At 38.6% G+C, this 58,844-nt stretch overlaps 1 pseudogene; it reads right to left on the bottom strand.

The window, feature by feature from the left end:
• Positions 1-6,368: 6,368 nt before the first annotated feature.
• Positions 6,369-28,098, bottom strand: LOC139731017 (uncharacterized; annotated as a pseudogene).
• Positions 28,099-58,844: the final 30,746 nt, after the last annotated feature.

Genomic DNA, 58,844 nt, shown 5'->3' with positions numbered 1-58,844 from the left:
TGGAACTGAATTGTAATTGAGTTGAAGCCTGTTGAAATGACGGGTAACGAACTCGGTGACCCCATGCTGCTGTCGACTCTATGCAGCTGAGATCAACCCATCTAGGGCTTGAGACCAGACAAAGAACTTCTACACAAACTATCACACCCTTTGGTCGGTCGAACTGGGGTCTGTCAAGGGGAGCTGATGTTGAATTCTTCCAACCACTCTACTCCGAGAAACAGGTTTGGCTTCACAGACAAGAACGTGTCTGAGAGGCCTGTGCTATTTAGTTCCCTGTTAATCTTTCTCCTTCTTTGATCCCTAACATGATAATTTTGTGTGGTCCGGGTATACTTTCGGCAGCCGTTTTATTTCTAGCGAAGTTTTTTTTTTTGGTTGTTTTTGTTTATTAGGCTGGATTGGCCAAAAGATAGTTCAGAAGACAGAAAATGGGAGTTCATGAACACAACAAAAGTATGAAAAATACACCAGTGAAAAAACAATCATTTTTGCCAGTTACATTTTCAGTTATTACAATTTTATTACATTATCGACATTATTGTGTTCTTTTTTGTTTCGTAATATGTTGTTATTAATATAATGCACTAAACTCTTAACTCATAGAGAGCCTATAGACATTCTTCAAGCTTCTACTTTTTAGTAGGTTCCTTACATAACACGTTATTCACATTTGCTTTCAACGTCTGTATACTTGTTTATCTCCAATTCAAATTGACTATTTTTATGTGTGTACTTCTCTCTCGAAATTAAATGGAAAGTAAAATTATTGTCTGAAATATGGAATATAAAACAGTGAAAAAGAAATCGTTCCCAATTGTTAAAGGAGTGTCACTGCCCTTCTTGTATTCTGTTCACAAAGGCACGGAGTGCCTGGAATGGATGGAGCTACTATACTGATTGCTTCGTGCTGGTTCTGTGCCATTTTTGTCTTTACATAACTTTAACGTAACAGAAAAGAATACCCTTGTCTTAGTCCATGCCGCTGTAATCAACAGAATCCTACGGAGTATTATTTCTTTTATCTGTCAAGGAAGAGAGTTGGTTCGTAGGATCCTACCAAACTTATGACCTAGTGTCAAAGTGGAATGCATAAATGGTATTTATCGAAGGGGATCAATGCCAAGCTACATCCAGGAAGGAGATGTTGTGAAGGTAAACCTAGTGGATGTTGTCCGTCAACTATATTTGGGGTTGCTTCTCTGTTTGGATGAGACCTTGTGAAAACACTTGACCTGAGGGGTATCCCCTTTCAAACAGGATCTCTTTCTCTTTCTCTTGTTTTTTCCCAATTTCTTCCCTTTTGTTCTTTTTGTTTTGCTTGTTGAGCCAAGTTAACAACGGAAGAGCGCCACAAGTAAGGTTTCCGAAATCATGTGTGAGGTTGGCCAAAATACTCTTGAGTCGGTTTCCTGTTGCCATTTTCACTAATTCATATACCTCCCACACACATTGGGCGATTATGTGAAGAAGATACATACACACATACATACAATTACACAAACATGCACATACACATAATCATAGTCCCCCAGGCACATACATGTATACAATGTATTATAATTATATACAGTGCGTATCAAAAAAAGTAATCCAACTTTAGAGGGCTCCTATTTCATAATGTTCTACTATGGAGACTGCAATGTTGGTAGTGGGAAAGGAGAATTCCTTTTTCCACTGACACAGTGTATTATGTCATGCATGACTGATTACATTAACTTTAAAGACAACAATAGACAAGTTGCACTTTTCCAAGGTTGAGTGTTGAGGAACATTGAATGTCCCACTGAAATAGATGAGATCTATCAATGAAAGTGGTCAAATAAATAGGCCAACCTGCAAGACTGCAGGTTTGTATTGAGGGTTTCCTCGTATGGTCCATAGTCTTCAACATGGCCACCTGCCCTTTCAACACACAGCTCGCAGTGACAGACCATGTCTTGAATGAATCTCACCACTCTATGCGTAAAGCAGCTACTTTGTGATGAATGTGTCCTTGCAGCTCCTTGAGATTACAAGGAGTCACATACATGTTGTTCTTTAAGTAGCCCCATGTAGAGCGAATAATCATAAGGTGTGAGGTCTGGTGATCTCAGTGGCAATTCAGTGTCATGGTTAGAAGGCAACAACTCTTTCTATGGGATACAAAGAATTCTCTTAGATAATATATTGTGGACCACGAAAAGACGATGAGCCGGTGCACCATCCTGAACTCACCAGAGTCTTTTGAATGTTCCATGAGCCTGTCGCTCAAAGTGTTCCTCCAGTTGTGGTATACCACGTCTTCATTGAGCATAAAGGTACTTGTAACCATTCACGTTCCTCTGGAAGAAAAATGTCCGATAACCTGGCCACTCCCACAAAGTCCAATCCACACAGTTCATATTGCTCTGTTCATATTCACGTCAAGGTTAGCGTCTGGGGTGTCCTGCAGGGGCATATTCAATGACATTATTTGAGTTCACCTTGCCATCCATTTCAAAGCCGGTCTCATCACCAATTACAAGGTTCCTCAAGAAACTAGCATCTCCGTTCGTGGGGGGCTATCAACCATCTGGAGAATTCAAACCTTCACGTTCAGTCAGTCAATGTCTGATGTTCACCCTGTAAGGGTGCATAATATATGCGAGTCCAGACTTGTGATATGATTGAAAGTTGCCGAAGGTAATTCCAATCCATTTCTCCTTGAACTTGTTCCCCTTGGATGCTGCTGAAGCTGCTGCTTTACTGCTTCAATGTTCTATTCAGATTTTCCACTGCGCTTTCTCCCACATTTGCCCTTGTTGGGATTCAGACTGGTAGAGTACTCTTCCTTCTTTCTATATATTTTGCGAGAATTGCCCAGACTGTCTTTAAGGATGGTGGTTCTCGATTGGGAAAGCATTCCCTGAAATCCTCCTGAGTCTGTTGCACACCCCTAGTCTCATGAAAATTTGTAACAACAAATACTTTCTGCTCGATTGTAAGCTGAACCATTATGTGATTTTTTGCGTATGCACATGTCCACACACTTTCATACACCCATTCACTACATGACAAAAACTGCATTTCAGAGTGGTCATATGTTCAGTCACTTCAGTCACAGCCAATTTGGTATGTAAGGCATCTAATGAATGGTTTGAAAATACAAATCAAATGAATGATTCAACAGATGCTTCACACATTCTGCACATGCACAAAATTTAGTGAAAGGACTTCCTCTGGTGACAGCATAAACTTCAGTTGAGTGTCTTTGTGCAAGATCTGGAAATTGGAAAAAATGTAGTTTTGCATTGTCTTATTTAAGAACAATTCTTTCATCAATGAGTGTGATCTGACACATGAATTTGTTATCAATAGAAAGAAGAAAAGTTGCATTTTCTTTACATGCTATCTATGATTTTTGAAATTCTGTTTTGTTATCCTTTTTTGAAGAATAATAAGTGATAATAAAAAGTAAATATAAGTAAAGATAAATAATGAAAGTTGGATTACTCTTTTTTGTATACGCACTGAATATATATGTCTGTCTGTTTGTTTATTTTTTAAATAATTATACAGGTTGATAAAGGTTTGATGACCACCTCCCGAAATTTCGTTTTTCAAAGATATGGAAACAGATTAGAAAGATCAGTAACTGATTTGAAAATTTTGAACAGATTATAAAAAAATGGTTACCACTAAATTAGACAATTAATAGTCAGATAAATAGCTAAGTAGACAACCAATAGTGGTCTATAATTTCAACACATTACCGCCTCGGGTGATTAGTAGAATCACGGCTTGCTGTGGTGTCGTACACTCAATAGCCCAGATTTGAATATGAATTATTGCCGATTTCATATTTTCTCCGAAGAAACTTTGCATTCATAACCTACTTCGGATAAATATCTAAAGACATATTTTTTTATACCCTGTAAGACTTTCCCTTTCAGTTCATGAGGTAAATATATTGATTTCTTTACGTAAAAAAATAAAGAGAAATTTGGTGTACAACGAAAATGATAAGACAGCCATAATAATGATAATGACCATGATGACAGAGACCGACAATATGATAAATTATAATTTAGTATTCGAGAATTAGTTGTATTTTGTAATCAGTTATACATTATGTATTGATTTTATTATCCCCATTAAAATTTTTGAACCGTTAGGTAAACTCCCCCAAGAGCTGCACGGCACTTTGCGTCAACAGTATTCTCTTTTTCACAGTCACTGGAGCTAGAGAATTAATTTCACGAAAGACTGCGTATTTCTTAGCACTGAAACAAACACAAGCTAAAATTATCAGATTTTCGTGAATGTTTATTATATTATTGACTATTGTTTGGTAATGCGTGGACAGGTAGATAATGTCTGAAGGAAGGACAGACGTCTGGCCCATTCCCCAAACAAATGCAGACAATGAAGATGACATTTGCAATAGACTAAATTAGACCAAATGTAGCTCAAACTATGAGTTCTTTTGTCAAGGAGAACATTCATTACACTCTGTGTTTTTGTTTTCTTCCTCGCCCTTTCTGGAATCCCCCACTCAACTTGAATAAAGTTGTCTAATTGATCGATTACTAGTACTCGTTTATGTACGATCTTACATTGCAAATCTAAAATCCACGCTGTAATTTACTTGCTTTCAGAATTGTCATTTTAACTTTTCAAGAACTATATATTCCCGAGGGTACCAAACTGAAAAATGGCCGGAAATTAACATTCATATTTAGCATGGTATTGATTTCTGTTATCTGTCCGGAAACATCGATGTAAAATTAATGTCATGTGACCTTATATCAACACATTTAATTTCCTCGCCATTTTTATTGTCTTTTTTACTTGTTGTAAATGAGTGTTGTTTTGTTTTGTTTTGTTTTGTAGTGCGTCATAGTATATTAAAGGACATTTTGTGGAAAATTGTCCCGAATGGATCTGTATAATTGCAATTAGCATGTTTCTATTTCAGACCAGCTATTTGAGTGTAAGAGCAATCACCTTATGTCTTTGTAAGATGTTAAATGATAGTTCTACTGCACATATTGAGTCTCAGGCAAAGCTTTTCTCTCTATTCCCTTGCTTATAATCGCCAGACTAGTTGCACTTGGCAGGCACCGTGAAAGAATGACTTCGTATTTCTTCTTTCACATAAAAAAGCGCAACCTCCGGCTAAATATCAAACTAAATCAAATAGTGCAAGAAGTATGGTCTTTCTAACTAACGTCTAATATGTTAATGTTCCCTAATCTGTACTTGAAAATTTACCCATAATATTGAGAAACCCTGATATTCTATAACCTCAAATGACGTCATAATGGCTCCAAGGATGACGGTGACATAACTCTCATGAGATTCCCAAGAAGATAATGTCGATATAGGGAATTCCCCATGAGACAAAGAATCTTATGGGATGGCGTATTGGGCACCTCTCCCCTCCCCTCTCCCATACCGACTATTCCTTTTTCCCTTACCCACTTCCGTTTCTTTGCAGTATTCACTTCTGCATGAGGCGCGCGTTTGGCTTGCAATTACTGTATGTTGTTCTCTGCGGCATAATAATGTGTATAAAAAGTATGTTGTGTTTGTGTATGAGATTTCATCAATGTAAACTTGTGTATGTTGTAGCTTGTGCACCACGATCCATTGACATGATTGATCTGATACAAGATTTGCCTTCCTTAATGAAGTCTAAGTTTTTTCCCCCATTTCTAACCCTTCCTTCGGCTGTTCATTTCGTTAAAAAATAAGATCCGTTTGTCTATGTTGTTTGTATAATTATGTATTGTGTTTGCATGCTATTTTTTTTGGTTGTAACTTAAAAACTTCATTTCATTTCCAACAAAAATATAACTGCAATAAAACATTTGAATACATTATGAAACAGTGCAATTACTGAAAATATTGTGAATGTGAATTTAATTTCATAACTGAAATACATGTACAATGCTGTAGCAATGATATAATTTAGTTGCGTATTCAAGTAAAAACAAGCAAAAATAATAGTCTACATAAGTGATTAAGGGGATTATTGTCTGAAAAAAAAAATTAAACTAAATTAAGTTTCTGAATGTTTTGTGTATGAACAAATCTGACTACAATTACTCACATAAAAGCGTCAGATCAAGATAAACTGACAAATCAGAAACACCAAAAAAAAAAAAAAAATGCAGCAAAAATAATGAAGATGTGGCTGACCTGACACAAACCAACGCGTTTTTGCTGTTGTTTTCTTTCTCTTGTTGCAGACTGGGCTCTTAAGAAAGGAAGCAAACAGGGATAAGGCCGCCACAAGCAAATACACACACACACACACACACACACACACACATACACACACATACACACACATAACAGCATACAAGGAATAAAGATAGGAAACGGCAAAATAAGATTTCTACTGTTTGAAAGTGATGTTTATTCACAGTACTCTCTATGGACAATGAAACATTTTCTTTGTAGAAAAGCAAACGAAAAATAAAAAATACATAACAGAATGCTGTCAAGTGTTTTACAAGTTATGATACTTCAATTTACATTCAGATAATAGATACATGAACACTATGAGAAGCATTTACAGCATGTGGGTCATAATATTATACAACTCTTTCTGAAATACACTCAGTGTATGATATATCACATTCCCCTGTATAGGTGATAGCATGAACGGTAGATAAAGTGTATTATAGACCGTGGAGATACCTGAAATTATTTTATAACCATATAACATATAAAGGAGCGAATGTGTGAGAGGCAAATGTCAGTGACACTGTATTGTAAGATGTGCTTGTAGGATCCAATCTGATATTGCTTGACAATATACATGTAGAATTAAAATCAATTTACTTATCGTCGGAGGAATATGACAATGTTCTACCAGGAAGATGAGCTCGGCTCCGTGGTTTTACCGCTTTATATACTAGCAATAGCGTGGTATTAAAGCATATAGTATAGGCATTTGCAATAGCCATGATGGTCATAACGCACCTGTTGAGGTAAGCTTGACTACTTCTTTTGACTCTTTGTGTTACAGGGAATCTGCAGTTTTAGATTCTGTCGTGTGTGTGCGTGGGTGGGTGTGTGTAAAAGTGGTATTGATGATATAATTTATCCTTAGTCTTCTTCGAGATTTATCTACACAACGTGAAACAACAAAAATAGAACATGTCACGTCCTCTCATATAAGTAGTTTAGATTTTTTTTTCGGTTTTTTTATCAGGAGAGGAAAAATCCTCTTTTGCCAGTTGCTTTAAAAGAGCTCATTGTATACACACCTGGATGAGAGTACTAATCGTACTATTAGGATTCTGTTCGATTACATGCAATTATGAGCAAACGATATGCAAAAATATATATATATATATATTACGCAAACACAACTGTTACAACATGATCTGATTCAGTCTATGATTCTTGGAAATGATACAAGATGGCTTTTGCAGTTCTTTACTTGAATTATCAAACGATAGTGTTCTTGAATTGTCAAATTTTCTAATAGTGCTTCTGACAATTTTGCATTCCACAATGGAAGGAATTGAAGACGTTCAAAGAGGTTTTTTTATACAGTGAATGCTTGCATTTTACATAGAAAAAAATATTATGCATTTTACATCTTGTATAAAAAAAATTGTTGATTCCGTCATTCATAAAGCCATTCATAAATCAGGATAAAAAGCGGTTAACTCAAAGTATGCGTAATATTGTGCAGGCTAACGTACACCTGCTTTTGTTTGCTAGGACGAACATTTTATTTTTACCCCGTAGGTGTGAATTGTAAGTCAGGCTCTTTTCATCCTAAGACAATCAGCGTGGTCTCCACACATAAACATACGAAACCTCATCATCCTGTATACAGCCACCCGCGATTATACACTCATGGTCATGCATCTTAAGACACAAAACAAAGGCAAAGATCAGGCATAGTGTAAATATAAAAGAGAAAAAAAAAACACAAAACACCTCAAGCAATACATGCAATACTTAGGCTTTCATTTAACACGCATCAAAACAATGTGTCATGTATTGTACATGCTCACTTGATTTGAAATTAGTCAACAAGAAAATATGGAATTATGATAAAGTGGCCTCAGAGTAGTGAATGTACACATTCTTTTGAATATTATGTACAGTTAAACCTGCCTGCAGGTTTAGTGCAAATCGGTGCAAATAACACGCAAAAAGAAATAGAAAACAATATAATACACCTTATGTTATTACGCTCGTCCAATTTAAAATTTTTTAAGGCAAACCTTTTCATATGTGTTGAACATAATTATTTTTTATTGATGTTTGACTGATATTTACAATTTTTGTACCGTGATGAATAGTCTTGATCTGACAACATGCAATCAACATGTTTACTGAAATTAATATAAATCGTCATAAGAGTGCATTCTCGCGTGGAAAGTATATATAGCATCATTCTAAAAACTATATAAAATTCACCGCCAGATTGAAGAAATTGCTCTTTTCACCCTTTTGAAATGTAGACTTGTGTGGTTTGAGTAAGTTTGCTGGAAGACACGAGTAAACATCTAAAGAGGAAAGTTCAAAAATTAATCTCCACACTGTCATACAAAACTTTCCTTTGGTTTCGTTGTAGGCGTTGATTAACAAACTACAGATCACCAACATGGGCTGTAGGGGATGGCAGGTCTATACGTGCGTCGAAGCCCTGTTTTGATAAAAGACATCGTTTTCTCTCCATTAAAATGCTTTCACTTTCAGAATTTGGCTTTTGTATGTTGTGAAGGACTGTAATTCCATACTGTGAAAACACCATTGATTTGATTTGTAAACTTATACCCAATATATGATGTTGTGAGTGCTTCGATAGAGTTGTCCATGGTTTTGCAAAAAAAAAAAAAAAAAGCCAACCTATGGACCTAAGAAGAATACTCGTGTGAAGGAAGCTATAAGTAGTGCTTTTGACACTGAGTTTACGTGGAATTCTTTCCTCTCAACATTCTGTGCGTAACAGTGCATAAAGTTTCCTGTCCCATAGTATGTTACTTGGTGTGACAATCTTACCATACTGAACTGTGGTAGGTATATTTCAGACAACATTCTTTTGTTTCCCTACAGCTCTGACAGTGGTGCTTTTTTTGCAAGAAGAAATATTCAACTACACGGCAATCACTGGCCAAGTGGAATAAACCCACCGCTTCTTCGAGAAGTACCGCTACACAAAAGAAGTGCAAGAAAGATATGGCTTTCTTTAAGAATTATGCTGCCACAAAATTATACTAGGTGCTGTCTCTCAACTTGATTTTCCAGCACAATTTAACTCCCTGTTAAGAGAGGTTTTGCCGAGAATACTGCTGTTTTAAAGGATTAGGCCCTAGGTACAATAAATATGGCTTGTGCTTGCTCAAGTTTTTGTTGAAGTCTATGATCACAGGAACGCACAAATCTATAGTTTCTCCTTTTTACAATCAGTGTTCATGAAAACCAAACGATCGCTTTTCAATATGAACAACTGCTGGAAAATAACTATTATTTTGTACATCTTATCCTAACGAAAACGAACGGATTATAAGTGAAAACCCTTTCTTGTCTAAGATTATCATAGCACTGCTAGTTGCACGTAGACAAATATGTTTTTTTCTTACCTGCCCCTTCCAGCAGGGGAAAACCCACATTGAAAGACACAGTGCTAATAATTCAAAGTTTGATTGTACAGTGGCTTGGAAAAAAGTACACTTGTGATGTCAAAACACAATTAAGGAAGACTGTTACATAATGATCACATAAACAATAATATAAAGTACTGATAAATCAACCAAGGCTCATTTTTTTTTTGTCAATAAAGAAACTGATACTTTCCTCATTACGTCAATGTGAAGAATACTAGACAGCTCTTCTTGACAAACGTTAGATATGAATGTACACAACGTAGAAGTCTGTATAGTGTGAGTAATAATACACAGACTTTCGGGAAACATTCTCATTGACAAGATGAATGAAATCATCGACTGCTTTCGCAGTTTTCAGCAGAACACAAACAATTCACACTGGCGTGGGTTGTGGGAGACGCAAGAGTGAAGATGATCACGTGATGGCTCTTGACATGCACACGTGATAGCATGACTGCCATTGATGTGGGTTGGGGTAAACAACATTTTTATTGTGGAGGCAACAAAGCGAGACACATGCGGTTTGTCTGGGGAGGTAGCATTCTTTGTATCTGGTCGAGTTGTGATGAGAAGCGTAATCTATTATGATAATGCTTCACTGTTAAACAGTGTGTGATTCGAATTCAAGCCATTATTCTCCTTTATTCCTGTATTACTCCTACCAGACGTCATCTTGTCCGTTTGTGCATATCGCAGCAGAGACAAGGGGAAAATTAATGACTGAGCACCAAGACTTGGCTAGCTTAAAATTTAGTCAAAGCCTTGGCGATAAGAGTAAAATAGTATGTGCGCATAAACGTGACTGTTTTGGGTATGACTTTTTCTTTAGACATTAAACAATCCAATGATAGTAAAATCAAGTTGGTGTGCCTTTTTAAACTAGAAGTTGGTTCAACATGGCTGGAAAAGATACTTTAAATGCATCGACTTGGAGGGACAAGGAGAGGGAGAGAGACAAATTGAAATTACTTTCTTTCTAACGCAGGGTATTATTACAGTACCTCACACGGCAAGCCTGGAGAGCAGGCAAAATGTATGAAACTTAATCAGTTGAAGTGATACAGCTAAAGTGATCTAGATACGAGCTACTCAAGTACAAGACCTCTCAAGTTCGAGCGTCGTTTTCCGTACATACAAGAGACTCTTGGAGGCCCAAGAGAGGATTTGTACCAAGCTCCAGAATTCCAATTAAACTTTTGATTTTCAAAACATAACCCTTCATCTTGTGTTCCACTTTCGTGTCGGAGTCTATAGACTTGCAACATGAAACCTCAAACGCAGATCAGACAGATCAATGTGTTATCGAGAAGGTTCGTACAAAATTTCGCACTGATTTCTCCAGATTTCCTAGTGTTAAACTCCTTCCTGGAAAACATATTCCCAGATCTCAGTCAGTCAACGAGATTTTTGAGAAAAGAATGTTTGAGACACTACGTCAATCCTGTTTTCTTGAGTTCGTTTCCTTCTTTTTCACTGTTTTTCTGACAAGAACCTTTCATCCTGAGTGACAAGCAGTTTTTGTGCATTGTTGCCACGCCCATCTCACATCTCTGACACCATATTACAGGCTTTTCATCCAGTAGTAGGCACTAGTTACAGCTTCTTGCAGAACTCCACAGCTCAATCCAATATCAACCTCTTAGAGCATGGGCTTCACTCCATAGTTCATCAAGTTTTCCAAATCTCCAGACAATGGCTAGGCTGATAGGTGCCTTTCTACTGTACGTATTTCATTCACATGTCGAGGGATTCCTTCCAACCTTCAGCCTTTTCGCCAAACTTGTACACAAGTCTCGCCTTGTCCACTCGCTCAAGAATTTGCCTCTTGTAGTAATACCTGCAAAAAAGACAGAAAATGGCCAGAAATATTAATCTTTTCTCTGTAAGAGACGTGCTTATAATCATTCGTAATGTGATCAGAGTTTGCAATTACTTTCTGCTTGTTTTACAGCCTATAAAAGGCTTATGATTGTGAGGGCTGAGAGAACATATTTATCATCATCTGAATGACCAACTCACAATCCACTTTATCATAATCTTTATCATAATCATGTCACGTGGCATATCGCTGTCGATGTCTGTTATGCTTCACTTTCCTTGCACCATTATGATATATCACGAGAGCACAGGAACAAAGTACGTTCGACCAGGAAGACAGTGTGCTACCCCTTTCTAACAATGATAAAAATGAAAATAAGAATAAAAAATCGAGTACGTCCGTAATATCAACGTACGCATTGGTAGCTAGTGTTCAGAGTCTATGATAACACAGCATTTTTTTCAATGCTTGAGCTTTGCAGCATGATGTGTGTATTTCAAAATATCATTCAAAAATATTTGGGCATTCACCAGGGCAAAATCATACTAGTATAGTGGTAATCTAACAAGACTGCGTTTTAAATTCCTGCGTCTAGCAGTAGTGTCAATACCGAGTTTAAATGTGTCATAATATCTTCAGAAAATAACTATTACTAGATATTAGTTCATTTATGTAACGATTTCCAATCCTAGATCTGACGTAAAGCTGGAAATCAGATGTAAAGAACAGTCAAAGTAATTGTCTGCCACTAAACAGATTAAAATCAAACTAGCTCGTTAGTCTATTCTATCGAGACAACTGCAATCCCAACTACTTTGAATCCTTCTCCTAATTCAGATTAATATGACGCAAGTTTCAAATGAATTTTGAAAGGATATCGATGTGCTGTAACTGGCAGTGGCTTTGTTAATTCAATGATCAAATTCAGTAGTCAGATATACAAGACTACTGAAGAAGAAACAACATGTCTTCTAGTGTTTGTAGACTTGATAATGATATTGGATAACCACAGTGTAAAATTTAAGAATAGAAAATGATGAAATGAATAGTTTGTCGATCAGTGAACGAAGGACTTATAGTGTAAATGTATCTAAATATCTCCAAACTGTGATAATTGTGAAAACAGTAGTTTCAAGGAGATCATAGAAACAGGGTTGAATATTCTCGTGAATGAATGCAGCCAACTACTGATTAATGGCGTATTGTGGTTCAACAATTCCTTTCCTCTATCGCCATGAAGGAAGCTTAAAGATATGTTGTTGGTTTTTTTTCGGTTGATTACCGATAAATATTAGACACACTTCTGAGTAAGAAATAGCTTTTTTTTAATAAATCTGAACGTGAAATTTGAATTGTGGTTGAAAGAGATGCCAGTATCATCTTTTCTTAACACTCTAATAAATCTTCTGAATATTTGTGTTGAATTAATTCACTGTTTGATTATGCAAGGTCCACAGTATGTGTGGGCACACTGACTTCTAACCGCAAAGTGTAGCTGGAATGTTATATTACACAATCTAGTATATATGGATGAATTAATGATTAGGCCAATAGATACATAGATAGATAATACATAGGTAGCTAGATAGATACAAAGATAGATACATAGATGGATAGAAAGATAGATAGGTTTAACACAATGAGATAGAGGACTTACCTCATGGCCCTGCTGAGTTTCTCGTACGTCATCCTTGGGTTGTTTTTTGATCTCTCCCCACTTGCTGGCCACCACCTTGGAGTTGACGATGCGGAAGACACCCGTGTCCTTGTCTTCCCATTTGATGTACTGAGGACAGTAAGCATCGGTCTTCAGTAGATCCAGGATGAATTCCCAAAGATGGCTGCCTTTCACTGCAACAGCATTTCGGAAGAGAAGCATTTTCTTTTTAAAGTTATCAACTCCTTTTCTAAAGTAACATTTTCAGTGCATTCCTTTCTTTTAAGTTTTTTTTTCTTTAATGGGAAAGGGGTTCATTCTGGTCATGGTCCTATAAGACCTCAGGCTCTCTCTCTTTCTAACAAACATTAATTTCTATTGAAAATAATTAACTTGTTACTGAGTGTAGAAATGTTAAGACAACTTTAATCATTCATGCTTTCTTAACAAATCAAGTCAAGTTCTCTTTAAATGCTCTCGAAAATCTTGTGAGACATTCACAATGATAGCTTTACATCATTCTACGATGAGAATATGAATTATTGTACAGTTTTAATCAAGAGAAGGCGGCACATGGAACAAATGAATGTTCTCACGCTTTCACTGACATTGCTTGCATTTACACACTTACGTTTGGGGATACTTCATCTGTACAAGAGGGAAAAGATACAATTTCTATATTGGTCTCACCAGCTTTTCTTCCCGTCTTCCTCCGTCCATGTCCATTGACCTTCTCGGACAGCTCGCCGCCAAGCCTCTTGCGTGGTCGCCCCCTCTTCCTTCTCTCCGACGTGGGGGAAGGAAGAGTGCCCGAACCGTCTGGGCCCAACTCGGTCAGACTCTTCATGATGGTGCGTCTCTTGTAGTTGTGCGTCCTCCCTGCAGAACAAATAAAATCATCGTCAAAATCTTTTCATTTCATCTACATCTTGTTTTACCAGAGGAGAGAGTTCAGAATATATATTACCGGCAATGCCATTCATCTTAGCTGCTGTAACTGCAACACAGATTGACATACAGCAAACCCCCCCCCCCCAAAAAAAAACAAAACAAAACAAAACAAAACAAAACAAAATAAAAAAACACAAAGCGAAACAAAAAAGCAACAACAATGGTGCACAAGATATTCAGATATCTGGTCATGAGGTCAGTGGCTTGGTGTTACCTGATTTGGACTTGGTGGACACTGGGTGGGTGAGGAAAGTGGGTCTGTGGTTGGCTGTTGGTGACGGACAGCTACTCGTCTCCCCTCCACTGTCCGATGTGGATAAATCTAAAGAGAGAGATGAGGGAGAGGTTCTCAGATTATAATGCAGGTCACTCACTTACATAATTGAAATAAACACAGATGACACGCTGTTAAGTTCTCAAGCATTTGCTATACTTTCGTAAGGTTACGTTGATTCCATCCATTTCTTTTTGGACAAAGCAAACAGCTGAGCGCCATGAACCAAAACCTGACATTGACCTTTTCGATTTGCCGCTGTTCTGCTCTTTACATGGATTACACTGTTGCCTGGAATACAACAGTCAGTCACTGTGGGATCGTCTTTCTAATGATATTAAGATAGAGAAGTGGACAACAACTAGGACAGTTAACTGTGATACACAGGGTTTAGACTTCATCGCAAACGGTCAATCAGGTCTAGCGACCATCGGTATCATAACACGACCTGTCTTTCTAATGCCGTTACACTGTTCGCCCAAAACCCATTCAAAGCAGTTTCCATGTACCTGAACATCCTCTACAACCACCTGTTCCCTGAAAGACGTTTGTTTTCTATGGATTTCATTCAAATATACAGTATACTGTTCAAATAATCATGGGAAATGGAAATATGGGAGTGTCCACTGGGTTTGGGTAGAGGAGTATACCTTCTGTGCTAAGGGAGTCATGTTTTCTTCTCTCTGTCCTCCCGTGCTCTGGGAACAAAAGAAGGTCCAGCTCTGCCGTGTCATGTAATCGTGGTGCATCAAAAGGAGTTGATGGGGTCGGACTTGGAACGTTGTTTTCTGTTTCAAAGATTGAAGATATGAAATTTAGAACATTAATTATCTAAATATACACAGACATATGCATACACATACATTTGATTGCGATGTGTAAGTAAAGTTAGTATTTCTTTCGAATTAATCAGCAAGATGTCTCGATCACATGCTAACATTGAGAGCATCTGCTGCTTGGTAAAGTTGTGTTCTAATACAAACTTTGTAGAAACGTGCAACATGGTTACATTACCCCTACATTTTACTATTTGGAGGCTTTTACGAAGATAAAGTTATATAATAATGCAGGTATCACTGTTACCATCCACATTTTACACATCAAAGTGAAACATGTCATGAGTTGAAATTTCTGACACAGATCTTAATTCCAATGATTTAAAAGTTTTAATTTTAGTTTTATCAGAATGAGACCAGGAACTGATATCTTTTGTAACGACGTTTTAAGTTGACCTTTTACCTCATTTCTATTTCTCTAAACTTACCGTCCTCGATGTAGATCGCTCCCAAGGCACTTCCTAGCTCTTCATCATCTGCCAAAAGAACAGGAAAAGACACTCAAAGTTATATCTTTTCCGACACCTCTTGTATAGAAAAATGATCTTTAAGCGTGTCTATTTATAACAGAAAATGTCATATAATTCATCATTTCTGTAAGGAAACACCGTTTTAATACAATTTATAAAATCCTCTTGTACCACATATTATTTTCTCCTGTCTATACATGTCCACCGTAGGATGGTTGATAAGTAACTATAAGGTTGAAGTAATCTGTATATGTGCTCTATGGTTAGCATCCGCTGTATCTTTAGCAGAATATCAATGTTTAATCAACCTGACATAAGAATTAAGTAATATTTGACTGATATTTGGATCGTGTTGTCCGGAAAATATTGCATTTATGAAGTTTGCATTATCATTTGGTGTTTTGATAAAGAAATGAAACAGAGTTGAAGTCCTGCGTAAAGTATCTCTCTCGGTTTGCAGTCAAATAAATGGCATATAAGATTTGACAACTTCCAGGTATGTCCATTATTATGGTTAAAATTGTGACGTCAAGCAATGCACCAGCTGATAATGGGAAAAAGAAAAAGGTTATTATCGCTGTATTCTTTGATATATGTACAATCGGTCGTAATGTCTTCTAGGAGTCAGGTTTCTCATTTTGCTCACCATTGATTTCTTGTTTGCTTACACAACTTTCATCTGGAATTACAACTTCCCTGGAAGTTCTTTCACATCAGAATGTCTGGGATCTAAATTATCACAATCTATCATGAAATCTTGGAAGTGAAGTCAGTAAGATATCATCTAATCACCCGACTTTAGAATAAGAATAGAAGGTGAGACTTGAGAACGGCAAAATCATTTGTGAGCCTTACAGTTTTGTTATAATACACGTACGAGCATATCTAGATGGAATGATTAATTACCTGGGGAACTGGAACTTTTATTTTATCGTCGGTTAGTGTAGAAGCATTAATTTAATCATATAGGCCGTGTACATGCAGCTGTGTCCAGTAGATAATGAGTATATATATCTCGTTCGACAGGAGTCTGTTGTGATTGCTTACCTTGGAATTCAGTCATTAGCATGTCTCGGGTTAGCATTGTCTCAAAACTCGGATCGTCCAGCCGTCGATCGAGGGCTTCCAGTAGCTCCACGGAACCTAGAAAGCAATCATAATTTATTTTATCTTTGGGCCCAAATGTCTCTAGAACTAGGTTTTTATACACAGTTCAGCTACAGTTTGAAATCATAAGAACACCTCCACTGTGAAGTCCCCATAACTGGGCAAATGTTTCAGTATATATACATTTGTAAACCTCTGTTAAAGGGACTGTACAGTACTGGTTGAAGTAGGGATTCATGTTTCGAACATTCCTAAGTGAGACAATGAAAAGCCTCTTTATATGCAAGAGCACGTAATTCTAAGAAGGATTCAACGTTTGTTTGATGAAAATTGGTTTTTAAATGGCTGAGATATCCAAAAAAGTGCTAATAATAAAAGGCGACATGCCCCGACTTTATTAGTATCTCTTTGTTTCACTTTGTTTTTGGATATCTCAGCCATTTCAAAACCGATTTTCATCGGATAAACTTTTGATACCCCATAGAACTGCATGCTCTTTGACATCTCATAGAGTGGTTTCTGAATATCTCTCAAAACGTTAAAAGCTAAATCTTCACCTCGACCAGAACTGTACACACCCTTTAATGCTTTCTAGAGGAGCGTTGCTTATGTACCAATTTCTAGTGGATGACTCGCGTTTTGTTGGCTCAACCTACCTGCCTTAACATTGTAAGAGGAGGTATATGGGAACTCGTCATAAAGTAACACTCAAATGAAACAGACATTCAAAGAACAGTTATGCTTGTTAATGACACTTATTTTCAACAGAGCCTACTTCATGTACATCAATTAATAGAACTATCTTGGAAGAGTGGCTTTTAGCATGGCGTGTTTGCATTTGTCTTTGTCCGTTATTTTTTTTTTAATGATCAAACATGTGTGTTATGGAGTACACCGTTTGGAATCTCACTATCGAAATTGCGACTACAGTTCTTTCAAAATGTAACGTTATAGGACAGTTCATTGATGCTGTAATGTGGTTCATTTTCATAGGGTCTTGTTCAGGGCATGCATAAATATTTAATGAAGTTGCTTGGCCTTTCATTAACAATGAATAGACGCGAGAGTACAGACTCCGTGTATTCACAATCCCAATAGGGAACGAACAAACTTGCCACCTCTCAATAGTGCACACAATGACTACGATGTATAGAGAGCGGGTGTGCTGTATCGCCATATTCAATCTTACGCTTACTACAGTACCAAACATTACAGTCTGAATTACAACGACATAAATGGTGGACCCTTTTCATTAGAAGTATTGTAAGATCTTTTGCTGCAGCTGTCTCTGGCAAAACTGAAACTACTTGTGGCCATTTTACACGGCTGCTTTGCTGTATCAATGCAGCTGTCATGCGACACCTCATCTCTCATTATAAAATATCTCCTCGTATCTCACCGCCCGTCTGCCTTCAGTTTCTCTCCGGTATTACATGGCATGGAAACATCTTTGCAACTGATTAGTTTATTAGTCCACATCATTCATTATCCGATCCCTTTAGTTTCATTTCCCCTGCCCTAACATCAACCATTAAAGTGATGTATATAATCATTTTACGCTTCATTCAAATTTTAAGAGACGTTATATATCTTTTTAAAGGAATTATTCGTGTGGTGTTAAGTTAATAAATCTTCAACTGGAATCAAACCATGGATACTCCATGCATTGATGGTAATAGTGTCATATGAAGAACATATTTCTATGTAATAACATTAATATTTGCAAGAATACAATAACACTTCCAGTTCTGTTAAGTCATGTTATGACTTCCGTTGAAGGACTTCAAACCATGATCTGTTGGCTACACTGTTCATACCAATCTCTTAAGTCACGTGATCACAATCCGCCCCCCCCCCTCCGCCATTCTGTTTCCAGACTGCGTCCTTTCATTGAGTGCCTAATTCGATACAACCACGTTTATAAGATGTCGTTTTCTCGACCTTTGTACTGTGCTGAGTTTTGATGTGCTGCAAACCTGAGACGATTTGTTTCAGTTTTGTTCTTGTCAGTCCTTCCAGTGGTAAGCTGTAATTAGTGATACCGATTATTGTATAGAAGATGAGCTTGTCGGTTGTCGGCGCAATAGAATTTTACGATAATACAGCAAACGCTTTTTGCCCATTTATACCCGTGTACATTATTGGCAGCCTTTGCCACGTGAAAACTTTTCAGTTTTGGGGAGTAATTTTCGACCTGGAAGGTTTATTGCACTTTTTTTTTTACCTCACCAACCATGATAACAAAGCTACGATCGTATATATACATCCATATCTGAAAGAATCACAAAATCGATTAGAACATAAGATTATAGCATATATCAAGTGATGAAGTACACCTTCTCAATCCAACACATCAAGTTGAGTATCAAACGAAGTGTGTACGATGATTAACACATGTGTCAATCATTGTACATACTTCGTTTATAATACTCGACTGGATGTATTGGATTGAGAAGGTTTACTTCAAAGAAAAGCCATCAAGGTAATCAGATGAGAGTACGTTCTTCATTCGGCTGTACGCTCATACTTCACCCGTGGCAAACGTCTACAGTTTAATACGTTTGTTTGCATAACGGCTCTATTTTGAACATTCAAAATAATATAAATACTTCTGTGTATGTATTCATCATTTGCTTTCGGACGTACTTGATCGGAAACCTTGAAAGGGCGTTCCAGACACATCCAAGTTGGGCACCAACTGAGAGCTGTCGTGTGACGACATGCGGAGAAGATAAGAAGGTGTGGTCAGCTCGGAGAACACGGGGCTGTCGGGTGGCTTGGGCACTTTGTTGGGCAGTCGCGAGCTGTCGTCGCGGGCATTAACCCCGTTACCATGGTACAGGTCATCCTCGCTGACCAACGATTGGCAAAGAGCGGCCGGGAATATGATGTCCCCGTCTAGGAGATGGTTGATGCTAGGCAACAGCTGAAATGATTCAATTTACATTAAAAAATAGTTTAATTTCGCTTTGAGTGAGTTCACTTCCCATATTTCTTGAGAGGATTGTAAAATAATTAAATAAACGGCATTCTGCTAGAAGAGATGTTGTTTCAAGTGCATGTTATCGTCTATAGTGTATGCAAAAAAAAAAAAAAAAAAAAAAATCGCCAATAGTGAGCAAAAGGGGATCGAAATGATAACGGCCATTTTAATGTTCCTGTATATTACATAGTGTACTATCATAGAATATTTGACTCGTAATGAATTTTCAAAATGTCCATGAATCTACCGTGTTTTTTATTGTCGTTGATGTTGGTGTTGTTTTAGCAGCATTTCCTATTCGCTTTGGACACAAACATAACATAATATATTTTTCTGAAACTTATGTAAATGAAGTCTGCTTCTGTGGAAAAGGTATAAGAATATGACATATCCTATCTAATCTTATATCTGTGGCAACGTTAGAAGTGTCACTAACGATAACTCTTTCATTCTAATTCGGGAAAAGACAAGGCAAATGTTGACGCGTTTAGAAGGAAACTAAGAGTTGATACTAAGAGTTGATACGGTTTAATTCCTAATACAGCTGATTCCTTGTGATTTTTGATTGGAAGAATTTGACCTGCTCATCGATTAAACGCTGTTTATCCCCCGCTGTTGTAATGGATGTAACTTATTTTTATTATATTGTGCAACACGGGCAACCCGTGTTTTGGTCAAGCAATGAAAGCCTGGCCAACCTCCATTGCTAAACTGACCTCTCCAAGACCCAGAGAGCATTGTGGACCTTTGAGGACCGCAAAACCGGAAGTATTATGCATTCCGGACAACCAGTGCGCGGTGATACAGTGTACTACTACCAATAACACTGTCCTGCAATCACTCTATAACACTCAAACCCCGCCGGACTACACTTTCATTCTATAATATGCAAAAACGTAGATGCATAGGACACACACAAATACTGATAGACTCATAAACGACATTAAATGCATCTTAGAGCCAATACCTTTTGAATGTTTAATGCGCTATCACAATCTCATGTTTTATAAAAGAACCTTTAAGATAAATCTATGTGTGCTGTCTTCTTTATTCTTCATTCTTCTGTATTTTATTTTCAGGAACATTAACAACTTATGTCAAACTCTCAGAGTGTTTAAATAGAAGTGGCAACGTATGTCTATACGTAGATATTAGCTTAAAATGATCAAAATTTCTATTGTCGTTCTTTTCGTTTGTTTGTGATGTAACAAAGAGAATCATCCGTGAAAAAAGGCATCATCGTGGACTGGCAACATCCTTCTTATCAAGGGTGTATTTCAGCGAAAGATTTACGTGTATCTAAAGGGGTTGCAGAAGTGGGCGTGGGGAATGCAGCCCACCCATCCCCACACACTAAAAGTCGTTCAATGGTCCCTGTGTATGGGTGTTTATATGTACATGAATGTATGAAGTAAAAAAACGGCGTATTTTTTCTTCTTCAACATTGTTCAAATGGCTTAGAGAATGACTACGTAGAGGAAAGCAAAGTCCACATTCATCGACATTAGAAAACATCGCGAGCTAATACATTTCTGTATGGGATAGGTGGGTAAGTGCATTTGAATGACAAAACAGTGTCATTATTGCTTTTCATCCTCAGGAGACCACGAAAGGGGGGGGGGAGGAAAAAATGTTCATTTTTTTTGTATGTGCTCAACTTTCTTTCAGGACGATTTGTTACCCTGTCTGTGCATTGAGGCGCATCGAGCCATGTCCATTGCGTGATTATGTGCTGTATGTTGCAAGCGAGAATGGAAAAAATGTGAAGGTTTTGCGAAACATTTCGTCAAAATGCACTATTCTCGAAATAAATTACCTGGTATTCACTGAAAAGGTTACCCTGGATAAACATGACTACATCAATATCATTGCTATTGTTATCTTTCGATTTCACTCCATTTATCGAAGCTAATTTGAACCGATGCTGAGGAATATTGCATTGGATCGAGGAGAGGAAACTGTGGGAAGACTTGTATGAGAAAGAATAAAGTGGGAGTGGTTGAGAATAACATGTAAGCGGTTAGTCCTACATTAATCCATATACTGCTTGATCGTTTATTGCTGGAGAGCAAGTTTGGTAAATTGACCTCGTCTCCTACTTTTGATTCGTGCCTTCGATCTTGAGTAGATTGCCAAGACAACACTGTCACTTGACCCTTCGTAAATTCCCTATCACTTCGTTTTCGTTTCAAGTTACGAGGATCAACTCTTTCATTTTTGCGAAGTTTTGATGGATGTAAGCTGGGTACGCGTGCATGTTATACAAATCCCTGCATGCTTGTGTAAGTATACAAGCAAAGTGGTTTCACAAGTAATATGTATAACCATAATCTTGTTTGTATGAAATGTAATGTATCCATTACATCCACGTATTCTGTGGATATAAACACAATTGAGTAACATTCATTAAACAATTACATCGTGAAAAGAAATGAGTGGGGATATTTCTCATAACTATTCATTTGTCAATGGGATATGCGTGATACATCCATTTTCACAGGCTTCATTTTTATTCTTCGTTTATTTTTCTATGTAAAACGTTGATGGCCAATGTAGCGGACTTTCGCTTTCTACCCATAGTGGAAATACCACATAATCATTTTTAAGGGCTCATTGTTGTATTTCTTAGGGAGATATGTTCAAGTTTCGGGTTCGGCTAAATACCAGGCACTTCCTGCGACCACAGTCCTGATGGTGTCGAATGGATCCGCTACTTTTAAAGGAACTTGACACAAATGATTGATCTACCTGTTACGTATCCGCTCGCAAGTTCTGAACTGCAAACCTGATTATGTTGATGGCAATGACTAAAGAAGAGTAGCTGTTTTTGTCAATATAGATGATAAAAATGCCAACGGATTTGTCGGCAATGCACTCCAACCGAAATGGGCCCATCAAAGTTACGTGGCAAAACCTACTACTTCAGTAGCTGTATAAATGTCTTAATTTTCTATATGCACTTATTTTCGCTCTTCCAAACTCATTCAACATATGTTCAAAGACACAAATGTATCGCATGCTTCTTATGAAACAAAATAGACGCGTTATGCATTTTGCATTTGTGTTTTTTAGTTACTAAGAGGAAAACTTGCCCCTAATAATCGGTATGAACGATCATAACAATAAAGATTATAAGAATAGAAACAATAAAAATTGATGATGATAGTGATAGTAATAGTAATAAAATTAATCATTCTTATGAGGATGAAAGAAAAGAAATATACCAACAATGATAATCCTGATAATCGCAATAGTCATCAAAATCCGTCTCTCATCATTATTGTCATCTTCATCACCATCGTCCTCATAATGGTGACACACGATAAATGCTATGGACATGAAGTACAACATCAAAGATCAATCAAAACGACAAGCAATATTAAGAACTGTGTATGCTGTAATATAGATTGCTCACCATCTGGTCCGAACTAAACGAGTTCATGGTCAGGTATTAGAGCACAGTCCTCCGGTGGAAATGAAGTTTGAGCGGGAAACGTGGCAGCTAAACCTCATGTGAGTCTCTGTCAGTGGGTTGAAAGGAAGACACAAAAAGGGAAATGAGACCACGGTTGCTTTCTTCTGATCCAGACCTTAAAAAAGTCTACTGCTATAGACGGCAAGACTTTCTGCTTTATGGTTTCTTTGAGCTAAATACAAACCCCATTCGGCTTCGTGCTTGAAAAAGAGAAGAAGAAAGAATATCACCACTGTCATCTCAACCAGGTTGTAATTCCATAACAATGCCATACATCTCAGGTGATGTTGACTGGTCACTATTTGAAAGGAAGCAAGACTCTAGGACACATGTTTAAGACTTGCGATTCAAAAACATTTACCTATTTTTAGGTCAAAGTTATTGTTCTTTACAAACGACTAATTTTTATGTTGTGCCATGTGCGCACATTATGCGTTCAAATTAGTCTGACATGAGGTGCCTTGATTAAGGAAGGAAGGAAGAACCCTGAATTCCCATACATAATAAACAGAAGATGTGTGAAGTCTCAAGTGGCGCTATATATCATGTATATTTTGACTCTTTATCTCCTTCCATATCTTACATCGTCAAATCTACCCAGGGCAAGAAGATGTGACAGGTTCTTATTCATTCTAGCCACTCGCGTGTTCAAGTGTCTACACATGCTTTCGTTATTTGGGATTCTTGAGTCTATATAAACTTTTTAAGAGCAAGACGTCTTAAAGGAAACCCAAACCCAAAGAGAAATGTGGATTGAGTGAAAGCAGGAACATTAGTAGAACATATCAGTGAAAGTTTGAGGAAAATCGGACAATATAAAGAAAATTCCACAAGTATTAACTTTTCTATTATTATGAAAGAGAACTTGACTAACCGCTTTCAGAAAGCAGGGGGAATGATTACTAATTGCCTTAACACATGTCAGTATTAAGTTGATGGAATGTATAATTTTCAAGAAAAATGAATTTTCGTGGAATTCCCTTTATATTTTCTGTATATATTGTTGTCCACACATACGTCATAACCTCTAGTATAAGTCTCCTCATCCAGGGGTTCCAACACCAAAACTTTAAAAATTCATAACTTTTGCACCGATTGTCCGATTTCCCTCAAACTTTCACTGATATGTTCTACTCAGTAACGTTGCTGCTTTCACTCAATCCACATTTCTCTTTGGGTTTGGGCTTCCTTTAAGACTTGTCGCTCAGGAAGAGCGCGCTCCAGATGAATCAATCTAATGGGACAATGTTCATTTTACGCATATACCATAACACATTTAATGTAAAAAAAAGTCGTATTTTGCAGTGACCTGCGTGTTTATTGGATAGGTTGTAACCACATGATTAGAATGGATAATGAGCTCAATGCATAGGCCGTTGTTGGGAAGTTATAGTTACTTTGCTCTTGTACTTGCCCATTGGTCATCGCATGTTTCACTGTGATATGACGTGATAAGTCTACAGAGCAGCGCCTGTGCTGTAAACCAACTCATCTTATATACGTTACTCATTCATGAATCATTAACGAAGAATTAAACCAGTAAACAGAAGTGGGTTGGAAGGACCAAGCAAACGAAGAAACAAAACATAATGAACGTAGCCCTGAAATGGTAACCCCTATAATAACCCGGCTAAGCATCACAACAAATCGTTTTATTCATGCTAGACCGGGCTTAACATCTCTGTCTTTAGAGTTCAACGTTCAATAAGTGGTCCTAATCTTTCGCTCTGTGCAAAGCCGAAATGAAAAATAGAGGAAAATAACAGAAAAAAAGTTGTGAGTTCAGGAATAATTTACATTGACATACAAACCACCAGGAGATGTGTGCCTGAAACATCATGTAAATGGAATAATTACTGAACAATCATGATGATAGAAAAATCTGATTGTAACCGAAGCGAGGGATAACAATACACCCACGGTCCATGTTTGTGTTCGATGCAGAACTACACGGCATTATTAATTGTGCAAAAATTCAGCTCAGCTCAGATCGATCGACTCTCCGCGCAAAAAGCAGTGAAAATATGATTATGTTCATCACACGATGGTGAAAACGCAGAGTAAATTTGCCATGAGGTATGGTTGAACACCTCTCGAGCACAAAGTTAACCACATCCCTTGATGCCACTGATGATGACAATTATTTTGTGGGCACGTTCTGCTAATCTACGTCCGGGGGAAGGCATCGAAGCACCTAGCTGTTTAGCATAACAGTGGGCGGAACAGGCTGAGTTTGGCATAGGAAGTGATACAGCGTTGGTGGCGATGAAATCAGCAACTTTGTGGTATTATGGTACTTGGCCGGAAGTGCCACCCTGAGCAGTAGGAGTTTTTTTTTTCTTTTTCCTTTTTCAGGAGTGGATCACACCCTCCAACCACCGCTAACCACTGTGACTTACAAACTGAATGTGTGTTAACCTCCTTTTTTGTAAGGGACTTTGGATATCTGTATTCCGCTATGGAGTTTTCTGCGCCAATCAGCACTCAAAAGCACACGAAGGGTTAAGACAGGGTATTTTCGATACAGATATATGCATTCCGGACGTATGGAAGAAAGCGATATGATCAGGCAATATGATAGGGTGTGTAACTGAAAAGTTGAGTAGACCATAATAAGCCTACTTTCCAACTTACGAATTGCGATTCTCTCTGAAAGGATGACGCTCATTGAAATCGTTCCTCTACCACGATGTCGCCATGTCGGCGAATGGCGTGCTATCCAAACAATTAGATCTGAGTACAGAAGATAACCATGCTCTCCTTATACAGGAACACCGGTAAAGATGAAATATAATACAGGAAAGTTGGATAAATTATTTTCCGCTTCAAAATGAAACGAAGTCTAAAGCAATGCTGCAAGTCGAGTGAGAATTGTGGAGCAGCCTCCGTGAGATAGAACAAGCTGCTGCTATAAGACAGACGTGTACGTTGTATGAATATTCTGGAAAAGTACGTTGTCTGTTGTACACTCTGAAAGCTGGCCATAAATTGTTTGCGGGCGAAAGCAGAAGTTGGACTTCGAAAATGAAACCGAGGAGATGCGCCCATTATGTCCGTCTATCAAGTTATCTACACAAAGGCTAACACTGCGGCGTGCAAAATGTCCTATACTTATGGGGAATTATGGCCGCGCCATGGTGAAACTGTAATTATCGTCTTCATAAATGCTATATGGTTTCTTTTTTGCTTCCCCTATTAACAATGGGCTCCCCGTTATTTTCGCAGTTATTTTCGCGCGTTGACAATGACAAGAACCTATAATCTTTTTGGTAGATATTCTCAACTCCTCTCGCCTGCACACGGAGAGATACACACGCACATTCAGACTATACTGCCAGATTCTTTCTCAGCAAAGCACAGATTTTTTTTTTCCCTCACATCTTCTTCACTGTCGTTGATATCTATAGTAATCAAACTTGTCATTGTGTTGGAAATAATATACAGTTGAAAAAGATTTTGTCATGTATTGCTATTAGCCATGTAGGACATCAATACCCCCAAAATACCAAAATCAATACCAAACAGGCTTAAATATTCATCTCCAATCAGCAGTATTGTGAAACATGTTCGAGCCTTTGGTCGGATTATCGATCGATTATCGGCAGATCAAGTAGTCTCACGATTTAGTCTTCAGGGAAGGTAGGTCGTGAGGAGCTGAGCGGCTACTACTGATCCTACCCCAGCCTATAGACCAGTAAACCTCATGCACGCAATGACGAAAATCGACTACATTTTTGTCAATCTAACGTAAAGTCGAGTGCCTTCTATTAACCTCAATCCATACAGCACGCTATTCATGCATGAGTAGGCGTGGGATATCAGACGAAGGGGTTTTACCTTTTTCTGAGCGAGCAATGTGTGGCCTTGTCCTTATGTTCTCCAGCTTTTGTTCGCGCGTCTTTCGCTTTTTCCCTTATCTTTCGCACGCCCATGTCGAATACTAAAGCTGTTGAGACAAGATAGGACAAGATAAAAAGACTGCATACAGCGACAGAAGCAAGTTGGTTTTTTTTTATAGAAATGTTTGCAATAGCATTCCGTCGTGTTCACCGTTCATTCCTGAGTGATGTCCCCCTGCCCAAATTCTTCATGATAGACTTTGAAACCCATCTTGTGCACGTCGTCACGCTGAACTTTTTAACCGCAATTTTATGAACAAACCTTACTCGACTTTACTGATCGATGCAAAATGTCTTTTTAACAATCAAAATGCCCAAGAGACAAGCTATTCATTAAATCCATTTCTTTGAACTCTTTCTTAAAAAGTTCTCGGTGGTATAAAGTAATCGCTTTACGAGTATTAGTCGTCATTGGTCGTCGTTTGGCCAGTAAAGTAGAACTCGGTCAAACCTCACATCACCGTGTAAGAAAACATTAAATCAAAACGTAATAGATAATTAAGATACATTGCACAAGAAACAACAACGAAAATCATTAATAAGGAGGGGAACAGAGAAGATGGAAACAACTCTGTATGATCCAATCGTGACAGGTGTATTGGAAACATTCCGCCCAGCTATGTATAGAGACAAAAACAGTTTCATACAGCTTTCAAAATGACAAGTAAAACCATACCAATATTATTATTTCCCGATATTTTAACCCTGTTTTTTTTTTTACCAAAAAGACTCTCAAAATATAGGGGATGTAGTTAATACATAGTAACAACAAATGTCCTATAACAAATAAGCAGTCTATGTCTACTAGAGATCATTCTAACAGTACCCTCTTGAAGCAAATAAGGTAATGATAAGATTTATCAAACATAGCGTTATGGATTTAAAGGCCTGGGATGACAAGTCACTTTCATATTCCTGTCAAACTCTCGAACACTGCACGTCGTACTCGCTCTCGGTCGTGATATCTAACACTCAACTATCTCCAATAGTGTAATGGAAGACCTTCAAGTATATTCATTATTTTGTAGGTGCCAAGAGTACCATTGTTTTATGATAATTTGGCCGGAGCTCGGGGGTGCGGTTAACACCAGGGTGCGGTTTATGCACAACAAACGCAGTAATTGATGGTGAACACTTTGACATTGACCTATATATTGTATTTTTTTCTTTACTCAAGGCGAGGACTCTACAATCCTGAAGCTTACTTTTACATACTGCTTTTAATAGGTGGACATACAGTGAAAAGCGAGAGACAGAGATAGGGAGAGACACAAAGAGAGATGGGATGGGAGGGGTCGGAAGAAAGAGGCCATGTACACAAGTATAAACTGTTGTTTGATTTATCTCCAACTTAAATAAATATATGTTAATAGTCGCCACCACAATGTACTTTTAAGTTATTATCATATGATAGGATTTGAATATACGGCGTCCCATTTGATGAATCTATCGGTATTATTAGAACTTTTAGTAACGTACTCTTTCTCAATACAGCAAAAACAACAAATTACTTGCTGTAGGTAACAAGTCAGACAAGTTTTTCTATCTATCATAAAAGTCATGGTGTCAGAGTAGAGCAGGTTATTGCATGATCGTATGGTTTGGCGTTCATGCAGATGAAAGAAGAAATTGCCAGTAAATGCAAAATTTGCGAAGAATACATTATAGCAAGGAGGTACTAGTACCTCCTTGAATATAGTAAATATCACCATCATCCTAGAAAGTTTATTTACAGTGGAAACTCTACAGTCAGCGATTCCCTCAGCCGCGATCATTCACAATGTACACTCTAAGATGAAACACGTGGGTTTGTAATGGTCATTGCATGGCATGATCACGACATTACCTCTGAATACCAGTTAAACATTCGCTTCAATCCATGTACACGAGCGCAAAAATGGGGAAAAACCCCATAACGCACAACAATTAAAGACAATTAAATTTTACCGCATACATTATACGAGTTGATCATCAAAATAAGCAAAAATTAATTGCGCCTTACCCACTTAGGTGAATGAAGTTTTTTGGCGAAGAAATCCTTTTCAAGCTTAAAGAAGTGCGGTGCAGAGCCGGTAAATGATACGTTCCTGGGATGTTGTTTTAGAATAATTCCTAGTCAGTCCAGTTCTTTTTCAAATCTTTAAGTCAATCGCAGCTAAGAAATAAACCTGACCTGGTAGTGGAAGAGACGGAGGGAGCAACACATCTATCCGCCAGAGTGACTATATTGCATGTGGTAAACTATACTGATAGCAATGCGCTTGTTGTTTGATCTTCCGGCGGTGCAGGGTCCTACCAACGTGTGGGCGGGGTTCAACGAATTTATTCATTTTTTTCTCTCTCCCCATAACAGTGAAAAAGTATGTACACTATTGTGGTCTGTGCCTTTCGGTCCTGCGAAGGGACTTTACCGCCTCCGTACCCTATTCTTTTTCCCTCTCTACTCTTCCCATTCTATTTGTATTAAGCGTCGCGCTTGTTCCCACAGTACACAATAATGCTAGTCTCATTGTCTACACACCTTGACTATAATAGTGAGGGACTATTATAATCGAAAAAAAAGATGAAAAAGTGTTCTCTACTATTTATAGTGTGTAGGTAACTGTTAGGGGTTTTACCACTTGAGTATTGCTATCTACCCATGTATACACGAGGGTTCGGTTTTGTTTGAACTGCATTTGTTGGTATGTTGTTTGATTCTCTTTACAGTAGTTTTATAGCCCCTTGTCATCAATTAGGCAAAGAAAGAAAGAAGGAAAGGCTGCAAGAAGTCGAAAGAGGTTTAGTGTTTGGAAACTAAAGTTTAGCAGGTAACTTTTTCTTTTCTTGGAGTTCCATGGTAAACAACGACTGCATAACTTACCCTGCATGCATATGACTGTGGTCAGGGAGGTGACTCACCTCCCTGCTGTGGTCGAGGCGTGTATGGTTTAAATGACCCTTTAGTCTAATGTCATTTCCAGAGCAGAAGAAAAATATCATCATGTCATTACCACATTCGCTATACAAGTAACCTCCTCAACCCTATACATCTTCAGAATGTGTGTAAACCAGTTGATGATAGTCATGTCTGAGTTAGATACACTCATTATTTTGGCAAATTACCAGTGGTATACCCGTGCCGACTCAACCACATTGACGCCTCATCTAAGTGATCGACTAACCACATGAAATCAAATGTGATTTTAAGCAACCATGAGTCGACTTTTATTCGAGACATTTCTGTGTACTCTGCGCAACGAGTGATGCACGCCAGGTAGGGAGGTGGGAAATCTTCCCACCTCCCTGGTTCAGGCGACTCCCGTTATAACGAAATCCTCGAGACCGCCAGTTTCTTTCGTTACACATGTGTTGAATCTCGTTGTAGTTGAACAGTATAGTATGTAATGAGAAATAGATTATAATTTTGGGAACTGAATTTCTACTACGTTATGAGAATTTCTTTATAACCGTGTTCTTATGACGGTAGTGCACTGGCCTAGTATTTACTCGAATTACTGTAAATGGAAGTCAACATCAATTATTTGAAATAGGAACAACTATATGGATTAAGGTTGAAAGATTATCATGAAATATTAGGAAGTGGACATGTTCAATTCTTCAGTTGTTAGAAGAAGACGGAAAGGAGATAGAGTATCATTTCCAGGGCCCCGTTTTATCAAAAGATACAATCGAGTTAAAATTTCCTTACCACACAGGCTGCAAAATCAACTATATAATCAATTTTAACTCTTCATAAAACAGGGTCCAGGTAACATTTCTTATTTCTCTACATCTCACTTCTAATACCCCAAGGTAAACACCCACCCACCCACACACACACACACACACACACACACACACACACACACACACACACACACAAACAAACAAACAAACAAACAAACAAGCAAACAAACACATAAACGAACAAACAAACAGCCGCACATAATTATACAGTTAAATTTGATCTCAGGAAAAATTTATCCGAACTGCGATTTTTTTCCCGCGCTCTGGTCGCTGGTGGATGATGCCCAGGCCATCCGGAAGAGAGAAAGAACTAGGGAGAGAAAGAGGGAGGAAGAGAGAATCGAAAGTTGTCGATTCTCCTTTTCCCAGTCAGACAATCTTACTTGTATGCTAATTTTCACTTCTCCGTTCTGGCACAAAGTACCAACTAAAAATTACTCTTATAGTGTTTCCTTTGATGCAGGCAGAAAATTGTGAGAGGAGGATTCTGTCTATGAGACAGACATAGAGGCTTGAAAAGGGAGATAAATCTTTTCCTTTTTTAGCAATACGCGAGCAAGAAGAGATCCACCATCCATTCACTAACATTTTATTTTTTCCTTTTTCCTTTCTTGTGTAGGCTCTACATATAATTTGAAAGAAATTCGTAGACCAATTCGTTTCCTATTTACCTCTTCAGCCATAAAGGAAACATGTTTATATACAGTGCCAATAAAAGTTTAAGTGCGTAGTCCCGAGAAAGTCAGATACAACAGTGAGCACGTTCAACTTACTTTTGCTGGGTCAGACTATGGATAACGCGACATCTTACAGACACTTCAATTAATTTGTTGTACCACACTGTACAATTCAGTTTGTGTACCATTCATGTCCAGTTTGGGGATATTATATGCAAGTTTTTCCCCAAAGTAGAGCCCCAGTTTCTCTAGGAAAATATGAATAGCGTCAAAAGCGTTTCTGTGAAGTAGATGCTAGCTATTCTTCTTTATAATACAACGCCAGATTATCGTTATTTTGCAAGAGTTTACAATGAAAATGTGGAATCCATTCTATGCTATTGCGTGTTGCTTGGATTTCACGTGTTGTTACTCTTAGTTTCCATCCAGCAAATGAGTAGACATGCATGCAGACGCCAAAACGATAATAATGAACCTGAATTCATCATGTCTGTTCACCTGAAACACGACAAACCGCAAACTATGCAAAGTGTCTGGGGTTTTTTTCTTTGATCGTTCAATAAGCATTACCGTGCACAGATTTAAAAGCGTCAATATGCAGGTCCCTCATCTCTCTCTCCCAAACTCAAAGCAGTGTTTACTGCATTCATCTTATTGCAGGATTTATAATTTTCAAAAGTTACCATCATTATCTTATCAGGAGGACATTCTTATATGTTTCTTTTTCGTAAAATGGTAAAATGGTCAGTGGTAATTAATTCCTAATGAGGCAGTTATCTCATGTGCACATTGATACAAATTACTTTTCTTTTTTCCCAGTTGGTTAGGCACTTACACTCATTTTCAAAGCTGTATAATGAATAACAACTTATGAAATTCTTTCAAGAGAATATTAAGTAGAGGGGTGAAGGTTGAGCTTCGTATTTTCTTCAGTTTGTCTCCCGCTAACAAATGAAATTTGTAAGATCGCAACTGCTGATCTGTTCCAAGTTCATCGTGTCACTGCCGATAACCAGGGAAAGCAACCAGCATGACCAGAGATAGCCTGGTGGTAGTGTCGCTGCCCGGAAAGCAGTAGATGACAGGTTCGAGTCCCGTGGTTCCTTTTTTCCGACATGTTTGTGAAATTACAGATCAGCAGTTGCGATCTTACAATTTTGATTTGTTAGAGGGAGACAAACCGAAGAAAATCGAAACCGCAACCTTCACCCTTTTGCTTAATATTCTCTCGCATTTATAATGCCTTGTCCGCCTTGGACTACTTGACATAACAATGTCGAAATTTCGGAGCTTGGGTATTTGTTTAAAGTTCATCGTGTCCTGCCGGCAACCAGGGATAGCCTGGTGGTAGTGTCGCTGTGCCGTGGTCGTTTTTTCCCGACATGTTTGTTAAAGATCAGCAATTGCGATCTTACAAATTTCAGTTATTAGAGGGAGACAAACTGAGGAAATTCAAACCTTACGGATTTCATGTTCAAAGAAAGAATGAACGTGTGCATCAGGCCAGGTGACCAGAATGTCCCTTCAATTGACACTTCGGCAGATACCCATCTTATTCTATATTGAATACATTAATTCACAGTCATTTTCTATTAAAACTGCTTAATACCGCAGGCTTGCTGTCAGGAGGATGTGCTAGTAAGTATCATTATAAAGACTACATGATTAATCAGGGACACCACGGATGCTACTAGTAAATCAGTGAATTCAAAAATCAATATTCCTGATTGTACAAATGATCCTTTTCTGCTTAAAATGGGACTGTGAACTGGCTTCATTGACTATATGCAGTTGATCCGACTTGAATGTCAAATCGGCTTGACGTTGCCGAGTTTGTTCTGTGCATGTTAAGGTTTTGCCCAGGTAAAATACGTGAACGTCAACGTGTCACCGTCGCAATGATTGCCGTTTATTTCAGCCAGTCAAGGCACGTAAAATCTATGATAAAGCCATAAAATATTGATTACTGCTTTACTCCTTATAGTGTCATGTCTTGGCTTGCCCGAAAATAATTATGCAAACAGGACCTTTATCACTCTAGATCACTCTTATCATCAAACGTCAAACACTAACTTTGGTCTATCAGTATGATTGCTATGCCATATAACCTTAAGTTTACCTTTCTTAAAACAAACAACATTCTTTAATGCACCGGCTCAGTCTTTTGTCAACGAGCACACGATGAACACAATAACAATGCCACCCTGATATAGATAAGTGTAACTGAACATTAAATAACTGATCATCAACATTTTGTGTGAAACAGGAATATTCACAGTCTCCCGAGAATTGCAAATGCAGATCACTGTAAGATTATTGAGAAATCATTGAGAGATCATTGGAAGACAAGTCTCTCTGAGATCTTGATTGCTCTCTCCAACATCTCAGGGAGTATGCCAGATGATTTTTCAGTGATCTCTCAATAGTCTTGTTGGTCTTTCCCAGATCTTTCGTGGGTTTTGGAGCCAATATTCCACCTTCACACTTCTCTTATCTGGTCTTGGAGACTGCTGAGGGATCTTGGGTCTGTCAGTGGTCTCTCATGGGTCTCCATTCTGCGGAATGATGACTTTACACGAAATATCTCTTTAGCTATATAGAGCGGCTACAAAGGCAGTTACAATAGCTGTCTAGCCAAAGAGCAGAATAATCATCTCCTGTTAACTTCAGTTGTACCTTTCTTGACGATAGCGTCTGGTAAAATATCTCATCCCGTGAATAACTCCTACATAGATGTTCTCTTACAAATAGTTGTTTAACTTTATCATGTGAAATGATAATGTAAACGCTGTGAGTCTCATAGGAAGAGCGCACAGAAACATGCGATATGATTTGAACAATGACAAGAGACAATAGGGAGAGGGAACGACACGGAAGAATGACTTATCATTGCACGCTTGGTTGGTCTATTCCAAAGGAGTAATATGTGTATAAAGGTGAGACAATTCATGGGTCTATTTCAATACGATTCGGGATTTTATTTTAGTGCCAAGCGAAGATGAGGAGCTTGTTCTTGTAATCTCATTGGCCGATATGGCACACTGCAGTCATGTCATGCGCACTATTATAGATGATGAGTCGTGTTGCCGCTTTGCAAGGGAGGTTATAGTAGTCTCCAATGTTATTTCCGATACTTCTTTTCTTTTTGATCAAGGTCCAACAGAAAAATCCAAACAAACAAACAAATAATACTGACGCAACGACAAACCAATACAGGTAATCAAGGCCATAATGTATCTCAATGCTGTGGTCCATTAAACATGGCTGTATGCACAACCCTAAAGTATAGAAAGCGAAATTGCAGGACGCAAACAAGTCGACGGATGTCCCGGGAAATGTAAACAATATTTCACACCTCTTTATTTTGCCACAATCATAACACGAAGAGCAACAACAGCAATGACTGCGAAGGGCATTGTGCTAAGGATAAACAGAAATGAAAGTAGGGATCTATTTGAAGACCAGAAACTATTACCTTTTCGCGTGCAACTGTTTTAGGCCTATCATAATATCTCCTGTGCATCTGAGTCCCAGGCCGCAAAGCGCTGCGCAAAAGTTTAGGTTTAAAGGAAACCAAATCCCAAATACCAATGTGTAATGAGTGAAAGCAGCGATATGTGTGGAAAACATCAGTAAAAGATTAATCGGACAATCGATTCAAAAGTAATGAAATTGAAAGTTTAGGTGCAGTCATTCCTGATGGATAAGGGGTCTACAACATTTCATAACGTCTTTATGGACAATAATATGAAGAAAATGTAAAGAAAATTCAAGATAATCATTTTCACTTTCTAACATCATGAAAGCGCACTTGACTTACCTTTTTCACAAAGCAGTGGCAATGATATAACTCGTAATATTATTCAGTTCATTCAATGAAATTCAAAATGTATTTTTACTTTTTTTTCAACAGAATGTACAAAGAAATAAGTGAAATTTGACATTATGTCTGTAACAAGTCGATGGAATGTATAACTTTTATGTAAAGTGAAATTTTGTGGAATCCCCCTTATATTTTCTTTATATTGTTGTCCAAAATGACATCATGAAGTGTAGATGTCTCCTTATCCAGCAATGTGTGACGGCTCCGAAAATTCATAGCTTTTGATTCGGTTGCCCGATTTTCCTCAAACTTTTACTCATGTATTCTACATTGTACCAGGGAGCTGGAAGCCACCTCCTTGATTATACATAACAATTCCTGCTTTTACTCAACCCCATTGATATTTGGGCTTTGGTTTCGTTTAAGTCTCATTTTCCAGTCGCCATGCAAAATGTATAAACGAAGAGATCGAATCGCTATTTTAGCCAAGCCTTAGTCAGGGTGCTGATCCTTGTCAATGTTATCAGAAAAGGATGATTTATTATCTAGCTGCTAAATTCAAAGCTGAGGTTGAACACAGACACTTAGTAAATATTGCTTGATGACAGAGGAAGATCTGACCATTAATAATCACTAAGCACCAGGTGCCATACCATGATAAAGATGAATGGGTGAACAGTGTTATTTTTAGATTTTAAAAGCAGGGATCTTTCAAATATAGTTTCAAACTTGGAAGCGGTTTACTGCTATGTTTTCATTGTTGTTTTTTTTTTTGTTCCTATATATGTTTTTATTGTTGTTTTTTGTTGTCCCCTATCAAACAGCGAGCTTGTTGTAATGCTCAAAAGTTATTCCACAGCAGTCAATCAACACATGATATACCTTTCTGATATCATATAGATATAAATGAGTCTTCGAAAATGGATAAAAGAAATGCAGGGAAAAGTAAACGAAATTATGCATGTTTTAAGTATGCTTCATCAGACAAGATGCTGGATATAGCCCGTATTTTATCGGGTCCGGCTGGATGTGACAAGGGACCACTTCACGGGGTTATACACCCTGCTCGTAATACGATGAATTAATGAAGCAGGAACTTTAGCGTGCATAAGTTGCGACATTGGTATACCGGTAGGGCATTTAATTTTTTGTTGGATAAAAAGGGAATTATCAGCCGCTTTATGAGAGCGACAGAGAGATTTATACTGGTGCGTTTCAGAGAAATGCTTCCATTGAATATTACCCTAAATTGAGGCAGGAAAGATGCCCAAGGTTAGGACCTATTCTGTACCTGCGGCGGGCGTGCGGCGTCTCTTTATTTCAGTGAACCCGGATCCAATGTGATAGCAAATATAGGTACACTTTGATCACGCCTCGAGTGGACAAACAACGTTTAGTCTTGGATCAAAGTGCACTCTAAACAACAATGCCGACTTCTGCCAAATCCGCGGATTTCCAGTGTACATGGCGGTGAAACTATGATCTCGTAGCAGGGGCCTACTATGTGAGCATTCTTTGAAACCACAGACTTAGAAGCCTCCAAATCTTGAAAGTGACTTCTTGATTTCACCTAGTTCTGCCGAATAAAGATGAACAATTTTGATCTCTTACCTACATTTATTAGAGGTGATTTTATCAAACCAGCAAGAATCGAACTTCGCAGAAATTCTGTGAAAGGATGTAAATAATGATAGGGAAAGTTACAGTTTTATAGCTGCAAATGCGTTGCTACAATATTGTATCGTGTTGCGGTATAAAAACTGACCTTGTATTTCTGACCCAGAGAAAATGATATTGATTGTGGTTTGGGCGTCAACAGCTTCTTTCATGTGTGCTGTTCGCTATGTGTGTGTGTGTGTGTGTGTGTGTGTGTGTGTGTGTGTGTGTGTGTGTGTGTGTGTGTGTGTGTATGTGTATCATAATTATGTGATATTTTCAAAGAACAGATTCACATTTTGATACAATGCCCATCCCCCCCCCCCGAAAAGTGATGGTGGGGGGGGGGGGGGGATGAAGTGTCCAGGCTTGATTCTTCAGCTCCGACCAGGTGGCACAGAAGGGATACCCGTTACCAGACGTTCATTGCATATCACGTTCAATTTGGATTCAATATTAGTCAAATCAAATGAACAGAATGCTAAATGTTTCAGCAAAACCACTTCTGTACAAATCTATGCATGGAATCAAATCGTTTCATGCACGTTTTCAATAAATAGTGATACTAAAGACAACTGCAAATGCGAATGGAGGGGATGCAGTCAGGAGCACACAAGCCTTCCACTGCTATGTATAATAAACATCTTCACTAACTTTTTCTTATTGACATGAAACCAGAATTATACGTATGATTATTATCACTGATAGGAGACGTGTGAGGTGACGACATAGCCTACTCATGTCCCTTAGTATGCGATTGCAAAGCGATCGATTTATCATTGTTTGGTGAAAACGTGAAACGTGGTTATGTCGGCTTAAATAATATGATAGAAACCTGAATTTCTTTTAGGTAATACATGTACACAGACACGGTAACCCCCTTTTTTTTGCCATTACTATTTCTTCGTACACACAACTTTGTATACGCTTCCATTGAACTGCAGATTTCATCGAAACTTCATCCTGTTTTCTCTACCCATAATACGCTAGATGAAATATTATTTTAGCACATTCTTAAAGAAACACTTAAATCATATTAACATTTTTTTTTTCAGAATGACAAAAATCAACTGTCACAATGCGTTTTACTGTAATAAAAGAAGATCATATAATAAACTGAGCTAGAAGCTATTACATCATTAAATTTTGCAACCAACATCGTCATGTTGTAAGATTAGACCGGGCGCACATTCTGAATGATCTTACAATCTTTGATCTTACAATCTACAATTCACTTTCACTCAAAAAGAGCGTATACCACTGAGGCAGCCACACCTTTCCTTCTATGCAACTAATGAATCTTAAAGGGATGGTACAGTATTGGTGGAGATGAGAATTGGGCTTTTAACTTTTTGAGAGATACCAAGAAAACACTTATGAAATAGTACAGAGCATACCATTTTAAGAGGAATTCAAAGTATATTTGATGAAAATCGTGTTTGGAATGACTGAAACATCCAAAAACAAAGTAAAACAAAGCGATCGTAATAAAGTGTGGGTCCCACACTTCTTAGAATCGCTCTGTTTTGGATATCTCAGCCATTTCAAAACCAATTTTCGTCAAATAAACGTTGAATTCCTCATGGAATTACATACTCGTTCATATTTCATAACAGGTTTCTCATTATCTCACCACAAAAGGTTAGAAGCCTGAAATTAGGTCTCAATCAAAACTATACGATCCCTTTAAGGGGCGATCACACATAGCCGGTTTAGATGGAGGTTCATGGCGATCCTGAAACAATGGCGGAAAAACACTTAAACGCGATGTGACTACGTTCTAAGCACGTTTTGAACACGGCGCTAACGCGGATTGGCGCGGTAGTAACACGGATCTCCAAGAAAGGTGGAGGAGTCCATACCAAGCCGCACTGGCGTAGCCAGGGGGGGGGGGGGGGGGGGGCGATGGGGGCGGTCGCCCCCCCCCCCCTAAGATTTGGACCGGGGATTTGGGAGGCGGAAAAAAATGCGTGTATACTGTATGCATGCACATGAAGCGGGTCTCCTTTGCAATCTTTCATCAAATAAGATATTTTTTTTTGAATATTTCACTCAAAGTGTGCACCAGATCGTTGAATTTCAATTCAAAATATGCAAAATCTCTCGTGCTTGGGACCCCCTCCCAAACCCTCCCCCTCTGTGCCTCTTTCCCTGTACACAAGACTTATCACTTATATTCCGAAAACTCAAGGTTCCTTCATGTATAAGGGGAATTTCCCCTTTTAATCGACCCTTTCCTCCCTCAGCCCCCCCCATTTTTTTTTTTTTTTTTGGGTGATTTCCCAAATGTTGATTCCATCAAATATGCGTATACGAGATATCTCAATTTCAACCTTAAAAAGGCAAAAGCTCCATCGGAAGGGAAGGGTGGAGATAACACTCGCCAACGCCTTCTCCCTGCTCGCCCCCCCCCCCCGCCATGCATAGAAGTAGACTGTGGCTATACCCAGATCGCTTTATTTCAATTCTAAAAACGCAAAAGCTCCGCGAGCGGGAGGGGGAATCCCCCTACCCCTAAGCTCTACCTCACTAGACTTTATACATACACACAGATGGTGCACATTCGGAATAAGAGCTAAATTCCGTGATTTTAACACTTCGATGAAAAAGTATTGCACCAAAACTTTGCACCAGATCGCTGAATTTCAGGTCTGAAAACGCAAAATCACCTTCGTGTGGCAGGGGATATGCCCCTATCTACACCCTCGTGTGCATGCTTTTTCTGCTTGATTGCTGAACAGACAGCGTTCATGATATTCAGTGTAAGAATTAATACAAGAAGACTAGTGTATTTAAATTATACTATTTTATAGGCAAATTGTTCAATAATAATCTACACTAAAATATACTGCAACCTTAAACAAGTGGGACTGTTTCAACTCGTTAAAACACGCAAAAACATGCATCAAATTGCACCATTTGCAACGTCAAAATGCAAAAAGTTCTCACCGTGGGAGAGGGGACACCCCCCTCCCACACCCTCCCCTCCCCTCTCGCTCGCTCCACTCGCTCGGGTTCAGTCGCGTTCATGATATTCAGTGAAAAGAATTAATACAAGAAGTGCATTTAGATTACACCATTTTAAAGGCAAATTGTTTCATAATAATCTACACTAAAATATACTGCTACCTTAAACCAGTGGGACTGTTTCACGTCGATAAAACGCGCAAAAACATGCATCAAATTGCACCATTTGCAACAACAAAATGCAAAAAGTTCTTACCGTGTGAGGGGGGGCATCCCCCCTCCCACACCCTCCCCTACCCCACCGCTCGCTCTGCTCGCTCGGGTTCAGTCGCGTTCATGATATTCAGTGAAAAGAATTAATACAAGAAGTGTATCTAAATTATACCATTTTATAGGCAAATTGTTCAATAATAATCTACATCAAAATAAACTGCTACCATAAACATGTGGGACTGTTTCACGTCGATAAAACGCGCAAAAACATGCATCGAATTGCACCATTTACAACATCAAAATGCAAAAAGTTCTTACCGTGGGAGGGAGGACACCCCCCTCCCACACCCTCCCCTTCCCCGTCGCTCGCTCCGCTCGCCCGGGTTCAGTCGCGTTCATGATATTCAGTGAAAAGAATTAATACAAGAAGTGTGTTTAAATTACATCATTTTATAGGCAAATTGTTTCATAATAATCTACACTAAAATATACTGCTACCTTAAACCAGTGGGACTGTTTCACGTCGATAAAACGCGCAAAAACATGCATCAAATTGCACCATTGCAACATCAAAATGCAAAAAGTTCTTACCGTGGGAGGGGGGACACCCCCTCCCACACCCTCCCCTCCCCCCTCGCTCGCTCCGCTCGCTAGGGTTCAGTTGCCTTCATGATATTCAATGAAAAGACTTAATACAAGAAGTGTATCTAAATTATGCCATTTTATAGGCAAATTCTTCAATAATAATCTACACTAAAATATACTGCTATATGCCTTAAACAAGTGGGACTGTTTCACGTCGATAAAACGCGCAAAACATGCATCAAATTGCACCATTTGCAACATCAAAATGCAAAAAAGTTCTTACCGTGGGAGGGGGGACACCCCCCTCCCACACCCTCCCCTACCCCCTCGCTCGCTCCGCTCGCTCGGGTTCAGTCGCGTTCATGATATTCAGTGAAAAGAATTAATACAAGAAGTGTATCTAAATTATACCATTTTATAGGCAAATTGTTCAATAATAATCTACATCAAAATAAACTGCTACCATAAACAAGTGGGACTGTTTCACGTCGATAAAACGCGCAAAAACATGCATCAAATTGCACCATTTACAACATCAAAATGCAAAAAGTTCTTACCGTGGGAGGGGGGACACCCCCCTCCCACACCCTCCCCCCCCCCCCCCTCGCTCGCTCCGCTCGCTCGGGCTCGGTCGCTTCGCTCCCTCGCAGACTTACCGCCCCCCCTAAGATGAAATCCTGGCTACGCCGTTGCCAAGCCGTTGTAGTTGGATGCAATCAGAGCCCTTTCGCTCGTCTTCAATGGGTTACAACAAGGAGGTATTGCTTTGTTAGGTACACACAATCCAAAAGAAATTGCCAAACGTTGTAACACCCTGTGTATTTACAGATTGACATGAGTGATGCAATAAGCAATTGTCTTCAAGTTTCAACATGCTTTTTTTCTCTCTCTTTTAACTTTTAACATACCTGTATAAACTGTTATTAAAAAGATATACATGTAAAAGCAGAATCCAACATACTAAGTGGTTTACAAATTTCCTGTTCATTTGCAGGTTTATATACATCAAGTGATGTAGAAGTACTTGCTTGTTTCAACATCTTTTTTTCCCTTTCATATATCTCTTTTACAGTCAATAAAAAGACATACATATCAAAGAAGAATATAGTATATCTACATAGTTTCCTGTTTATTTACAGGTTCACGTAACATAATAATGGAGTTTTTTTTTTTCAAGTTTCAACATCGCTTTTCCCTCTACTCTCTTAAGTTTTAACATAGTATCTGTATCAACACGTACTCCTACAAAAAGGCATACATAATCACGAAAGCAGAATCCAACATATTTACATAAGTCTTCTGATCATAACTTACAGGTTCACGTAGCTGGCCATCTTTTAAGTTATCAAACTTTAACAAAATTATGAACACGCCTTTTAAAGTAACTGATATACTATGCAACAAACCTACTAACTTTTTGAATATTATTTTTTTTTTTTACTCTATGTGTTAAAATAAAAAAGTAATAAAATTTCAGCATTCAATATAATACTTACCCGATCTAGTATTATGGGTTCATCTTTGCTTTTTTCCCCATTTTTTTTATTGCTCCGCCACGAAGTGTCGCCGGAGGCATTATTCTCTTTTAAGTTCAACATTTGTTTTTGCATGAAACGTTATGGCGGTGTTGACACGGTATTATCACGGATCTTGTGGTGCAAACACGGAGGAGCCGTTCTTTACACGGTGGAACGCGTTTTGAACACGGTCCATTTCAAACCGCCGAGACCGCCACGAAAAATTAAATATGTTTAATTTTTCTGGCGGTTCTCCGCGGTTCTCGGGGTTTATGGCGGATGAGTGACGAATGACCAGGGTTTGTGTACGGTGTGAACACGGTCTTTGGCGGAGCACGGCGATTTGCCGAACCGCCATGAACCGCTCTCTAAATCGGCGATGTGTGATCGCACCTGAGTAGCTTAGCTCATTATTAGATTTCCTTCTTACTCCGAAACTTTTTTTTAAACCTTGCGCATTATGTTCTTTCATTCATTCCTGCATAGTACATGTGAATTGGCTTGCATCTGTAGCAAAATTAAAGGTTTCATTAGATTGTACACATATTTTTGTCCTTTCCAGTTTTTTCAGCTGTAACCACCGCAGACGGAAGTGATATCCTCAAATCGAGGTTTCGAGTTTTTCCGGTGATAACGATTCCTTTGCCTGCTTTAGAATTTCAGGAAAACAGGAAGAGAGGCAGGAAGAATGGGCTGAAAATCGAAAGAGTTGTAAATCTCGAGTAGATTAAGTTCGATCAGTACTCTGGTTAGATTACTTTCATTTTGAAGCCCCTTAAAAATCGAAGTGAAAGAATCTCATGAAACGATCAAGTTTATGTGTAAAGCAAAACAAGGAGAAAAAATATAGTTCGGCGAACAGGATGTAAACTCTTTCTGTCACGTCTGTGCCAATGAGTTTAGTAAGCACAAATCACAGTCAAACATACATACATAAATCAGTGTGGCATGCAGAAGATTAAATTACCAAATCAGCAAACAAACAAACAAATAAATAAACAAACAAACAAACACACAAACCCATCCTACCGCAAAGAGATCTCAACATATTCCCCACCACCAGACAGATAATGAATCCGTGTTTGTTAATCGATGGTATCAAATCCGATTCAAATACGTCAGCCGCTCGTCTCGATTCTCTCTCCACATGCTATCGCACAGGTCAAAAGAAACACATTACCTTGGCGCAAAGGTCCCGGATCACAGGTCTTTATTATCATGTGTCAGACATGCTCAACAATGCCCAATATGCAGGGCGATGAAGTTAAATTACTCAGTTGTCACGTATATCTGATAACTAAATTGTTACGTTCACTCACTCGCTCACATTATCATGTTTGATATCACGTTTTGCGTACTTTCATAGAAATACGTTTTGCTAGGTGTTAAGATACTTTAACCAAGGTCCATGCGTTAACTAACCTCCACAAATTTTTAACAAAATAGATATAAATTGCCACTGAGAAAAGATTAAGACAAAAGAGGTAGAAAACACGGAATGGATTCACACGAATCTCTGTCCATGATGTCGTGGTGTAAGAACAGTATGCATGGCTATGTAATGACGGTACTCAGAAGGTTCGTTAATCCGAAATGTGGTGCGTATTTCAGAAGGTCCCTTAGTATCCACTTTTTTAAAAAGATTTTTGGATTAAAGAACCTACGGAGTAAAAAACCTTATTCAATTTTTTTTTTCATTTATAGAAGCTCAGAAATAATGATCCTTTTGAATAATGCAACAAACATTTGGATTAACGAACCGTTTTACATTTTTGGATTCACGAACTCGTTCTAAGTACAATAGGGACTTTGTGTGTTTCGGAATAACGAACCGTATATTCTTTTCGGTGATCAACAAATCAGACTATGATACGACAAACCTACGACAAAATAAATTATGTAATTAAAGGTGATGAGAAAAAATTGACTCAATGAAACAAAACAAGAAATATCAACTGATCAAACAAGTCAGCAAACAATAAAAAAAATGTCAGGTACCTGGTGGATAAAATCATGTCTGAAAGCATATTTATGCCAACTCATGTCATGCGTCAGCAGTGACCTTTAAAAGGACGGCTTTTGTTATTATTTTGAGCTACAATAGATACAACTGATGGTTTCAATACGTGTATAATTCGAGATGTTTTGGCTGTTTACCTTTACAAAACTGATGTTCTGCACTGTCATGATAAACCCTGTTTCTCAGTTTGATTAATGGTATGGAACTCTACTCCCTCAAAAAAGAAAAACCCAGACAAAAGCAAGCAAGCAAAAAAAAAAAAAAAAAAACGAACTGGAAAGAAAGATTGACGTCGACAGTAAGTTTAGATTCTACGTTTGATATGGTGTCATTCAGTCCTAAAATAATGATTTCTGGCAAAATATCAAAACTGAAATGACTACTACTTGGAATTTGGGCGGTGATTTTGCTCAGTCGGTTGCGTGTCTGCCTCCATGGAGATCCAAAGGACCTAGGCTCGATTCCTGAGTCTAATTCAGTAATCTTGTGTGTTATAATACCGTCCCCTCTAGTAAGAGGCAAATCACTCTGTCCATCGGATAGGGCATAAAACTCATGCATGTAAAAGATCCCATAAATGCACGTCATTGGATATCATCGTAAAGAGCAGGGAGTATAATAACAAGGTGAAGTGGTCCTGCCGCACACCAAACTGGACCCCAATAAAAGACCAGCTAATGCAGCTAATTATGAGCTATCTAGCCATCTTCTCAGATGGAAAAATGAAACAAACAAAGAAAAAAAGAAATAAACAAACAAGTCTATGCGTCATGACGAGAAGTATTTTTCGATAACAGAAGAAGTAGAGGCATGACGTCATCCTTAGCTCTGTCCATCGTCCATAGTGCCCTAAAGATGTCTAATGTCAGAAACACCTGCACACACATACCTTATCTGTTGATTCTAGCTGATGTCATATTACTTGTAGTCTAATGCAACTTTAAACCTTAAAGACATAATTAAAAATTTGCAGATGAAAAAAAAAAAAACCCAGCGTTAGTGCATTACAATAGTTCCAAAATGTGAGTTAGGGATAGAAACAACCACTGTAAAAATTTGAATCCGCATAATCGATGTTAAATGTTATTGAATACACAGAGTGTTAACAATAATTATAATAAAAAAATGTCCAGACTAAACCGTCTACAGTTATGGTTTATCGAGAAAAATATTGATATCTCCTTATATTTTAGGTTTTATTGCAAAAATTTTATATGGTAGGATCTTTTGCGATACAACAGACCTACACATGCATCAAATGTGATATCTTGAATATTTTTAAAATCACTTTTCCCAAAGGTAAACAGGACCTTTAAAGCTAAATAACCAGCTTTAGAAACCAAACGATTTCCGGAATCTGTAAATAAACATGAATATTTTTCTATTGGAATTCTCGTGTAGTTTTCTTATTCAGTAAAGTATCTCCACATTTCCTTGGGAGCTTTGTTATGATCATATCAATGACAATATTTTAACGTCGCATTCCCGTGTAAACAATATAACCCAGGATACAGTTTATTAGCCCAGATTCGTTGTAATATATACCGCATTTAGGTGTAAACCATATTTATGTTTTTGTTTTCTTCTAAAAATGTGCAGTACATTAACACGCTATAGCACAAAAAGTCGATTTAAAATACTCATGCCCTTCCCATAGAGCCTATGGATTAACAGGATGATTGATATGGTTTTTACAGAGATATTCCTTACTTTTTAATGTTTGGTTTGAGAAAATGACCCCTATTTTTTAAATCATTGTAAGGAGAAAGGGGCTTTGTGACTTCAGTTCAATTTACCAACCATTACAGCAAATAAAGAATAAATTCCATGAAACAGGACAACACATGTTCTTGTATATCTTACCTCGGATAAAATATTACAGTTGTGGGATTCTATAGGGATTGTTCATAAGACTGTATTCAGCGCTGGTAGGGTCCATGGGCATGTATGCTAATGACATGACGTAATAAAGTCTTCAGATTACAAGATCTCCCATTGCCTTGCTTGCTCATTAATTTTCGCTGAGCTTCTGTTTCAGTAAAGGCAAAAAGTGTACGGCTATTTCTAGCCTGAATTTCTCACTGATTACACCGATTCAGCGATGATTACTGCTAATTAGACATGGTTGCTGAATGCAAAGTAATGGTGGGATTGAACTGAATTCTGTGTGACCGTATTACCACATGGTCCCAATGATGACACTTAGCCATGGTATCTCGATTCTCCATCATTCAAGCGTGTCTAGAAAAACATGTTTGATAACAGCAAGAAGAATTTGTGCCATGAGTGGCTATCTCCACCAACACACAGTCTGTGTTGTGTTAAAAAAAAAAAAGAACCACCTACACCTATAGTCAATCATATCCATATTTAGCACTTCTCTCGAAAGGCAAAACCAAAATGTTCAAGGACTAAAACCCTTTGTGATGTGGAGGATTATGATTATTTACATTTACACAACTCACATGACGGTTTTCTTTGACAGATTTATGGAGGCGTTTATTTATCTTAATCAAATACAGTCCTCTATTTTTTTTTACTCCGAGCGCGTAATGCTACAATCATTTTTAATATAAATGCTCGATTTTGAACAAGGTGAGATAAAGACTCGTTGCGCGCCGCAATTTGCTATAGAGAAGTGTAGACTTGCGAACATTATAAATATGATGCTATACGAGCGGTCTTGATGGTGCTTTCATTTTTTTCCTCAACTTGGGGACTTATAAGGGGAGTAACCCTTTGTTTTCAAGCTCTTACAAATTTAAGATAGAATCAGAAATACCTTTTAATTGCCTAAAGGAGAATGAATACTTGTCAACATGTTACATTTCAACATTTCCTTAGCACACTGCAAAAATTCCGATGTTAAATATGAAACACCGAGCTGGTGCTAAATTTCTGATGCTCATTCATGGTGTTAGATTAACACCTCCGGGTGTCATTTCAAAGTATTAAATTGTTGTTTTTTTATAGTTTCTTAGTAACTGTTCTTCTTGTTGATTTTGAACTTCAACAAGACGATCAAGAATTTTCCAATAAAGTATTTGATTTTTGAAAAAAAAAGTGTTAACACATTTACACCACAGTAACACCAATTGGTGTGGTCTTCCATTGAAGCTGGACGGGTGTCATAACACCTAATTGACATTAACACCAGGAATATCAAATCAACACCATGCGAAGTCATTGTTGAATCAACACCAGCGCAGTGTCAGAACTATCACCAGCTACAGTGCCAAATTAACACCAAGAAATGCCAGGTGAACACTTTTCAACACCTTCACAACATACTTTGTGCACCAGTGGGTGTGGTCCTCTATTGACACTTAATCTGTGTTAGATTTAACATCTATGGTGTTAAATCCAACATCGATGTTTTTGCAGTGCATAATTCATTGATATCATGCTTCATGTCAATGAGTATTAGAATCCTTTTGATATTTTCTCAAGTGTACTTCAAAGTAAACTTTTTTTAGCCGTTAATGTTGCGTTTACGGGACAGCACATTGAAGTCATACTCTTTAATGAGTAACTTTGCAGCGGACGTATATGTACAGCTATTTCAAATCTTGCACTGTGCAGGATGTCCGTTTCTTAACCCCCTCAAAAAACACACACCAAAAACAAACAAACAAACAAACAAACAAACAAACAAACAAACAAACAAACAAACAAACAGTCAAAACCCCTCAAGTTTAGCCTTTTTCCCAGTCTCCTAAATTCATTACCCAGCTTTATGTATGTTCATTGGCAACGACACCTCTAGATTAGGCTCAGTCGATTAACGGAAGCCGAAAACTGGGGAAAAGATGCACAATTATACATCAACATGGAAATTATCAGTCAAGGCATGACAAGCATCAGTGCGTGGGATGGCTCCCTACAATGAGACAGGTAAATCTCTTTTGTTGAGTCGATATGTGTAAATTGAATGGGGGAGAATACTTTTAAATATATATCACTCAGATATTCAAAAAGAGCGTTTGACTTTCGAAAATGTGCTTTGTGCTGAGCTGCCAAAGATAATGTTTGTGATAGTACTTTCAGGTACATTGCAGCAGGTGAACTGGAGCATGTAACGAAATTCAGCGAGTCATTGTTCCCGGAATACGGCACTACGCTTGTTTTTCAGTACAAAAGCGTCCTTTTATAGACTTATACAATATTTCTTCCCATTTCCCATATTTCGTAACATGCAAATAATATGCGCCTCTCTCAGACCATAGACCTACTACACATGGACATACATCGCTCGTTAATCAATTAAAACACCTGTTTCTGTCATTAGCGCCACGATAACATTTAAACATGCTTTCCCACTTTGATCTCATCATAGCCACCGACAGCCAGCCTGGATAAACACGAGACGACGCTTTGAGAAATCTAAAAACTTCATGCGCAGAAGATGATAACTCTCTCACATAAAGTAAAATGCATGTGCAGTTGTAGTGCATATTGGAAAATCATAACTAAGCCAAGTTAATTTGCGAAATGCATGTACTTTACGAGAGAAAGCAAATATTTTGGCAGGTTGATTGGAATTTGTAATCATCCCCCTCCCCCATTTTTCGCATATTGTTTCACTGCACGCGGACAGTAACGGAAGACGAATGCATGAATGTCTTAGCATTAAGCAACGTTACATTACTTCAGTAATTATGTTTTGTGACACACAATTTGTCATGTTTTGAGGTTTGCTACTCCCCGTCATTGATGTTTATTAAGGTAGTTGAGTCTGAAAAGGCACCTCAGCCAAATTTGATCATGTTTATAGTGCGAGGCTCGGCCGCGGCTCGGCCGCGGCCGAGTCTACCTTCATTTCAGTGTAAACGTGCAAAAGGCCAAATGCGAGGCCAAAATTGGCCTCGCATTTGGCCTCGCTCTGGAGGTGGTCTCGGCCGCGGCCGAGCCCGGCCTTTTCTCAGTGTAAACGCAAACTGGGCGAAATGCGCGGCCAATTTTAGTCTGGCTTCCAAACCCTCTGCCTGTATCTTTCGTTATTCAGGATATTAACCCCATCAACGTCGAAAACTAGTATAGTTTAAGGTGGTTTGTCCTGCTAAAGATTTTTTTTTTTTCCTTCGGCAAAGGCCTTTTCCTGTACGGCGACTTTGTCGCCACGGAATTCAGTTGGCAAAGGGTCTGAAAACCAGACAATACCAAATTGCGTTTGTTTACAAGCAGAGCGCCACTACGACAAAATATTGAAAGGTTTGAATCAAAAGCGCGACCGAGCCCAGCAGTGTAAACGGACAAAATTGCGGGGCTCGGCCGCGGCTCGGCCCAGCCCCGCACTGTAAACGGGATCTAAGACCGAACTGACTTACATGACTGAGACCCCGTTTACAGTGCGAGGCTCGCCTTCATTTCAGTGTAAAATGCGGGGCCAGAATTGGCCGCTCATTTGGCCACGCTCTGGAGGTGGTCTCGGCCTTTTCTCAGTGTAGACGCAAACTGGGCCAAATGCGCGGCCAATTTTAGTCTGGCTTCCAAACCCTCTGCCCGTACTATTTCGTTATTCAGGATATTAACCCCCTCAACGTCAAAAACTAGTATAGTTTAAGGTGGTTTTGTCCTGCAAAGGATTTTTCCTTCGGCAAAGGCCTTTGCCCGAAAGGCGACTTCGTCGCCACGGAATCCAGTTGGCAAAGGGTCTGAAAACCGGACTATACCAAATTGCGTTTGTTTACAGGCAGAGCGCCACTACGACAAAATATTGAAAGGTTTGAATTAAAGCGCGGCCGAGCCCGGCAGTGTAAACGGACAAAATTGCGGGGCTCGGCCGCGGCTCGGCCCAGCCCCGCACTGTACACGGGGTCTGACGGCAAACGGTTCTTTTGTCAGTGACGATGTGCGATTACACAGTCGTCATTGTCCAAACATCTGAATGTACTCGTTAAGATGCACATACTGAGGTGGCGGCGGTGATGATGGGATCAAAGAAAGACCTCCGTCCATAGTCCATATGTGTCGTAGGTCCATGCTCAGAGGGGTACAGTTCGTTATTCCGAAGGTTTGTTAGTTAGCATCTTTATCTAATGTCGAATTAACGAACCTTCGGAATAACAAACCGTATTCGATTTTGGGATTAGCGAACGTTTGGAATAACGAATCTTTTCCTATTTTCGGTTTAAGGAACCTTTGGAATAATGACCCTTATTTCATGATTACGAACTTTCGGAATAACGCCACGAATGTTCGAATAAACGAAATCGATTTCACTTTCGAAGTAACGAACATTTGGGTTTACGAAATTTGTGTGTTTCGCAATTACGAACATTATTTCATTTTCATTATTTCATTAACAAACCTTTCGAATACTGAACATTACCCCTCTCAGACAAACTTTACCTCTGCCTGTAATCACGACGTGAGACAAGGTAATATGATAAGGAATGAAAACGATAGAACGCCGGTCTTTTTCTTTTTGTCATCCACGCAAAGCTTGCTTTCACAGAGACACAACACGAACACACACACTTATACAAACATAAAACACACAAAGAGAAATAATGGAACATATCAAAGCTGAATGTGTCAAGATAAGAGCACACTAACACTTTTGTGCCATAATTGAATAAGAAACAAAAGGCAATTATTACTTTTATGAACGAGAACAATTAGTTGGCATAACAAAAAATACAGTCACTTATGTCATCACATTTATTATGTCATATATGACAATGTCATCATCATCATCATCATCGTCATCACAATCTCATATCCATTAGTCATCCTGTTCTACCATATGGCACAGCTCCTATCACTGGGCTGTTAAAGTAATGCTTGAGGATCTCCCGCTGCATCTTTCCAGCATTGGTGTCTTTGTTTCTTTCTGTATGCTGGACGTCTTCACCCGCGATATGAGCCTCCTAGATCTTGGAAGCACGTTCTTGTGGTCATCTTCATCATCCACATTACCATAGTGGAGAACAGAATAACGGATCCTCAGAGACAGCATTCAACGATTTCCGCACAATGGAAGACCCTGACTGCATGGTGGTGGAACGACCTTGCCCCATCTTGGCCAGGATTTCAAATACATTCTCCACTACCACCACGTCCTCTGCAGATCCTCTCGTCTCTTCGGAGTTTCCTGTGACCATAGCTTCATCAAGCAGGTCCTGATTTCAAAGGTATCTCCCAGATGCAATAACTATGTTCTCAGAATATGAATAATACAATAAGTCTTATTCGAAACCCTGTCTATAGAAACACTTGCTCTTCAGTCAACAAATGTATACCCAAGACCAAGCATTAGTAATGTCATTATCTTATGTTCTGTGGAAGAACTGATAATGCAGATACATTGAATTGAATGAAAGAGGTGAAAAATGACATATAGACTTGCCTCATTTGGGTAAGGCTCAGGAAACTCCGTACTCCCATCTTCAAGGTGGCTCTTGAGCTCAGGCTCATTGAAGATCTGAGCATCACATAGGACCTATAACTTCCACATGCACTGATGTTCCCTCCCACAGAAACTTGTAGTCTTCGCCCAAATAGGCCATGAGGACAATAGAGGAGACGCCCTTGTGGTACACAGAGCCACTCTTGTAAGGTTAGTTGGTGGCTGCATATTTTGCTATCTACATGATATCTATCAACATGAGGAACATTCCACCTGCTTTGGAGACCTCTCTAATTGGTGTCAGTACCTCTGGAGTGGTAGCGCAGGAGATGACCTCATTCTTGCATTCTTCTACAATGTCATGGCAGACTTCAGGAATGATGAGGCTAATGGTGATCCCAAGGAGTGTTTGAAGCTCCTTGGTGATTCTTGCAGGCGGAACCTGTACATGAGGTTGAGATATTTAGCACCTGAAGCCAGAAACCTCACAGTGATAGTCAGATTCAAACCAGGAGGTAAGTGCGTATTTAATTCCTCCCCGAATTCTCTATGGTATAGGTCCTACTATCTGCATTATTCATTCAGCCCATTCCTCTCCTCTGAGAGCCATGCCCATGATCAGTCTTCATTTCTGGTGGGTCTTTTCCGCCCAACGTTTATTCTTCTGGCCTCCTCTGCATCTCTTTCACGTCTTGCTGGGGGGACAGCATAAGCTAAAGTAAAGGTAGCAACATGATCCAGGGGCTCTATATATAGTCCTATGTTGTTGGCATGAGACTGATGAAAATGGGAACCATTCTCGCGGCATTGTTGATACACTCGGGACACTGGGGTTACTTTATAAGTATACACTTGAAGTATTTGAGCTGCATTCTGTTTGAATCCTTCGACGTTCCTGCTATTCACAGAGTGATCTAACTACATTCGAGTTGAATTCGTACAGCAGTCGAGGCACCTTCCAACTAGAATTTAGACAGTAGGTGCATTCTAAACGTTCTGACCGCATTACTGGCGTTCTGGATATTCCTACTAGTTTCTATTATAAGTATTCCAACAAAATTCAAGCTGCATTCGCGACCGGGATTCGAGAGCTGATACATGTACTCCCGGAATGTGTGAGAATCTAGGTATTTGAACAACACTTAGTCAAGGCTGTACAAAGTTTAGTCAATTTGAAATTTCCGCCTGAACGTGGCGCGAAACTTGAACCTTCTTCGTTCCGGCTGTAAATAATCACAACCCATTGACTGGCTCTCTGCTCAAAATCTAGAGGTCCACAAAAGTTAACAATACTTCTTTTTTTATTTAGAGATTGACGTTGGTGTGATTACTTTAACACCAATGTAATCATTTCAAAACCCAAGTATCTTTCAGCCTACAATTTCAGCAAATTTAAGTACTGTTATTATTCATGGCTGGTTAAAGTAATATGAAGTAAGTGAAAATTTCGTTGGTTATCAGCTGCTTAGACTATTATACTGTGAAGTTGTCTCGAATTGCATTCTTGGTGCAAAACTACATCGATGCTATGAATATTTGCCCTTTCCAACGAACTACATTTCTATATGGAACTAAAAAGATCGTCAAATTTTATCGTAATAACTTAAGGATAAGCTGTTTTTTGTGGTTTTTTTGTGGTGTTTTTTTTTTTGCTGCCATGAGGTACAGCCACCAGTGAATCTATTATTCAAAGTACATTCAACAAACATTTTGCGTGTGAAATAACTCAGTTGTAACCAACTGTAACGTGTTTGTTTTCACTAGACACAGCGTTTATAATTTGGAATAGTTGGTCTTGATAGATCAACGGTTAGCGGCTCTTATCAAAGGGAGAACGAACTTCACGCTCGACTGGACTTTCAACGAAGATTCTGCTTGGATCGAAAGATCAGACCCCTTTGACTCCCAATGAATAATAAAAAATACAGGCAATAAGTTAGACAGCCAGTTCAGAGAATTAAAGATTTATGGAACCTAAGTTTATCATGTGTTGGCATGATAGTTAGTCACAGTTACGCATGCAAAGCAATGGGTTGCCACGTGACGTGATGACAATCTCATCATCGCCTCGAAAACTAACTCAAGATGGGAGCACCGAGTCAGGATTTATTAACAGTAAGTCCTCTGAGTTTGCCTACTGAATGCATTGTGTGTTCATCGTTGGGCTAAATGTTGAATTCAAAGCGCCCACCTTCGCCCATGCGTTAAAGTAGGCAGTAAGAAAAGCTAATCAATGATAAGACCATTCTTCGATTAAAATCAAGTCAATTCAGTTCAGCTAAGATTTTTTTCCCATTATTACATGGATAAGTTCTCTCAAATGTAATTACAAAAAGTTAATGTAATACAAAATAATTATTATATAATTATATGAACATGCATTTTAAAGCGTAATAGCATGCCACTCGGCAATCATGGTTTCACGTGCTGTTAGTTCGGAGGAGGCATCAACATGTGGATATATTCTAACCTATGCCCTCAGTAGGTCCACACTTACGTGCGTGATCTTTAGAGTATTATTATTCAGTTGTATCATTTTGCAACGTAATGGAATTTAGGGGTTTTTCCTGCCTTTCTGAGACAATGTAAACTCCCTGAGCATTCTATGCTGTTCAAGTTCTGTATGTACAGACAGGAGGTAATGCACAGATAGATGAGTAAACATGTAAGAAATCTCCCGACCTATACTTTTCTTAGGATTTGTTAAGTTTAAAGGGTGTGTACAGTTCTGGTTGAGGTGAGGATTTAGCTTTTAACGTTTTGCGAGATATTCAGAAACCACTCTATGAGATGTCAAAGAGCATGCAATTCTAAGGGGTATCAAAAGTTTATTTGATGAAAATCGGTTTTGAAATGGTTGAGATATCCAAAAACAAGGTGAAACAAAGAGATCCTAATAAAGTTGTGGCATGTCGCCTTTTATTATGAGCACTTTTTTGGATATCTCAGCCATTTGAAAATCAATTTTCATCAAATAAACGTTGAATCCTTCTTAAAATTACATGCTCTTTCATATTTCATAAGAGGCTTTTCATTATCTCACTTAATAATGTTCAAAACATGAATCCCCACCTCAACCAGTACTGTACAGTCCCTTTAAGTGAAATGAAATACATGTACACTACTTTGGATGATACAAGGCGGTCGCAATGCGTATCGTTTCTACTTTAATTCGCTTCGTCTTTTCTTTCAATGACGGCATCATTATCCATTGTAATTTCTCATTGTCACGACCAACAAGGAGAGGGTCTTGCAATTTTCTATACCATGATATCCATCCAAACCGTCTTATTCATCAGTAGACAATGAGACAGTCTTGAAAAAAGGCCAGACCAATATGCATTTTATACAGAAATAAACAGTAACTATATATTGCCTCTGAGGACCACATAAGGACAACAGCAATCAAGGCAACTTATTAACCTTAGACTCAAGTGTATACTTGATGAAAAATTTGACAGAAGGCCAGTGACTGTCAACTATAGGCTTAACACTCGTTTTGCCTACTATACTCCAAACAAGTTCAACCATTGAATAATAATTCAATTAATCTCCTCTTATCACAGCTTTTGTAACTGCCTGCACCTCATATTTAAAATAAGACCTAGCGGGCATTTCATGAAGTATTTTGTCGGAGATTTTTTTTTTTTTTCTGACAAACTGTTAAGCCACCAAAATCCTTGCATTTGATTGGCTAAGAACAAATTTGTTAGAAAACAATATCCAACAAAAAGCTTTATGAAATGCCCCCCCCCCCCCGGGTCGTTGTTCGACAACATTCATTGAATTAATCAGGATTTAGCTGAGGTAGAAGTCAAAGTCCATACATGTGTGTCCGTGCTTGACTTTAATCTTCTCGAGGGATTGTAATGATGGTATGTTGTCATTATGGTAATGTATCTTATGTGCGTTGGTGTCAAACATGGTCAAACAAAGGTACTCGTCATAGCAAACACACTGCTTACGTGCTAAGCAGATAACCTCTTTGCGTGTCTTGTCGTGATAGTCACATGGAGCGTGAAAGGAATATTGAAAGGTTCGCATGTAGTCTATGCACCTGTTCCGAGAAGAGGGTTGCGGGACCAAAAACTAAATAACTAAGTAAATGTATTTACATAGATGATGGGTACACATACAAACAGAGATGACGCCTACTAGCATAAAGCCATACCATCTTGTCTGCACAACTTTATGTCTTTATACTGAAAGCTTCGAGGGACTGAGGAGCGGGGATTTGTACAAACGCCAGAAAATGTACAAAAGTTTTGACGGGAAATGTACAAACTATAGATTAAAAAAAAATCTTCTTCTTTAAAACCCAATAAGAAAGAGCTAAGTTAGTGTCTTGAAGACATTCAAGACTGCAGTTTAAAGTTTGCTAATGGCAGATCCACGGGGCCGGAATTTTGGGGGAGGGGTGAGCAAAACTTTCACATTTTCAACACCTTCTTAAAAGTATAGTATAATATTGGTGGATCGAGATGAAGATTTGACTTTTAACTTTTTGCGACGTACCAAGAAATCAACTATTAAATAGTACAGGCATACCATTTCTAAAAGAATTTCAAAGTGTATTTGATGAAAATCGGTTTTGAAATGGCTGAGACATCCAAAAACATAGTAACACAAAGCGATCGTAATATAAGGTGGGTCCCACCTTTTATTAGGATCGGTCTGTTTTGGATATCTCAGGTATTTCAAAACCAATTTTCATCAAATAAACATTGAATTCCTCGTAGAATTACATTCATATTTTTCACATTTGACATTTCACGAGAGGTTTCTCATTATCTCACCACAAAATGTTAGAAATCTGAAGTAAGGCATAGGTCTCAACCAAAACTATACGATCCCTTTGAAAACTCTATGACAGCTTCTTCTTGAAAACCCTCACAACGGATTTTCACCAAACTTGGCAGAAAGCATCTTTACGGTAATAAGATCTGAATTTGTTTAAATGAGCCCCCTCCCCTCCCTCAAGGGTGAGAGGGCTCAAAGTCCCGTAACTTTGAATCTTTTTCATCTTCTTTTTGGGAAGCAAAAAGATAGATTTAAGTTAGTGCTATGAAGACATTAATGACTGAAGTTTAAATTCAGGATTGATAATTACGGAACCAGGGGTGCCCTGTTCGAGGCGGGGTTGCGGGTGATTGCGGCAAAACCTTTACATTTTCAGCTGCGTCTTGAAAACCTTATGACAGATTTTCACCAAACATGGCTAGTAGCACCACTAGGGTAATAGAATCCAATTTTGCTCGAAGGGGCACCTAGTCCACGAGGAAGGGTATGCGGGCATTATAGGATACGGCGAAGGCCTAAATTTGTGGGATTGTTTGAAATAAACCCCAACAAACCAGAAGTGATAGAGCTAACGCAGTGCTACATTAGAAAGTAAATTTATGGATGTAATTTTCAGTTTGATATGGCGGATTAGGGGATGCGGGGGGGGGGGGGTAGCGGAATTTTCGCATTTTCAGCATCTTCTTGAAAACCCTATAGCAGATTAATCCCATTCTATTTGAAGGGGTGGTGACAGGGCTAATAGAGTGCTATCTTATGAAGGTTTAGGCCTACATTAATAGTTTCAACTTTGCGATGGCGGATGAGGGGATGCCCAAGGTATAGGGGAGGGTTTTTTGTGGTCTTTTTAACGGACCTTTGCCCCAACCCCACCTCGCCATGGACTAGGTAATCACTTCTGGAACTAGACAAGATCTTTTTTTTTCAACAATCCCTTACTTCGGTGCCTTTGCCTACTCCCCTCGCCTTCCTCCGGACTTGGTGACCCTCAGAACAAAATGGGATTCCATTACCCTAGGTCTGCTCCCTGCCACGATTGGCGAAAATCTGTCAAACATTTTTCAAGAAGATGCTGAAAATGTGAAAATTCCTCCTCCTCTCCCTCCCCTACCCCAGGCATATCTTCATCCCTTCATCCGCCATCGATGGCAAACTTGACACTACATTCATAAATATACTTACCAATGTAGCATCGTATTTATAGCTCTATCACTTCTAGTTCTAGACGAGATTTTTGTTTTCAACAATTCCTTGAATTAGACCTTTGCCCCACCCCAACCCTCCCCCCATGGACTTGATGCCGGAACCCTTCTAACAAAATGGGATTTTTTTAAAACCCTAGGGATGGTACCTTCTACATGTGGTGAAAATCTGCTACAGGGTTTTCAAGAAGGTGCTGAAAATGTAAAAGTTTTGCGCCATCTCCCCCCCCCCCCCCGCCCCGTGCAGGGCACCCCTGGATCTGCCCTAAGCTAACTTTTAACTGCAATCATTAATACCTTCAAAGCAGTAACTTAGCTCTATATTATTTGATTTTAAAGAAGAAGATAAAAAATCCACAATAAAGGGACTTTGAGGCTACAGCTCCCTCGCGGGGGTGGGAGAGGTGCTCCTTTAGATAATTTAGATCCTATCGCCCAATGGATGATATCTACCAAATTTGGTGAATATCCGTTGTGTGGGTTTTAAGAAAATGTAAACGGTAAGAATTCATGAACAGTTTTGATACAAATCGAGTTTCTCTACCATCGGTAGGTAATACCGTTGAAGTAAATGATTTGTTCCCGGTTAGACGTTTGTACATTTTCCGTTGATGCAATCTTCGAGATTTATACATTTCCCGACGAGACTCCACAGGGACCAGATAAACAGTATGTTGCTGCGCATCCTCGCCTCGAACTTTGATCGATCAAGAGCTAATTTGTTTGCAAACTCCGCCCACTGAAACCCCTGCAACCCGATCAAACGAACTCTATTAACAAATTAGATCTCCTTTCAATTCTATACAGTATATGTGGGGGCGCTATATTATCGTTTGACCACACCAACATCACATAGTGGAACATTCCTACGTTGTCGAGAACTTGAGAGTAGAGACCCTTATTGTACATGTATATAAAACTCGAAAAGTACTATTTTACCTGAGGTATAATCACATTGCAAAGGTTATAAATCGGGTTACTGTGATTATGCGTGTTACAAACTTCTGTCATTGGAAATACCCGTGTCGTATATTTGAATGTATAATACGACAAAATATATTGTAGACATTAATTGGCAAAAGAAAAAAAAATCTGTACAAAATGTGTTCACTCTGAAATGTAACTTAACTTTGATAGTGTAAAAGCCCCACAACAGAACAGTCAAAGAATTCATTCGGATAGAACCTAACATAATATCTCTACGGAATTTGATCATTGATTGATTGTCTCT

The sequence above is a fragment of the Diadema antillarum genome, unplaced genomic scaffold, assembly GCF_040938485.1.
Source record: "Diadema antillarum isolate AM-2024a unplaced genomic scaffold, OU_Dant_1.0 seq00000348_RagTag, whole genome shotgun sequence".
NCBI classification, from domain to species: domain Eukaryota; kingdom Metazoa; phylum Echinodermata; class Echinoidea; order Diadematoida; family Diadematidae; genus Diadema; species Diadema antillarum.
The sequence above is the reverse complement of the archived record's forward strand: the minus strand, read 5'-3'. Positions and strand labels throughout refer to the sequence as shown.